The 72089-nt window shown below is 35.1% G+C and overlaps 1 protein-coding gene across 2 annotated transcripts; it reads right to left on the bottom strand.

Annotated features, from left to right (window-relative positions):
- Nucleotides 1-23490: 23490 nt before the first annotated feature.
- Nucleotides 23491-45280, bottom strand: SPX4 (SPX domain-containing protein 4). 2 transcript variants are annotated; one of them, XM_089811714.1, is made up of 4 exons: nucleotides 45153-45280; nucleotides 38063-38612; nucleotides 24462-24627; nucleotides 23491-24286 (listed from the first exon to the last, which is right to left on the bottom strand). In XM_089811714.1, the coding sequence occupies exons 2-4, from the start codon at nucleotides 38501-38503 to the stop codon at nucleotides 23877-23879; spliced, it is 1017 nt and encodes a 338-aa protein (XP_089667840.1). In that variant the 5' UTR covers nucleotides 38504-38612; nucleotides 45153-45280; the 3' UTR covers nucleotides 23491-23876. The 2 variants fall into 2 exon arrangements, with proteins under 2 accessions (XP_089667840.1, XP_089667841.1); XM_089811715.1 differs by having other exon boundaries at nucleotides 45025-45217.
- Nucleotides 45281-72089: the final 26809 nt, after the last annotated feature.

Here is a 72089-nt window from a genome sequence, read left to right as displayed (position 1 = left end):
CTAGTCAAATTTTACTCACAAAAAAATATGATTTCCTTCTTTTTTTGTCAAATTGGGCTTTAATAGTATAGACAAGGGGACACAAGATTGTGACCAAAGCCCTACTCATTATAATAACTTGATTAGTCTCATGTTGGGAGGTCAAATGGAAAGATCAATAGAAAAATATGGTTTGAACAAGAATTCTTTAGATTATAGGATAAGCAATTAAGTCATTTGTCACAAGGGAACAACATGTACATATATTTGATTCCACTTTCTTTCTATCCAAATCATCTTGCATCAAAAAGCACTTCTTTGTTAATCTTTTTCATTGTCGGTTTATTGTAGTTAGAAACTAAGTTTCGTTTCTCCGCCACACTGTATATAAACTAAGGGTTTGGGGAAGCAAGAAAGTTGTTATTTTGAGGTTTGCTTGACCTCTAGCTCCTCTAGAGTCATGTAGAACATAATGAGGTTAAGGATAGGGGGTCCTTTATCGAAAACCCAAGACCATGATAATCACCAGAATGGGAAACTAAACCACTATCTAAACAACCTAAGATTGGCATAGTGGGCACTATGTAAGCCACAACTTAGAGGGTTACAACCAAGGGTTAGTTCAGATCAATAGTCCAGCCTATCAGAGGCTCAACAGAAGGAAAGTCACAATGCAAACACTAAGTTCATCTTTGTAAATGAATAATAATATTTGAGGATACTTGAACGGAGGCAGATTCGAAAGAAGAAAAAACTTATAATGATCCTACCTAGGGAAGCTAAAATTCTTTCGATAATTGCTCCAAAGGATAAAATAGTAGATGACTACGTAGCCCAAGGGGGAATCAAGGATACCACAATAGAGATTCCTAAAATAAAAGTAGGGGTAGATAAAGAAAATTGTGAGGGAGGCTTCATACAAGAATCTTACTATTAGATTAAGTTATGTATTACTCTAGTTACTTTAGCTCTCTTAGGTGCATATAATTAATATTTTATATTAATTATAATGCGCAAACCTAGTTTTCTTTCCTTTAGGGTTTCATTCACCTTAAAAGGTTGAACTTTTGTATTTTGTTTTCATAACTTAGAATACATTTTCACTCTCACATTCTTGAGAACTTCTAAGCTCTACTTTTTTCATTTTTTGGTTTCTCTTCATTGCAAGATATTTGCATGCAGGTGTTCTTGGAACTCATCACATCTTTCCGTCATGGGTTCTGGTTTTGTTGCATTAGCTAGGGGCTCTCTTCAGGATGTTTTTCTTATCCCTGACATTTTGATGAACCTACTATCTATCTATCAGATTTTCCACTCTGGCTCTGGTAAGACAGTTGAGTTCTCACCACATGATGTGGTTATCTAGGACTTACATGATTCTAAGATGATTGTGGCTACTGGGAGTGTTGACTCTGCATCTCACCTCTACAGATTTGATGGATGTGAGTCTTCTGATGACACAGGTTCATGTCTTGTTGCACATGCAGATTCAGTAAGCAGACTTTGGCATGAGCATTTTGCCCATGTTAATTCAGATATCTTCAACAGATGAGCACACAGGAACTTGTTCTTGGTCTTCGCCAAATTTTCTATACAGATGGTGTTTGTCAAGGTTGTGCACTTGGAAAACAACATAGGGATCCTTTTCCACATGGACGAGCCACTCGTGCTTTGGCACCACTAGAGTTGATTCATAGTGACCTCATGTCATTTCCCACTCCTTTTTCAGGTGTCAGATATGTGCTTACTTTCATTGATGACTTCTCCAGACGTGCATGGGTGTACTTTTTGAAGTACAAGTCTGATGTCTTCGATTCATTTCAAGTCTTCAAGACATTTGTTGAGAAGCAATCTGGTCTTTCTACTTGGTGGATATGCATGATAATGGGGGGGAGTATGTGAACCAAGATTTCAGGGATTTTTGCTTTGAACATGGTCTTCAGCATCAATTTTCAATGCCCTACACCCCTCAACAGAATGTTGTGGCCGAAAGGAAGAACAGAACCCTTCAGGAGATGGCTAATTGTATGATTCAGTCCAGGTCCATGGATTCATGTTTTTGGGCAAAGGTAGTCAATTATACAAACTATATTTAGAATCGGATGCCTCACAAGGCCGTTCGAAATATGACTTCTGAGGAGGCTTGGTCTCATGTCAAGCCTGATATATCTTCATTCTGAGTTTTTGGTAGTAAAGCATGGGCATTTATACCTAATGCTCAGAGGAGAGCAATGGAGCAGAAGAGCCGACACCTCATTTTTGTTGGCTACTGTGAGGATGTTAAGGCCTATAGGTTGTTTGATCTTGATTCTTGAGAGGTCTTATTTCATCAGGATGTTCAATTTGATGAGCACCTTCCTATAGTAGATCAGGGATTAATTTAGTGGTGAATCTTCACCTTTTGGAGATCTCGTCTGATGGATCAATCATCATTTGGAAAATATTTATCATATTTGGGTCCAACTATGTCGCTAGATATTTATCATATTTGGGTCCAATGCTCGGGGTGGTCGCCCATTAGTTATCACATGATCAGTCAAAAATATCGATGCAATCGCCAATGTGATATACAATTTGGATACATTCATTTTAAACATATTGCCAGCCTTTGTGTGTTGTTTCTTATTTCCTGACGTTATTTCGCCATTACTACAACCATATAAATTTTCCCTTGGGTTGGGTGTCGCCAACCATTTTACCGATGTGTGTCGATCACCCGCCCCATTTAGCCAACTGTTTCCTATTATGGGCTTGCATAGGAAGGTGCATTTCGCTTGCATTTGACATTCCCACTTGTTAATCCCGCCTAATTTGCCAACCTAGATTAGACTATAAGAAATTATTATTCTACACAATTCGCTATTTTTTGGTTTGGAGACTAGCATTTCTTATTGCTACCGAACTTTCAGAGTGCTGAGTGCATTGGCCATTGACTCGTGGACCCTGGTTTTTGTAAAAGGAAATTAATTTTTAAATTATTTTGTAAGTGGTACTGGTTTTTTTTTAGTTTCACTGTCCAGTGCCCGCTAGTGACTAGACATCTCACATGCTAAGATAGCCTATAGGTATTAGGTTTGTGAATTATATTGGGTAGTACCGTAGACTGTAGTACTATAGTAGTTGTACCCTTTTTTTGAGAATGAATCATATTATTGTTATTATATGTAGTCTAAGTAGTTAAGTCTTTTGTTCAATAACTAAGTTGATTTTTTTGCAACCTTTATCAGTTTGCCATGTCAAACAAGAGGGGTACGATCCCTAAAATCCAAGAGAGGCCACCATTACCAAAATGCACAACCATAGTGGCATATTTTGGTGGTGGAAATGTTAGCAACCTAAAAGATTCACAAGTTAGATCTCCAGTGGTTACTGAAAAAGGAGATTCATCACAAGTTGGACCGTCAGACAGTATTGAAGTTCAAGTTGGTGAACCTGATATCTCAGTCGAGGATGAACTTGAACAAGAATTGGAGGAACTTCCCCTAAGTAGGGAGTCACAAACTAAGATTATAGAGTTGGAGTCGGTCCTAGACCAATCGGTTGAGAAAACCAAAATTGATTCCATAAATCAGGTTCATGCACAAAAGGGGAAAAGAAAACTAGAATCGAAGAAAGATCAATCTCGCTGGGATCTGTCCAAAAGGAATTTTCAGTTAGAATGGGTGGAAAAGTACTATTTCATTGAACTAGTGCCCAATCCAAATGATGGTGAGCCTCCTGCAGAATGCAGATGTAAGATTTGCATAGAGATAACAAAGAAGGAGAAGAGGTTGCAGCTTAAAATTGATACCATAGAAAAGCATGTCGGTAAAGTTTACAAGAAGGAAATTATAGATGGAGTCAAAAAATATGTGCTAATTTGGAAAACAAAGGAGAACTGTCTGCATATCAGGAATGCTGAAATATACGAGTTACACTAGCAAATACGGGAGAAGCGTTCTGCAGTAAAAAGTTCCATTGAAGATTTTATTGGGAAAGCAATTGGAAGTGCAAAATATGGAAAAAGTAGTTCAATTAGGTGTGGTATTTTATATATTGAGTAGAGGATGCCCTATGACAAATTACCCTTCAATGACTGCATTATTGCATTTTTTGAAAACTCAAAACTATCCTAACAGTCACTGGTCAGTAAACAGTGGGTGGGAATGGGCTAAATGTCTTGCACAAATTGAAATAGAAAATATGAAGGAATCTATAAAAAAACTCAAATTTCATTACATTGTCTCTAGATGAAGTTACAGCAATTAATAATACTTCTTGGGTGTGCATGCATGTTTATACTGTAAACAATCTTTGTCGTCAACCATTTCTACTATCTATTGCTAAATTGAATCATAGTGTGAAAAGGAGAACTATCTGCATATCAGGATTGCTGAAATATATGAGTTACACTAGCAAATATGGGAGAAGCGTTCTGCAGTAAAAGGTTTCATTGAAGATTTTATTGGGAAAGCAATGGAAGTGCAAAATATAGAAAAAGTAGTTCAATTAGGTGTGGTATTTTATATATTGAGTAGAGGATGCCCTATGACGAATTACCCTTCAATGACTGCATTATTACATTTTTTGAAAACTTGAAACTATCCTAACAGTCACTGGTCAGTAAACAGTGGGTGGGAATGGGCTAAATGTCTTGCACAAGTTGAAATAGAAGATATGAAGGAATCTATAAAAAAACTCAAATTTCATTGCATTATCTCTAGATGAAGTTAGAGCAATTAATAATACTTCCTAGGTGTGCATACATGTTTATACTGTAAACAATCTTTGTCGTCAACCATTTCTACTATCTATTGCTAAATTGAATCATAGTGTGATAGCTAAAAACTTATATGAATTATTAAAGACTACTCTAATTGAATCTGGAGGTTTGGATAGCATGGAAATTGCCAAAATTTTGGTCTGTGTTGGAGCGGATGGTGCTTCGGTTATGCAAGGTCGTAAAGGCGGTCTTTGCAAAAAAGATCAAGAATGATTTGGCACCCTACGCTATTCCCATTCATTGCATGACCCATTGAATAAATCTAGCTTTTGGAATTGTCAGCAATTTTGGTTGTGTAAGTAAAGTGGAATCTCTCGTCAAAGAGATTTACCAATACTTCTTTTGAAGTCCAAAACGAGTCTGAGAATTTCAACACTTTGCTGCATGACTTACTGATGGGAGGAAGCTTCTTAAAGACAATGATACCAGATGGATCTCTTTGGATGGACCAGTGCATCGAGTAATGTCTAAATACCCATCATTGCTTGGACTAATCCACTCTGTGCGAGACAGATTCCCTTGGCTATATTCAAGTCTAACTAATGTTAAGGTACTCTTAACTTTAGCAGCTATTCTCCCCATGCTACAGGACATGAGAAATATTATTAAAAAGGTTCAACAAAGAGCTATGTACATTGCAGAATATAATAAGATGCGTAAAATGACATGTAGTAGCCTAGATACTCTATACCGATTATTACCATTAGATGAAACAAAGTTTTTAAAGTGGTTAGAAATCTCATATTTGAACAATCCTAGGAACTTTTTACATATTGGTGCAAACGATGAGGTATATGCCAGGGTACGTAGAGTTGACATACCAATGCAGTACTATGCCCGCGTCAACCCCAACGAAGCAGGAAGCGAAGTTGAATCAGAACCAGAGAAGGTACTTTCACATGTTGCAAGTGAAGCCTTCAAGACGATCAAAGACTCTGTGCTTGACTCTATCAAGCGATTTTGCTACAATCTATCGTCAGAAATCAGATTCAGATTCCCTCCAGAGGAACTGTTGGAAGCAATGTCAATTGTTTTTCCACAATATTGGTCTCTAAACAGTCCAACTAATTTTCGAAGAAGGATGATGACTCTGATTCAGCATTTTTGCACACCTAAAATAATCAATGGAGTCACCATAAATGAAATTTTAGATGAAACTTGACTGAGAGATCAATCATACTCTTTTGCAAACATAATGAGGGAATAATATACTGTTATGGAGAACCCAAATGAAGAGGGAGCAGTAAAAAAGCTTTGGAAAAACCTTGGTGAGAGCAATCAGTTGAGAGAGGCAATACCAGAATATTTCAAGCTTACCAATTTATGTTTGACAATGATATTGGGTTCAACGGAGGATGAGAGAGTTTTTAGTACTTTGGGCTTCCTTAAGTCAAAGGTTAGAAACAAATTAGACAAAAATTTGGATAATTGTCTGAGGCTCTATAATTCTAGGTATGAGGTAGAAAGTTTCCCTTATGACAGGGTTGTTAGAATTTGGAGAAAGCAATGTCAAAGAAGAGGGATTGCCAACAATTCAAACACAAGTGGTAGTGGTAGTGACGGTGGTAGTGGCAGTGGCAATGGTTCATATTGTGATATTGAAAGTCAAAGCAATGAAGATGATGTTGAATTTGGCATGCATAGTGAGTCTGACGCTAACAGTGAATCTAAAGAAAACACAACAAACAATGAAATGTTATATGCAATAAATGAGGAGGATTCTGATGATAGTGATGCTAAGCCACTCTAGGTAGAATGGCAACTATAGTAGCTTCTCAACCTTTTGTGTGAGTCAAGTAGTAGGCTAGTAGCTCTGATCTAAAACTCTACCTACTAATTAATTGTGTAACATGTTTGTAGAAGTTAATTTATAGCCTTCATTCACTGTCCCTTTATAGATGCTTTATTTTTTTATTTTTTTTTTGAACATGTTGATGTTACAAACTTAGTACTTACATGTGGATATTTTCATTGATTGTATTTTTTAAACATGTTGAGATTTTCATTGATTCTAGTTTCTTTAGGAAATTGTAACATAATGCATTTAACAGAATAAGCTCCATTTTTTTAAAAAATTGTATTATAATTTATAATTACAAATCAGCCTGTAACATAACACATTTAACAATTGTCAATTACAAACAATTACAACCCTTTGCAAATGACTCAATGTCAAATTGACATGACTGTGAATTCCCTTTTGCAGATACAAGGGACCAACAATGGCTGTAGGTCGGTTTGTAATTGTATATATGATCAGATATATTGGCTCTTGATTCTTGATATGCCATAGTATGCTAGTGCCCAGCTGCCCAACTATCCTAATATTGTAGCTATTGATTCCTATAACAATTAACATTAAAAAAAAGTTGAAATTTAATCCAAATTTTGAAATTAAAAAGCAACAAGTAACAAAACGATTATAGTTATATCACTTACTAAGTTGTTACAGTGTTACTGCTTAGTGCTATCAGTTATGACTGCCATTGATAGCAATAGTAATAGTTTGAGAAGATGACCCAACTTCACTAAATTTCTTTAGGGCACTCCATTTTGCATCATTTGGAAACCCCATTTTTTTGAGGTTGTACCTAATTAGTTGTATTCGTGTCAACAAAAAATACTTCTGAGAGATAGAATCATATGATAGGAAGAATCTATCTATAACATCACTCATTGTTGACAGTGGTTTGATGCAACTTGCAATTCCCTCCAGAGTGAATTCCTCAAGCAATTTCCCTCCATCAGAATTCATCCTGCCCTGCAACTTTTGCATCTAATTTTCATTTCCAATGAATGTGCCTTCTGAGTTACCTAGATTTGGTAATCCAACATTCAGCAAGTTTACTATGGTGTTATTCATCTTCATCAACTCTTTGGAAGCAGAATTGAGCCATTCACCAATTCATGTTACTTCTTCACAATGTTGAGAGACATTAATGGCCATTACACAAGCATCCAAGCGGTTGTTTATTCCATGGTTTTCCAAATCCCTGTCATTGGATCTCTTTAGTTTATTGAGAACTTGGTCAGAAAAATCTTTTAAGGAACTGGTGAAGATTTGTCTTTTAGCTTGAAAATCAATTTTTACATTTTCAAAGACAACTCTGAGATTGCTATTTAAATCAAGCCATTCAACCAAAACATCACTGATCGTCATTATTTTGTCCCAAATTTTTTGTTTGATAAGCTTAACTATGTTTATTATAGTATCCTTTACATGATGGTCTTTGGAAGAGGTCATTCTATTTTCTGCCATTACATTATCCACCTTTTTCTTCATTTCAGACATCTCTTTTTCACTCTTTTTCTGCATTTCCTCTAGTTGCCTTTGCCAGTTAGTTGCTCTCTTCCTCTCATCCTCCAATTTCTTCTTCAAATCAGTAGTTACCTCTTTTTTCTTCTTTTCCTCGAGTTCCCTTTTCAAATCATGGATTGTCTTTGAAGTGGACTCCTCCTTTTTCTTCACACTATCCAATTCCTTCTTCAAATCATGGAGACTTTAAGTAGACTCCTCTTTCTTCACGTTCTCCAATTCCTTTCTCAAATTGAGGTTTTGCTTTGCAGCTAACTCCTCTTTTTTCTTTGCATTCTCGAATTCCCTCCTCAATTTGTGGATTGTGTTAGTGCTTGCAATAACACTGGACTCTGTTTTCTTTGCATTCTTCAATTCCTCCTTCAAATCACTAATAGTTTTTGTAGTTGACAACTCTTTTTGTTTCATATTCTCCAATTGCTTATTCAAATTGTGGATTGTGTCTGCACTAGACTCCTCTTTTTTCTTCTCATTCCCAAATTCCTTTTGCAAATTAAAAATCATACTTGCTCTAGACTCCACTTTTTTCTTTTCCTTCCCCCATTCATCTTTCAAAATTTTATTTTCCTTGGTAGCAGATTTCAGCTCAGTTTTCAATTGATTGATGACCTGTGCACTACTCTCTACAAACTTGAACAACTGTGCAGTACATGCTTGGTCATTCTTAAGTCTTTTTTGGCACTCATCCAATTCTTTAGTCAAATGTTGCACTTGTTCATTCATCTTTTCTTGTTGGAAAATTGCCTCTGTAGGAGAAGATTTCTTTATCCTGTTTTGCAATTCTTTGAACCTATTGTCTATTGCTTTCTCTTTCGCCTTCACATTATCAAGGTCTGCCTGTAACTTTTCTATTTGCTTTGTATGCCTTTTGTTTTCCCTCTCCGCTTTCAGAAGTGTAGAGTAGACCATTTTCTTGCCTCTTTTGATATATTGATTTTGTCAATATTTTTCACTTATGACAAATCCATTTGAAGACTGGTAACTTGTATATCGTTATGATTTATTACATTTTGTGGTGGATTATTATCTCTACCCAGGGGCATAACAGCCATGAAGTTCATCATTTCATTATTTGGATCATATGTTGGAAATATTCTGTTAGTAGATCCCTAACATTCAGCAACTACATCACTTTTCAAAGTCTTCATAATTTGCCTATTTTTTTCACTTGTCTGTTCAAACTTTGATGTAAACTCGTTCAAACTAAAATTTGGGTTTTCTGACATAATTGAGTGTTTGAAAGGTGAATTATCAACTGTATCGTTGAATGTTGATTCTTCTCCATCTCCAACTAAACTTACTCAACCTACAATTGTATTTTGAGGATTGCCAACATACTGAAGATGGCCCATTCCAAATCCTGGCATTTTAGGACTATTTTCAGGGTTTTGTATAAAAGCCATTGGTGCATACATTGCTGAAGTAACCGCTGACATTTCTTGCGGTGTAATTGTCATAAGTTTTTACTTTTTTGCACAAGGTTCATCCATGCTAGTGCCAGTGTCAATACAACTGGATTTGAAGATTTAACAAATAATGTGTTGGGATGACCTTCAGAAACAGAAGTATAATGTTTTTTGCCTTTTTTAGATGAATCATCTTCAATCTTGGAGCTTCCAATGATTGGTTTACTTCCTCTTTTGGGTGGGTCTGGTACTGGAACTGGATTCCAAATCCCATCACCACTTGACCAATGGGCCCTATACTTGCATAACTCATTTTTTGTATCATAGTTGCTCCTTTACCATATGTTTGTTTAGTAGAATCACTCATTTGAAGTTTAATAATATCTCTACCCCTGGTTGACCCAAAATCCTCAATACCTTGAATGTCAGCATCAAATTGGAGGTCCTTCTGTCTTTGAATATCACTGTCACTACAACTACCAAGTTGATATAGTGCAGTTGGATGCTCTTTATCCCAATAAGTGTTGAAAAGGTCATCCTCATCAATTTCCTCAAAATCTACTGATGTCTTTAGTTCACACAAATTTTTCCTCATTTTCAAAAACTCAGTTATCTTGGTTTGACACCACATTTCAAATATGCATGAGTCTTTAATTGCTTTCAGCATAGACTTCTTAGAAAGTTCAGATGCTTTCTCATAGAAATTTAAGTATGTCAGAGGCCCCGATTTGTGTGACTCTGATATGTGCAATGTCGTAGTTTGGGATGACAGTTGTTGCATTGAAATATTATTCTTTGCTGCATGTTTCTCCATCTCTTTCTTAACCTCATCCCACGAATCCTTTTTTTTTAACTTTTCTATCAATGGCATCTCCTGGTGTTGATATTTGCTCACAGAGTTCCCATTGGCAATAAGTCTTGTTTTTATTATGTTCAGTGGATCATAATTCCAGTGACTAAAAAAATGAAAGCCAAAAAAATTTACCAATTCATTTGCCACATTGAAAACCTTTCTCTCAAATGTGAGGCCTCCAATTGCGAAAGGCAAGGAAGGAAATATCGTTTTCTTTTGTTGTCCACTGAAAAGTTCATCTACACTCTCCATCTACCTTACATATTCTAGTGCAAAAACCCTTTCTGTAACATGCATTGAAAGTTTGCAGGGTTCAACAGTTGAATCGTAAAACCTTAAGACAGTGTACTCTTCCATGAAGAACCAGTCAGCCAATTGAATTTGACTTCCCAGTTGAATGCAATATTTACAAGACACGGGCAATCTAGGCATTGTAGTGCTTATGATTTTTTGGTAAATAGGTGCCAAAAAGAAGTCTACAAAATGGTTGTAGTTTTTATTATTAGCAGTCATCCTTATCTTATGTGTCCACTCATATACTAGACTTGGTGTCTCTGATTTCTTCTAGGTTTTCTCATCAAACTTATAGACCTCAATATCAAACTTGTTGTTCTTTGTCTCAAATATTGGGCAATGCTTTGTTAAAAGAAGGTAGCACCAGTAACTTGTGAACCTAAATGTCTTCGTCTTGCCTGTAGTTGTACTTTGTTTAATCATTAGTATTTGTTGTTGCATAGATTCAACAATGTACTGAACAAAATCACATCTTACTACTACATTATCAACTGACTGACCTCGACAATGGATATTATAAATCATTTCAAGAACATTGGCCCCCACTTCCTTGTTACTATCCAATCCTAGGCAAAATGATAACAAATAAATAGTATTCTAAACCCATGGCACAAAAATATCATACTGATAAGGACGCTTATGGTCTTTGTCCAGTGTAACACTAGTAGTGGACTCTGAGGGTATTAAACCCTTAATATATGAATCTTGAAAACTTCTTTCTAGCTTGTCATAAGCTTGAGCTAGTTTATCCAAGTCAATGCACTCCTTAGAGCTTTCTGTTCTAAACCCTAACCCTAGGTCTAACAGAGTGAAAAATTCACTCTCAGTTATTGATAAAATTTCCTCCTGAGTGTTTTGGTTTACAATTGCCTTTCTATTTTCATCATAGTTATGAGCGCATAGCATTACAATTTCAGGGCAAGGGAATACTTTGGGTACAGTGAGGTTTGCTAATCAAGTAACCAGAGTAGCTAGTTTATTTGTATATGCACCAACACTGCTGTTATATTTGTAATAAATTCTCCCCTTCTAGGGATCTTTCCACTTACTAAACAATGAATGTCTAATTGCCATGATTCCAGAATCTCCATGCATAACAAGATCAAAAATATCATGACATTCATCAGTGAAACCTGGGGTTTGTAGCACTTGTTTGAGTTCTATAATGGTGTTCTTTTCCTTTATGGGTGCACTCGTTTGGGAGGTTTTTGACTTTGTTTTGCCCATGTCTAGTTGGTACTAGTTATTAGACTTTAGGCCCTATTCAAAAATAATTGTAAAGTGTAAACCTAAGACAATTAAAATCAAAATTTCTATTGCTGCAAATTGCAATGAATTTTTTTTGAAAAAAAATTAAATACCTGGAATTGAGATTGGATAATTGGTGTTGTCATCTGATGCCCAAGTTTCACACTTTCAATCTTCAGAAATCATAACACAAAATGGAATTCTGCCAATCTTTGAAAATTTGAAATTTGAAAACCCTATGGTTATCGTATCGGACTCTCGTCTTACAGTTCCAGAACTCTCAACTTCATACTCTAAAAAGGTAATACTTGAAGTTTAATAGTTAAAACGAAAGTAATAAGTAATTAATGGTTTTAACTTTTATGTACAATGTACATCTAACCGTAATAAATTGTCAAGACTCAATATTAAATAATGTAGTGATGTACATAAGTTACACATGTCACAATTCTGGATGAATCTTGGCAGATGGGAAAGCATTCCCCAAATTAGCCTGAAATTCATCTCGGGTCGTCGATCTATAGACTATCAAATGGTTATTAAATTTATTATTATTATTATATTATATTATTTAATATTATTTATATAATATTATTTATATTATAATAATATAAATAATATTATATAAATAATATAGTATAATAATAATAATAATGACCATCTCAATCTGATAGATCGACGACCCGGGATGAATTTCGGGTCATGTCACGATTTCGGATGAATCTGGGTAGATGGGAAAAGATTCTCCAAATCGGCCCGAAATTCATCTCGGGTCGTCGATGACTCGATGGTCATTATTATTATTATTATTATTATATATAAATATTATATGATTATAATTATATTATATTATATGGTTATGATTATATCATATGGTTGTAATTATATTATATTATAGTATAGTATAAATAATTATATCATATGTTCTATTATTTTTAATTAAATTATTAAATTATTATTGTTGTTAAATATTTTTAATTTTTTTAATGTGAGTGCATTGGTTTATATTTTATATTTTAATAATGTGTTTTTTAATAAATTATAATATGTTTTTGACATTCAATTAAAAATAATATTACTTATATTATGTAATCATTTAAGATTTATTATTTTTATTTATAATTATTTATTATATAATAGAGCATATAATATAATTATTTATACTATAATATAATTATAGCCATATGATATAATCATAACCATATAATAAAATATAAATATAACCATGTAATATAATATAATATAATATAATATAATAATAATAATAATAAATTTAATAAAATATATAATGACCATCTCAATCTGATAGATCGACGGCCCGGGATGAATTTCAGGCCAATTTGGAGAATCTTTTTCCATCTGCACAGATTCATCCGAAATCTTGTTCTATCTACGCAGATTCATCCGAAATCGTGACACGTTTCTGAATGAATCTGGGCAGATGAGAAAAGATTCACCAAATCGGCCCGAAATTCATCCCGAGCCGTCGATCTATCAAATTGAAATGGTCATTATTATTATTATTATATTATATAAATATTATATGGTTATAAATTATAATTATATCATATTATATCATATGGTTTATGATTATTATTATATCATATCGTTATGAATATAATTATATTATATTATATGGTTATGATTATATCATATGGTTGTAATTATATTATGTTATATTATAGTATAAATAATTATATTATATGTATATGATATGGTTATAATTACAATTTAAAAATATAATTGCAAATGCTCTATTTTACTCATATTTATTATTTAGTTTCAAAATTAAAATATAATATAGTTATAATATCTATAAATTATTAAAATTTAACATATATTGAAAATTGTGACAATTTTTTATAAACTATTCTTCATAATTTAAAAGATTTCATTATGAAAAAAAAGTTAGTAATAAATGACAAGATAGGTATGAAATAAAAATTTGACACATAAATTATCAAAATTATATTTAACTTTGTTAAGGTTATAATCTATTAATCTTTAGTTTTCCTTCAAGCTCCATTTGTTAACTTTTAACCAATCAGATTAAAGGAAAATAGTTAATTATTAACAGTTTACTATTTTTAACTAAGTCGCAGACTAATAGTAACATTTCAACAGTGCATAATTTGAGAAACAAGATGCCAAAAACAAATTTACAAAGTCGTAAACTAAGAAGAACAATGATTTGAGAAGCTAAAAACTATTGTTTTCATTGATAATCTTTTAGACTGTACAATGTACATAATACTAATTCATAGCTTACATATTCAAAATAGCTGATTAAATCACTAGTCAGCCTGATTTTACTATTTCGTAATTTACAAAAATGGGCAAGGCCCAATCCAAAGAAAAATATAGATATCTTGAAAACATTTTTTTGGCAAACTTTTGCCCTAATCAAAACATTTTTGTGCCCTAAAGGGCCAAGGGAACAGGGGAACACTAAATAGGGAACTAGGGAACCTGGGAGGCTGGAAGCATGAGCAGGCTGAGGGGCCAAGGGATTGAAGCCTTTAATCAAAAAGGTCTTCAATTATGTTTGTGAGGAATTTATTGGAGAAAAATGTCACTGAACTCGTCCAGCCATGTGAAGTTCGTCTCGCTGACGTCATCATCCAACAATAACCATTTCTGCAGAAAATCCCTTCCGAGCCGCGCCCACTACCAATGACGAGTCAATTGTAGTTCGTTCATGCCGAGCAAGAAAAGATGCTTATGTATAATGCACCCTATGCCTTCCAGCACTTGTCTGCTACATCTGCAAAAGGGATGCCAATACCTGGCCCCGGTACCTGCTCAGCCAATACAATAATTTTGACATCATCTTCTAAAAATATTTCATTAAAAATGTTACGCAGAAGCATCAGCATGTCTATTTCCCTGCCTCCAAGGTCGAGAAGAGACGTGAGGAAGCGAGAGGTAATATCCGTGGACACACGGTACCTCTTATCATTTCTCAAGAATTCATGGCCAAGTACCATACATATAGCATGGCAGATAAAAGGACTTCGGCCATCTACCTTGCAAACCATGGCAAGGACATCATCAGGAATTTTTTCCAGAAAGGGCTTTTGCAGAGTCATATTAGTGCATTTCAAGCGAATTGGCGTATCCATGACTACGATTCAAGAAACTGAAAACTCTGCAAAGTGCAACTACAAACCAAATTCAGATTGAAGAAATTAGAATATGAAAAATGATATTGAAAGAGGAATTGAAGAGCCTATTTAATGGCAGACTGTAGTTGCATCTAATTCTTTGGCATTCACGATCTTCCATATCTTATTTTTTCGTATTCCTATTAATTTTCAAGTGTGTGAAGCGCCAAAATGTGCTGACATTAATGTCGGACAGTCAATAGTGTCTGACATGATTAATGATTTCCATGCAAACTTTTTCACGTGTCTCCATTCCGAAAAATTACGTGTGACTCCAAGTCTTTTCAAGCGAGTGGCCTTGAGATGCATCTACTATCGTTGATCTCTAACTAATCAACGGTCAATAAAACTATTGTATTTACTATTAACGTAACAAAAGTGACGATAGTTGACTTGGTAATTGTGATACTGACGTAACGATGTTACGACATTATTAATAACACACCTAAGATAGTACACAAGTTGAAACTTGAAGGTGACTACTCAGCAGTCAGTATAGTCACTAGCCAATACATGTGCAAATTTCGCTTTCAGATTAAACAATTTTTCAGTTTACCACTAAAGATTAGCCAAGACCATTATTATTCATTTTCCTACAAAACAAGTAATTCGCCTCTGACATTATTAGTTCATTTTTGGCAAGGGAAAAAATAGCCATCATTTATATATCCGTCAGTGAAAAGAAACATTAATTCGCCACATTTAAAATGATTTTTGCTAGGGCAAGAAAAAAATTGCCAACATATAATATTTTATTTCCTTATATAGAAAAAAAAAATTGCCCTCGATATTAAAATTTACCTGCCCCCAAGATGTTGGATTCGCCACCATTTTAGGCTTTTTTTTCGGGAGGGGTTTCTTAAAGTTATCCCTATAGTAGATACCTCGCATCTAGAGTCTACTTCACTTACCACCACTCCCTCATCCTTTCTAGTCTCTTTTCTGGATGATGAGGATGATGATCATGTTGATCCCCATTTACCTCTGCCACAGGATCCTCCCCAGATGCCTAAATGGGCTCGAGCTACAATTGAGGCTACAGGATCACTAGCTGGTGACCCTACCACTTCCTGTCGCACCCATTCACATACTGCAGGTTCTAGTCTTCTTAGTCATGCTATTTGTGATGATCCTCAAACTTTTGCAGTAGTGAACAAGACATCCTGAGTGGGACAGTGCAATGGAGGAGGAGTATTCTTCTTTGATGAAGAATCATACTTGGGATCTTTTTTCTCTTCCTAAGGGAAGAAAGGTTGTGCGATGCAAATGGTTGTATCGTACTAAGTTTGTTGCTGATGGTTCCATTGATAAGCGCAAGGCCCGTCTTGTTGCAAAGGGTTTTTCATAGGTTGAGGGTATTGATTACACTGAGACATTTACCCCTATTGCTAAGATGAACTCTATTCGGCCTGTCTTATCCCTTGCAGCTTCACAGGGATGGCCCATTTTTTAGATGGATGTGAAAAGTGCATTCTTGCACGGTGATCTTACTGAGGAGATTTATAGGGAGCAGCCTCAGGGATTTGTGTAGGATTCCTCCTTGGTTTGCAGACTTCGACGCTCATTGTATGGTCTCAAACAGGCCCCTCGGGCTTGGTATGAGAAGATGGACTCTTTTCTACTTGCTACAAGATTCACCCGTTGTCATTCTAATCCTACAATCTACATTCAATGTCTTGAGGCTGAGGTTTTGATCCTTGTGCTATATGTTGATGATCTTCTTCTCACCGGTAGCTCATCCTCTATGATTAAGGATGTTCAGAGAGCATTGATGAAATAGTTTGAGATGACTGATCTTGGCCTACTACACTATTTTCTTGGTCTCTAGATTGTTTAGTCCCTTGATGGAATCTTTGTTTACCAGTAGAAGTATGCTCTTGACATGCTTCGATGCTTTGACATGCTTGATTGCAAGCATGCTCCTACACCTTTTCAGTCGGGTGTTACCTTGTCTACCTCTTGCACTTCACCTTCAGTGGATCCCACATTGTACTGGCAGTTAGTTGGTAGCTTGTTGTACCTGACACACACTCGTCCTGATCTCTCCTTCGCAGTGGGTCTTGTCTCTCGATTTTCACATGAGCCTCATGAGAGTCATTGACAAACTACCAAGCGTATTTTGAGATAAATTCAGGGCACACTGATGTATGGCATTCATTACACATCAAGGACACCTCACATTGTTGGCTACACTGACTCAGATTGGGCTGGTGATGCTGATGATCGGAAGTCTACTTCTGGCTTTGTTTTCTGTCTTGGCTCTAGTCATATCACATGGTCATGCAAGAAGTAGTAGGCTCATGCACTTTCATCTACAGAGGCTGAGTATCAAGCCGTAGTGCTTGCTAGTCAGGAGATTTTATGGCTTCGGCAGTTGATGACTGAGTTTGGTTTCCCTCCTGATCGTCCCACTATTTTGTGGTGCAATAATCAGAGTGCTATTCATTTTCCCGCAACTCGGTGGAGCATCAACGCAATAAACACATTGAGCTTCATATGCATTTCATTTGTCATTTGATCCAAGATGTTGTTCTCTCTTTGGAGTACATTTCCACTGATGCATAGGGTGCTAACATCTTCACCAAGTCATTTGCATCGCCTCGCTATCTTCAGCTGCGATCTATGCTTGGGATTTTGGAAGTTGTCCTTGGGGGATCTTGTTGAGGCCTTCCTTCCTTCATGTTTTTTTTTTAGCAAGTTTGTTTATCTCTTTTTGGAGAGGGGTTTTTCCCACTGGGTTTTCTCCTTTGTCTCCGGTTTACAGAGATTTCCTTGTATTGGGTACCTAATCAGGCCTTGTTGCCGGGACCCATTTTCCTGCTTTCATAGCTTTGCTAGGTTAGCTTCCTCCTAAGCTTCGCTTAAGGGGGGATGTTACAGTAAGTTATTTATTACTCTAGTTACTTTAGCTCTCTTAGGTGCATATAATTAATATCTTATATTAATTATAATGCGCAAACCTAATTTTCTTTCCTTTGGGGTTTCGTTCACCGTAAAAGGTTGAACTTTTGTATTTTGTTTTCATAACTTAGAATACATTTTTGCTCTCACATTCTTGAGAACTTCTAAGCTCTGCTTTTTTCGTTTTCTGATTTCTCTTTATTGCAGGATATTTGCATGCAGGTGTTCTTGAGGATCTGTGAAGTTAGTTTTCTCAACTTCTACACATACAACCCCTCCTCTCCTTTGCTTTGGTCATCGGAATTGTATGTGAATGATCTTATGGACATGAAAAATGCTAGAGGCATTGGAGGAGAAGGGACAACAAGAGAGTGAAAAACTGTAGGAGGCTATAGTTAACTAGTTGGGAGCTTGAAAGAGAGAACAAATGGTTGAAAAACCATGTTTTAATTCTTCAAGATGACACCAAGAGAGGTCAGCAATATATAATCAGTCTCATACAAGCTTTGAGTGACCGAAAAACAATAATAGAAATCAACTCGAAAACAATGACAAAATCAACTTCCACAACAAAAATCGAAGAGGTCCAAGCAGCTCTAGCAAATATGGTACTGAGAGAAAATGAACTAAAAGAACAAATAAAAGAGACCAATCGTGGGCTTAAGTTGTCAATGAACCGTCATCGAGACAAAAGGAAATCATTGAGAAACAAATCATAAAAAGAATCAGTGAGGAAAAGGACATACAAGAAAAGGCAATAAACCTCATAATTAAAGGTTTAAAAGACTATAGGGAATGTAAAAAATATAGAAATTTTGGCACATGACTTTCTTAGGGACAAGTTCCATTGGACAAGGAAAACATAACAAGAAAATAAGACTTGCAGAAGTATGGGAATGGGGAAAAAAAGACACATGAGAGTCACTTTAAGCAGCATAGAGGACAAGAATGCAATCATGAAGAACAGGGGGTTACTCAAAGACACTCAAATCTATCTAGATGAGGATTTGACCATTAACCAGCAAGAGGAAAGGAGAAAAGAGTGGGAGAAAGTAAAATCAGCAAGGGTTGTAGGCAAATGGGCTTGGATGAAATATGGTAGAGCACAGATTGTTGATAAATGAGCAACCCAAAAATAGGAACTTACGGCCCCACGAGAGTATCTAAACATGGTGAGTTGGAATTGTAGAGGTTGCCCATGGAGAAGAGGATTGGGGTTGGGGTCTATAGCTAAAGGGCAAGACATTATTTGCCTCATAGAAACACATGAACATGAAGGGTGTAGGATTCTAGAATTTGAAGGGTACAATAAATTTTTCATGTGGAATGAAGAAACAAAGACAGGTAAAGGTCATGGAGGGATTACCATTTTGATAAAAAGATACATGGAACAAAAAGATAAAAGTTGAGAAAGAGGACTCAAATAAGCAATTTATATAGCTAAAGATTGAGGATGATGAGGAGATTAAATGATTGGCAACGTGTTATTTCGCACCTAAAAGCTCTAAGTTCTACAAAAGGATAAATCTAGACAATGAAGACCCATTTGCAGCCCTAAAGAAATACATTCTTTCTTTTAGTTCTACCGAAAATACAATCTTTATAGGAGATTTTAATGCTAGGAGTGTGAGTAACTAGTCTATTCAGTTGGGTAATGACTAAAAAAAGGACAACAATCCCTTGTGGCTAAAAGAGGACGAAGACAATATCAGTAAAAGGACCTCGCAACATGAGAAAAGCGATGTGTCTCACTTTGGGGCTAAACTATTGGGGCTATGTAGCCTCCACGAACTGGTTGTTTGCAATGGCATGAAGATGTGTCCAAAATCAAATAGAATCACTTGTCAAACATATAACAGACAAAGCATAGTGGACTATATAATGTGTTCTCACTCATCTATCACCAAGTTATTAGATTTCAGGATTCAACATGGTCCTATGGAACTAAATTCAAACCATTTGCCTCTCTTTATTAAATACAATATGAGGGAAGGCTAAAAAGTGATCAAGACCAAGGTGACAGCACAAAAGGTCATAAAGAGGGCAAAATTCTTTAAAACGGTGCGAATAAGGAGGTACTTTGCACTGCCCTGGAACAACAGATCTAATTGATCCATGACCACACAAATCCCAATGAATACAACGATAAGTAAGAGCACACCAGCAGCAATTCAATGATCCCCCTTAATTCAAAGAGTGGTGCTAAGGGATGTAAGAGAACAAGAACAAATAAGAGCATCTCAAGCACTTTTTCGGCTAATCCATGGTATGATGAAGAATGCAAGGCTACAAAAAGAGACCTTAAATGGAGAACGGAAAACAAGGCAATCATAAGAGCATACAAACAGCTAATCAAATCTAAAAAAGACGAATATGTGATTAACCGAAGGGAGAGTTAATCATGTTAGGAAAGCATAATCCGAAGGGTTTCTGGAGGGAGTTAAAATAGTTTTTAAAATGTTGAAAACAAAATTACGAATTCTCAATGGCTGGAATACGCAAAACTATTATATGAGAGACTAGAGGGTAACACTTCATATAATCAGCTGCTCAATTGAATTATTCTCTATTGAAGACATTAACCTAGGGAAAAGGAGTTTAGCAAGCAGCAAAGTGAGGGATATTGATGGGCTGCAAGCAGAATTTCTAAAGTGGAGGGCAGATTTGTTGGCTCAACACATCAAGAGCATTTTTAATGAAGTCACACAAGGTTGCCTTCCTACTGATTGGACAACTAGCATAGTTATCCCTCTTCATAAGAGTGGGGACGTCAACAACCCTTCCAATTACCGCACCATCATGGTAAAACCTCTTGGACAAGCTCTACAAGAGTATGTTAGAACATAGAATCAGCGGTTGGGCAAAAAAAGAGAAAAAACATAGAGGAAAAGGGTAGGCAAGTTTCAGACCAAAACACTCCACCATCAAGCACTACATTACTCTAATATATCGCATTGAGAAACAAGTAGAGGAGGCTTTTTGTTGCTTTGTTGACTTTAAGAAAGCTTTCGATACTATCCCTAAGGATAAACTATGGAATAAAATGGAAGAATTAGAACTTCCAATAGAGTACAAGGCTCTTGTTGATAAGTTTTATGAATAGGTTAAAGCAAAAATCAAAACAAAAGATGGCATGTCAAAGTGCTTTGGAAGCAATGTGGGGGTCAAACGAGGTTGTCCTTATTTGGTCTATATATTGATAAGCTAGGGGAATCGCTAAACAAAGCCAAAGGAGAAGGAATTCAGCTAGCTGATTATGTGATGATTAGGTTGCTTCTATATGTCGATGAACTAATCCTCATTGCTAAAATTGCCCATGGGTTGAGGGAACATTTGAGTAATTTAGAAACCTTTTGCATGGAGGTCAAGATGGAAGTCAACACCTCTAAGACTAAGATCATGGTTTTCTCCTTGAAGAAAAGAAAGCAACAACTTACTTTCATATTTAAGGGCAATGCTTTAGAAATTGTGGAAGAATACAAGTATCTAGGGATCGATTTCCATTATAAGTTAGGTTGGGAGACATGCAGATCAAAAAAGTTGGGAGACATGCAGATCAAAAAAAATACACGAGGGTTGGAAAGCCTCTTACCTTCTTCATAATAGGTGCAAGAAAGCGGAGTTATCGAATTGGAAGACTAGGAAAGTCCTCTCTGGGTTGTTGGTGATTCTGGTTGTTCTTTATGGAAGTGAGGTATGGGGGAGCAGTGTATTTACCCACAAGTGATAACAAATAGATAGAATACAAAAACATTTCATTACTACTAACCTCAAAGTCAAGTCAGCAATTCCCTACAAGATTCTTTTGGCAAAGGCATGTTCCCAATGAAGGCCTCAGCAATTATTCAACTATTAAGATATCTAAAAAAAGTGGGTAAAATGGATATAAATCGTTGGCCTAAAATGGTGGTTGACGAGGAGCTAAGTTGTCTAAAGAAGACATGGAAGAAACAAAACAAAAAATGGTTCAACAAATGGAACATTGACTACCAAGAGTACCCGGAAACCAACTTAGAAATTCAAAAATGGGTGGTAAAAAATATGAAGTCTACCCTGTGGACAAACCAGATAGGTAGGAAAAAAGCTATGTCAAATAATTGAACATGGCGACAAAGAAAACATAGGAGCTGATATCAAAGGAAAGGAAAAAAATCTAATCGCCCAATTGAGGTTTGGATCACATCATTTGAAATGTGAAACTGTCAGATGGAAGGTCCCTAAAGAAGAGTGAGAGGACAGAATTTGTATGTTTTGCAACAAGGGAGTGGTGGCAATAGAAAGGCATTATGTCAAAGATCGTACTGCATACAAGGATATCCACAACCAATACAAGGACACTTTACGGTGAGCATCATAAAAGAACCATTTCAAGGGCCAAGACTTCACAAGGGGGGCATCTTACTTACATAGATCCACAACAAAAGGGACAGCTTGGAGAAATCTCAGCAGACAGATTAATGGGTCTTCTTTTAGTCCCTTAGATCATTGGTCTCATGGACGTCATTTAAAATATTTCATTTCACTGCCAATAAGAGTTAATTTTGTATTTTTGTCTCTTCAAATATTGACTGTTCGTTAAATAATTGCGTTAGCAGCCTCACCTGCCTTTAAAGCAAACTTAGTGATACTCTCTCTTTTGAACAAATCGGTTTAGAATTGGCAGATTAGTTGGATTTGTAACCTTAAAAGTCCCAAGATCTTCCATCTCTTACAATTTTCAATCCATTTCAGAATGGAATTTAAAAACACCTCCTGAAAAGAAAACATTACTTTATATCATGCGGTAAAAGTGACACGTACAAAATGTGTCCCAGGGCAATATATAGACCTACACCAGTACGTGTAAATTTATAATGGAAAACGTAAGCCCCAATAATTCAGGATATGCTAAAATGGTATTCAGTTAGAAAAGGCATTTCTGAGGGGATTCTATCAATCTTGAACCTGACAAACTGATTGACATTTTCTGATGTTCAAGTGATATTGTAAATATCATTATTAGATTAATTACAATTATAAAAGCCTAAAATGGTAAAATGTTGGGCAAAAAACTTGCTATCTTGAAAGGAAGCTAATGGCCTTGTGTTGACATCAACTGCCTGAATATTATCAGAAGAAACTAATCTAGTCAACCCTTTGATGATACACGAAGTAAAGATTCCAAAATATCAGACGGATTTAATTGCAAGCTAGTCATCAACATGCATATCCAAGCCAGACACCACTTCACAACATCAGAAACCAATATAACAATCAAACAGTTATCTATATTATTTACTTATATTTATCATTGTCAAAAGCAAATTAGCATCATATGAAAATGCTAATTACCAGAGCATCGGAAAATGGCTTCAATAACAAGTAGAGGCGTTCGCACATGAATGGTAAAATCTAAGTTCATGGATATATTGGCCTAACAAACAGATACCCTTTCACGGTATATCCAAATTTGAACAAATATTATAGCCATATGATTCTTCAACGTACATATGCTTACAACACACAGAATAAAACTAGATTTTTAAACAAAATGCAAAAAAAAATGTGCAATCACATTCAGAAAAATATGCCATTCAAATGTGCCGTTGCTTTATCACTGATTGTACATTCAGAAGATGCAGAATAAATATACACAACCAAACAGTGCTAACAGATGTAGCTGCTACTGTTCTTAAATTTGTCAGCAAGTGTCAATTTGCTAACATTCCTGCACGAAGTTCATAAATTAACCCTCTCCTTTTATCATCTCTGAAGCAAATCTATACAGTGGAAGTAAATTACAGCCTTGTTTCTCTGATAAATCCCTGGCCTTAAAACTCAGGATACAGCCACTTCTTCCTGCTCGGGAGAAGGGAAGCCTCTATGTTTAACATAGGGCTGGCCCATATTTACCTTACTAAAAAGTGGATATAACATTCTCCTAATTCTCTGCCATGCAATTACTATTGGAATATTATGAATTTGACTTGGATTTATCAGTGGCAAGAGCAGCCAAGTCATCAGCACTATTGCTTGGAAGAAAGTGTGATAAAGATAAAGGATTATACGTAGAACTGCCTCTCCTAAGATCCTTGATAGTTCTCAAAGCAGCAAGTGTGCTTCTGTAAATACTTTCTACAGTGTCTCCTTGAAGTGAGGGTGTTTGTTGTGAATTTGCTCCCTGTCCTGGCTCATTTGTATCAACTACAATGTCATCCAAAGGAATCGATGGGAAGATGCTCTGGAGGTTGGCCTCACATTCCTTTACAAGCTTTGCAAGCAGTTCAGTGCTGAAAAATGGTTGTTGAAGAACACTCTCAATAAATGGCAAGCGTAGCAGTGCACCAGTTCTTTTATCATATTTTTTCAAAATTTTCACCAATCCTGTAATGATGATAACAGAAATGTCAATCTCAGTAAACGCAATAAAATGTCAACAGAACTCAAAAGGCTGTAGACACCTGCAAGGGGCAATCTTTGTCACCCCTAATCATTATGACTAATTGCCGAACTATAGCATGTTTGTAAAAGTTGCTACAGAATTAGATGGATCAATTACCTGTAAAATTGAGAGCACTGTAGTTCTCAAGCAGTACCATCTCACCATGGATAGTGACAATATCTCTGCGGATTGCCACTGTTTCTTCATTGAATTCATTCTCTGATCCATATATTCCATTTTGTCTGCTCTTTTCCTTTAACCGCTCAATCCTTTCCTTGACCTCCTGTAAAGAGGCTAGTGGAAATCAGATTTCCAATGCAAATGTTTGATAGGATTGAAAAATCAGAAATATATTTAAACACTTCAGGATGATACAAAGAAATGGGGGAAAACCAGGTGAAATTGGATTTTTTTAGAAACAAAATGCTATGCATATTGTAGATCCATATTCCAGTCTTGGTGTTTCATGTCAATTCCCCAGTGACCATTATCATTTCAAGGCCCATTAATTAAGATCTGCATTCTTAGATGACTGCACACGAATAAGATGTTAGGTGGGTGATTTACAGATTTCTCAGTTCGAGGATTTAGAAGAAATGTGCTGAATTTTCCAGGATTCTTTATAGTTGTCCTTGTGTGTAAAGTTAAACTACTAAACACATTGGAAGTATAACAAAACCTGCATACATTTCTCTTGTGCCTTATATATATATATATATATATATATATATATATATATATATATATATATATATATATATATATATATATATATATATATATATATATATATATATATATATCCTATGTTAGCTGGATCTGTGTACAGATTGAAACGTATCCATGATCCAATCCACTCTACTTGCTGATCTGAACAAGATCTCACACAAACAGTTTCAGTTCAGCTGAGATGAACCCAAGACAAATTCAGGGGAACCTCGGCAAACTTGTCATTCCATTCATGTTTTTATTTTTACATGGATGACCTAAAACGATTTTAAACCCTAAATGTTTCTAAAATATATCAAACACCAAAAAAGTTGGTTAGAGCTCACATGGGCCAATAAGATTATAGAAGAATATTCTTGCAAAGATGTAAGTATTTTTCCCAAAAAAATTCATTTTCCTGTATATCAGAAGAGTCCATTTTTATTTGTCTAATTTTGGGTTTTATTTTGTGTTTTGTTTAAAATCGTGTTGATAAAATCTCTTTCCATGGGAATCCCAATGATGGCTAGTTTTAGATCCATACATTAACCTAAATTCAAAAAAAATCCGAGGTCTCCAACATGGAAGTATGTCAATATGATTCAAGTTCCAGGTGGTGGGAAATATATTTGGATTTGTCAAAGATGCAAGGTTACCAGAAGGCGGAGCTACTGGGAGACCACAGAAACTAGTACCAGTACTGGTACAGCTAATTTTCAAAAATAGGAGACCAGAGTACTTGAGACAATTTTTGTTTAATATAAATTTATAATTTTTAGAAAGTATCATAACTAATAAAATTTTGGAGACAAGAACAGTGTTTAAGATTAACATTAAATGTACAATTTATATACACAAAAGCCAAATGTCATTGTGTCAAAGAGTCAAAAAGCTCAAAACTCACAATACATGATTCATATTATATTATAGTTACACATTGAAATTCAAAAATATTGTTAGCATAGATGTGTCCCTATAAGATATTTGAAAAGGCTGAGGATACAAAGTGCCTTCCATTCTCTCCAATGGTTGAATTGATGTTACCAAAGATCCCTTATAACCATTTTCATGACCTCTTTCAAAGAACAACAGTTGGTATATCATGGCACTAGAAGAAAAGCGAATAATTGTACTTCATTGACAAGTCTTTCTAGAGAAGCAATTGAGTAGATTGATCAGAATAATATAGTGGCTATTGTTATCATCACTAACAGATAAGTAATAATAATTTGCAAGGGAAATTATGGAGGAGGAGAATTACAGTTTTTTTATAACACCTTATGTCCTATGTTTTTTGGTAGGAAACATCTTTTTTTGGTTCAGGAGATTTTGGAGATGGTGGAAGACTGCAACCAGAAGAAATCTGTGCATCGCAACATCCCTGGAACCAAAGACGCATCTCTGATACCACAGGTCTCAGAGATGTATCTTGAGGGGTACGAGACAAGTTTCCTAGTAACTATGCAAAGATGTGATGATGTCAGATATTCAAATTCATAAAGTCAAGTGAAAGCCAATTTGGGTGAAATACTTGGACAAGGCGTCAATGGTGTAACCATGCCATTGAAGCAAGTGATAGCATATATTATTGAACAAAAGAAAGCAAACAAACAAACTACGTAAAAAATGAAGCCTCCATTGCCCCTGTCTAATCCCAATGTTGCGGTAGAGAGCCACCCATATTTGGCCCCTCTTGAAAATAAAGAAGCCAATAAAAATAAATACCAATGGACCTTTGAAATATTAAAATAATTCTGTTATGTTCCTAATGGTCATCTTTAGTGGGTTCAGTTTTATTAATTAGTTTCTATTTTTGTATTCAGTTAAATATTGTTTTGTTTATAAACATCTTATACTTTTCTGATTTTTTTGGAAAAAAATAAAAAATCATTTGAGGGTTTGACGATTTTTTCCACAAAAAATGTGTTTCTTGCAGCTGTTCTAGGTTGCACCTAGAATTGTTAGTGCAACAATCTGCACGAGAGCTTTCTAATGTTTCCTCAAAATCATGGTTTCAGTTTCATCTTGGTATCTCTGGCTATAGGGAGCGATACCTTTGTTACACAACATCAGGTTGGGTGATTTTGTGGCTATCTTGGTCATATCCAAAAGTTTTGCATAACCAGGGAGGGTCTTAGCAGCAGCCTCATGCCCTGCGTCTTAGCAGCAGGGTCATGTTGCAGAGTCTTCTGAATAGAAAGGAGCGGCATTCTTTGATTTCTGTGTAGTTAGTATGATGACTATTAAGGGAGGGTATTAAAATAATAATGTAATGTTTCTAATGGTCATATTTGGTGAGTTTAGTTTTATTAGTTAGTTTTTATTTTTGTATTCAATAACAATTGTTTCATTTAGAAACACTGTCTTGTACTTTTCTATTTAAGGAGACTTTGTCTCCATTGTTTAATACAAAACTATCAAATTTTATAATATGAAAACTATGTTCCAAAATCAGCTCAAGATATTGCTGATTATCACAAAAAACATTGCATCACTATTTATGCAAATGAATAATTTCTACAATTCACTATAGGCTAATGAATTGAACTTAAACAACATTAATTGTTTATGTGATCACCTAAGCATTATGTAGGTACAGGAGTTCCCACCCACATTAGATGGCTACAGTCAATCCAATCTTCAGTGTCTCTCATGTAGGATTAAAAAATGCTGCAGTTAATCAAATCTTTAGAATCAGTGGGAAGCAGCTGCCCAACCACCCTTTTAATCAGTGAAACACGGGGAAGTACACCTGACCCAAAATTCAGGAGTACCCAGTGCAGAGATGTCCCCAGGACTCCACCGCTGCCCAAACATCACCACACCGCTTTGATGCTTGGGGACTCTCGGACATCCCAGGACAATGAGGAGTCTCCTAGGCATCCCCCTAACTCACTCATTACATTTATGATATTTGAATCTTCGATAGAGCTAATATAAATGAAAATCCTATTTGCTATTAATTTGAATTGTGATTTTTGAATGTTACTAGTATTGGGTATGTTACTGTGTACTATGTTACCATGTTACTATGTTGAATGTTCAATTGGTTTTAGTTAGTCTTGCAATTTTGCTATGTTCAAGTATTTCAAGAATCAAATTGGTATGCTATTTAGCAGGTTTTGAAGTGGCCGCAAAACCCTTTACATTATAATAAAGAAAGATAGATCATTATGGCACCACATAGGTAGAGCCAAAAACAAAGACAAAACAGCTGGCAGGAAGATACAAAAAGCCAGTGAAAGGATAGCAACCATCAAAGGAACACCAGATTGAAACAAAAAAGAATGGCAAGTCATGCCTACTTTGGTATGTTATACTGAATCATCATTCCTAACTAGCATTTCAAGTTCTATATGTAACTGGCAAAGCTGCTTCTCTTCATGACAATAGAAATACTATAAATTATGTGGTTCAAGAAATGCCCAATGGTGGATGGTATCTTTTTCTTGGTTTGTACAGGGTCAAAGATCTTGTATGGCCTCTTGAAAACTCCCTGTTTTTTATTTTTTTATTTTTTTATTTCATGGAAGTCTCTACATACTAGGCTCAAGAATTTGGCCTGAATATATCTGTTTAGTGGTTTTTGTTACCTGCTATTACTCAATGATTGATACTCTCAATGACATTTTGTTGGGGGCAGGTCCCCTGTAAGGGCATATCAGAAAATAAGATTTTGAAAAAATGCTGTTTTAAATAAAAAAACATGAAACTAGTACCAATGGCTTGATGCAAGCCCCACGCTCAGCAGGTCAATAGTAGATTGCCATGAGAACTATATCATGTGCAAAATGCATTTGAAATGGACTCTACAAAAGCAGTCAAGAATAAAATTGCACACATGAAGCATGGACAAGAAAGCAGCTCTCCGTTCAGTATTTTAGCATATTTGCATGGATAACCGGATCCACATTCCCCAAGTATCTCCAAGGATAATCAGAGTAGTGCATGGCGTGCAGATTATGAGAACCCATCAAATCTAAAATTATCATTTACACAGACATAATGTTCCTTTTTCACTCCATCCCAACATTCTTGGAAAGTGCCAGATTTATAGAGTCAGTTTTCAATAGCAGCATTCCAAAAATCTCAAGGCCAAGATGAATAATAGTTTTCTCCAAGTGCAGGTCCAACTTTCACAGACCAACCCAAACTTCATGGAGATTCCCAACATCCATTGGGAGCACCAACTTTCCTATGAACTTAGAAAGTATAAAAATAATCAAATAAATAATATACACAGCCTTAAAGTGATTTGATACTATAAAAGCAACTTATCCTTTACTTTCTTGTTTATTTTAAAACCTTTGTCATAAAGTGTCCTTAAAAGAGACTCAAAATTAATTAGGACAAATCATCCTTAACCCAACAGCCAATCTAAAGACATTCTTCAAAACAGAGAGAGATAACACATGAAATGTATTGCAATGAGATGAGTAACAATGTACAATAGGCTCTGCTTAAATAGGCAAGAGCAGTTAGGAAGAATGAGCAAGGTTGAGACAACTCAGACAAGTGTCTCAACCTAAAAGAAGTAGATTTGTGGCAAAACTCAACAGTATCCATCTACCTCAAATGTGTTTACCTGAGTAATCTTAAGAGTAAACAGTAAAGTACTGTTTGCTCAAACACCCCCTCTTGAGTGCAATTTAGAGAGTACAAAAAAGCAGTAGAGATGGTTTTATGCATCCTGGCAGCAAAGTCATGTTAAGTACCCATGTAAAACTACAATGCAGTCTCTCATAACTGGAGGAAAGGAGAAAACCCAGTGGGATAAAACTCCTCTCCAAAAAAAAAGTACAGGAATGTTGGAGAAGCCTTCAAAAAAGATGTCCTGAAATCATGAACATGTACATCACTGACGCACAGGATCTGTAGACTATTGCCAATGATATGGTACTATATTTGAAGATCCTCTAAAAAAATGATGATTAGGAAAACAATAATCTGTACGAGTGCTCCAAATGGCACTTCTCAAACAATGATTAGATGGCAACAATGGCATTAACATCTATCAATCAAAATGACAGACGGCACATGAATTTGCTTGAGTGACCTTCGCTACGCAACCAATGAAGTTGCTTGAGTGATACTATTATCACTTCTCAACCAAGTTCTAAATGCAGGTGAAATACTCTAAAAGGAATGTACGACTGTCTCAACACACTTCAAGCAAAACCAAATAACACACCCTCATAAAGTTGACTAAGGAGAGGCATGACAGATCCATTGAAATGGTGTGTTAGCATGCTATGCATAAGGGACCAAAAGAATATCTTCACCTGAGAAAAGGGTGTGTGTCAAACTACACACTCACATGAGGCAAGAATATCAGATTCTTCCATTCTCCTAAAGGAACTCACTTTGACAAAGTCCTGATCGGCAAATGAAGGCTCGACACAACCCAACATGGCACTTCACAATTCAATGTTTGTACAATAATGTTATGGCTCATCATGTGCGCAAAAATTCCCAAAACGCATGCTTATTTATAAAGGATGCTCAACTAATCCAAAGAACAAAAACTAAAGAAAAAGCTCGCAATAACGAATTGGTTGGTGTTAAAAGAGGATGGGGTGGCAAGGTATCATGACAGCTCCATATGCTACCCTCTGGTGTGCATAAAACCACCACAAGCCATTGAAGTCAAAAGCAAAACAGAAGCAAAACATTGGAAGACATGATGCAAATACACAAACAAGTGGACATTGTGAGGGCCATTGACTTTACACCTTCAAAGCTCCTCAAAACATGCTTACCCCTCAGCCACAAAACTATGGGAGTTGGCTCAGCACGACTCGTGCCAATAAATGCTGACAATGAATCCATTCTTCATGCAAGCCACAAAGGCCAAGTAATAAATGTCGCTTGCAAAAAGAAAGTTGCCACCAATTATGAGGCATTGTCTAATCACAACCCCGCTGCATCACCATCATTGAGCCCAACAACCAAATCTATAAATATCTAGTGATAATAATGAAGCTGATCTACACAAAGTTCATCATACATGGAAAACGAAATGACCACCAACTTGGAATGGTCACAACCATCAAGGTGAAAACAATTGCCACGGATTGGTATTGCTCTGATCAACACCAAAAGAGAGAGCTGCAAAAGTCACTGAAAGCCCCTTTACGGCCAATTAAAATTGCTACTGCTGAATTAATAAGCAACAATCCAAAGGCCTAGTTGTATTAAGAAAGAGCACCAACGATTTCTAGACGTTGAACTGTGATTTCCTGTTATAATTCAATCCATAGCATGAATGAAATAGAAAATGGTGAACCAAATCAGGAGAGACAAGAGCATGTCTCTATCTCTTTCTCACTCTATCCCATTGTTAATGCACTATCAATTGGGTACTTTCACTTTGTCTCACAAAGAGGTTTTAACACCTTTGACAAGACAAAGATCTTATGATTGCATGTCCCAGCCACATGCAGTTCTTTATGACTCCCAAAGACCAAGCCCCAAAGGTCATCTCATTGGACAAGTTATTTGTTGTCTCCCCACCTGACAAGGGTATCCAAATACGTCGGAATATGGAACAAGGAGTGAGTGAAGGCAAGGAAGCCTATTGTGAATGTTGTGCATGTTAAAAGGAAATGTTTTCTTCTATCAATTTGGCACACTGGAAGAGCTTCACACATGGAGTATCAGTGGGCAAGCTCTCATCCTCAAAACAAGCAAAAAGATAGCAGGACAAACTCTCAGAGCCAATGGAAAGGATATTATTGAATTTTCTACTCCTCGAGCTCTCACAACAAATGAAATACAACAAATTAATAAACAGTTCTGCACTACTGCTAGAAACGCCAAGGCTTTGAGTTTTGATGGTGTTGAAATTCATGGGGCTCATGGATATCTCAACGAAAATGAATAAACTTTAGCCACCATGACAAACCTAGTGATTTGAGTCAGTGTTGACAATCTGAGTTTAACAAATAACTCTAATCCATACCAATAGAACTAAGGGAAAACAACGCTGCCAATAAGGAAGCCATTGCTAATGTAGAGGCCTAAAAACGCAGTCAACCTAACATCAACCAAGAGGAATGCCCTACACCACATGGAGCTTGGAGATGGAACCAACAAATGACATAAGGAAACTACCAATGTCCAGGAAATGCACTGGAAATGAAAATCTAAAGGCTGTTAGAAATAAGAAGAGTCAAACACCGAGGCCAATACTTGGGTTTGGCCAATTAATAGCCAACCATTATCGGTAAACAATGAATGTTTCCTAGGGAGATTATGCAATATAATGACCAAACAAAATGTACAAACCTCACTTGTACAAATCACTAACACAACAGGTTTGACAAAACTACTGGACATCTTAAAGTTGCCAAAAATCTACAAGACCTCAAAAAGTATGAAAATTCTCAAAACACTAGAAGTTGCCAGATTGTAGGCTCTAATACCATATTACGATAGGTCATCTTTAACCCTAGTGCTAGTCCGACATCCTCCAGAACAAAGAGATATAACATAATGATAAAACACATTGTAATGAGTTGTGTAATAATTGACAATAGGATCTTCTTAAATAGGCAAGAGCAGTTAGGAAGAATGGACAAGGTTGAGACAAGTGTCTCAACTTGGAGGAAGTAGAGTCTTGATAGAACTCAACAATATCCATCTACCTCATTAGTGTGTCCACTTAAGTAGACTTGGGCAAAGAGTAAACAATAAAACATTTACTCCAACAAATGTGACAGCAGTAGGCATGGGGTGCAAGTGACTTAAAATATTATTATTTTAAAGGGGCATTGAAATGAAGGATTAAAAATATTTATTTAATTTAGAGTACTCAAAAAGTCAGTTTATTTTATTATTGAGAGGAAAAATGAAATGTTTAAAAGGGAAATTATCTAAATGCCCTAAAGTTGCTCTATAAGAGCCTAGTTAAGTTGTGCGCACTTGTGAGAGAATAAGGGTTAAACTAACTATTATCTTTGCAATTTTTCTCTAATTAAGAACTTGAGTTTTTAGATTTCTTGAGGTGGTAAACTTCCTTGAAAACCCATTTTTCTCTAATGAGAGTTTGAATTCTCATGTGTGTTACTCGTCATATGGTGCCATAACATCATTTCCTCTACTAATAGAGCTTTTTCTCTGAAGTATGCACACCTTGAGGTAACAAAAAAGCGCAACCATTAGAAGTAGACAGTATACCATTTTGTTGTTGGTTCCAATGGCGAAGGTAAAGATTCTACAAATCTCTTCACTACAAGAATTGAAGTACTAAGTCATGCATTTATCTAGCTGAAATAGCCTCAGTCTAAACACCCTTAGCAAGAATCATAACTCCTCTAACCATCTTGCACACCTACATCATTTAGTTCATTTACAAATAGTAAATTCAATGTCAAAACAAGTATATGTAGTTCACAATTGATCCTCTTCACCCATCCATTAGGGAATCAAGTCAAAAATTTATCAGTACAAACAACCTCCAAATGAGAATCATTTCCAAGGTACAACTTCCCACCATTATATACTTCATATTTTGTAAATCAACCTCGATGTGAGGTCATGTGGAAAGAAACACCACAGTTTATCAACAATACACTTTCCAATGCATGTATACTTAATGCAGCAACAAAACTAGGAAGATCCCTTAGATTCATCGTCAAGAAATAATTAACTTCTCATTATGGTTACTTCTCAGATGTGCAACTTTACCACAATTCCAACATTTTGACTTTAACTTACTCAGTGATTTGAATATCCAACAAGATAGGGATCTAGGCTTATCTTGTTTCTTGTTCTTGGCTTTTCTTTAGATCTTCCACAAACCACTAGGGCATCCTTACCCAATTCAAAGGTCTTCCTTCTTATTTCTTCAAATAGCAAAAAGACTTTTCCATCTAGAACTTGGTGTTAGTGCTCCCAATACCCATATTTAGGTGGTCCCATGAATCAAGCAAACAACACAATAAAGTCAAACATCAATTTTCCTACACTTTCACCCCCATAGGGTGCAAATAGGTAACTACAATATCAAAGGCATTTGAATGTTTAACCATAGACGCACTATCTCCATCCTAAGAGTATACAACTTCTTTCTCAAAGAAAAAAAAACTTATTTAGCAAGGATTAAGCTTGATAAAACTTCTTTGAGCTTATTTTAAAGATTCCCTATGAAAGTCGTTTCATACATATTCAACAACATCAAATAGGCCAAACTGAATCTAATGAAACCCTTTGCTTTTCTATCCATCTTATTCCAATCTTCCTAAATTGTAGCTGCAAGTTTAGATCCAAAGACCAACAACTCATAGCTCTTAGTCTATGAGCACATCCTCCATTGCAAAACTCAGCTTGTGCCTAAGAACTTCTCATCTCTATCTTTAATGTGCTTGCAATCTCATCCTAAAGAAAAATCAAAACCTTGTCTATGAAAATCCACTCAAACAAAGATTAGTACAAAAAATCCCTTACCTAACACTTAAATTTGAAATGATCGAACTCTAGGCACCAAATGAAGGGATGTACGTATACAAAAACACATCCTACTCTAAAATTGAGTGTTGCGCAAGTTTCAATTTGTTACCAATTCCAAAAAGAGTAAACACATGTAAACATAATATACATATATACACACACAACATAACAAGTTAATGTGGAAAAAAACTTGTTCAAAGGAAAAACCCACTCAAAAGAAGGCCAATGTATTATTAGTAAACAACACAATTACAATACACCTACAAGCAAGCCGTAATTGAAGTATCACCAACTAATGATTTGAAGGAATTATCATAGCTTAAAAATATCTACAAAAGCCTCCCCTCAAACTCCACCTCAAGCACGTAATATATAGGAGATACAATACATGAAAACCTTTGAATGGCAATTAGAAAGCCATGAGGTAAACCTACCCAAATGGTGGTGCCCAAACCCAAATCTCAAGATTAGTCCAAAGGCTAAAAATAGTATAGTCCTTCCACCTATCACAACCTCATTATAATCCAATATTGCAATTGGGCATTCCACTGTGGTTCCATTATCTCCAACCAAAGATGCTTTATGATGCATAATCACATGCACCATAACATCCCTTGTCCTCTAGTACGAGGACTTTACCAAAACAAGGAAATCTAAGTGGACATGTTTTAAGGGAGACTCGTCCCTAAAATCGAGGTGTACCTCTACCTATTAATAGGGCAAGGTTGAAATAATTCTTAAAGCAAATAGATCAAGTTTAAGTGCTCCAACTTAGTCACATGGAAAAGAATATAAATCATTTCCCTTCCTTAGTTTATAAACCTTATTCTTAAGATGGAAAAAAAAGTGAACAATAAATTTCAATGTGACAATAAAAAATGATAATTTTGGATGGAAATCAATAAAGGTGTTGTACTAAATCTCCCTCTACTACTACCTCCATGCAACTCTTCCTAGTTTGGAAACCAAATTTTGAACATATAGGGGAACAATTCTAGTACATTTCAAAGTGAACAAAAATGTTTTTCCAATTTTTTTGGCAAGGGGGCAAGAGATGCAAAAATGGGTTTTGGGGGATTACATACATGCATATGTAAATACTCTTATTCAATTTGAATATCCAATTTTGGAAAATAAGGAGAGAATTCAAAATATTTTAAATTGCAAATAGCAATGTTTCTACAAGTTTTCCTAGACAAGAGGATCTAAGATGTAAGAATTAGATTCTAGCTATGGCATACATTACATAATGGACATCCATAAAAACATGCACACAATGCCAGTCATTAACTTCTATTGATAAATCAATATGGTTTATATCATAATGACATTACATAATATTAGGGGATACAAGATGCAAGAATATGATTTTGGCTATGGCGCACACACTGCATAGGACATACACATCGACACTCGCTAGGAATACGAGATGCAAGAATGAGGTTTTGGCCATGGTGCACACATATTACATAATGGAAATACTTCAAAACATGCACACAATTTTAATCATTAATTTTTTACGAATATATCAAAATGACATGTATAATAGTGTCATTACACAATATCAAGGGAGAGAAAATGCACGAATGGGGTTTTGGCTATAACAAACATTAAATAATGGACATATATAAAAACATATGCACACGTTCACCCACACAATGTCAATCATCATTTTTGTTCATAAATCAAAATGGTTTATATCATAGTGATATTAAATAATATTAGAACTTATTTGACAAACCAAAAGAACATAATGAATTCAATTACATGGGTCATAAGATTTGATCGAGGAAAAAAAAAATCCCATCTAGTGAATTGAAAACAAACTTCTTTTTTATTGCTTTTTAAAACCAAAGTTAGGGTTGGTAGGTGACACCCAATAACACCTAGTGAGGTTGAGAAGCAACACAATCATGGGGCAAGGGTTGAAGGTAAGAATCCTAGTCACCAAGTTAATTAAGGGTTTTGAGGCCACAAGAATCTCCATATCAAATATAGTTTTTCACTTCCTTCATGCTTCCAAAGGTCAATTGTAACAATGTGAATGACAAATGATGGAAACATAAAGCAAATTGTGAGTTAAAGTCTTTAGCTTAAACCCCAAAAAGGGCTCGATAGTTTTTCATTTTTTTAAGGGCCATAGGGAGGTCATGGTTGGAAGGCCATATCTACAAAGCCCCTGGAAATGAGGGGTATCCGAAGAAATAATCCCTATTTTGGGAAGATATCCCAAAGACACTCCCACAAAAAAAATAGGGACAAGGAGAGGACATTTTGGAGGAGACGATGTTTTGTCTATATTCCCAAACAAAGCAGCACGAATGAAACCTTGGGGTGCATAACCATAATAAATAGGAAAACACATGATAAATTTTGGTGGGAACCTTTTTTTCTCTTTAAATTGTTGTACTAAATTCACTCTTAACTACTTCCATGTAAATCTTCCGAGTGAGTCACCACTAAATTGTGATGTCTACGGCTATCACTAGTTGGTGACACAAATTCCAAGTTGGACAACAGCATAATGATTTAGAAGGGCGCATGCCACATCTTTCTATAAAATTTAAACTTTATTGATTGGATAAATATTATTTCAGAAGTTGTTTTACAATAACTTAGGGTGTAAGCTACTGGTCATCTACACTACATGTTGCCTTCTAGAAGTTGCAATTCACGTTCAAATGATTTTTAAAACACACATCTCAATGTTTATACACTCTTTAAAGGAGAGTTAGATGCCATCACCAAAACTAATATTTTGAAGAGCCAGTTTGAGGATCTTGAATATGTTGCTTAAAAATTTCTTATTTGTTGCATTTGAGTTTTTTTTTTAATATGAATATTATCTTTCTACAGCTCTCTTTCACCCTGATGATGGATCATAGAGAATGATCCGAAACATTGATGTAAACAAAATTCACACGTTTCAATCCAGAAGAATACACTCAATTTGAATATTATTACTTTCAGTAGTTTTTTAAATTAATAATTTTCGGCACTTATTGATTGGACAGACACTATTTAACAAGTTGTTTTTCAATGACCCTGGGCACAATCCACTACTCATTTACAATGCATGTTGTCTTCCAAAAATTGCAATATGAGTTCAAATTATATTTTAAGGCATCATGTCAAGATTTATAAACTTGTTAAAGGAGAGTTGGTCACCATCACCAAAAATAAAAGCAGGTTTGAGGATTTGAAATCTGTCAGTTGAAAATCTCTTATTTGTTGCATTTGAGCCTTCTTTTGTTAATTTTAATGTTATAACTTTCAGCTCCAATAGCTCATCATATAAGGCATGTCTTTTAATGCTTTTCCCAATAGGTGACCAAAACAGTTTCAAACTTGCAAATACATCTTTAATGTTAATAAATCATCACTTGCTTCAAAAACAAATTCAAAGCTTAAAAGGAAAAAAAACATAGAACATTCACAATAACAATAAGGAATTACCAAGTACCAACAACTTGCCCACATGTGACACAGGCAATTGTTTATATTGCATGCTCATATTACATAAACTGAATTTCAGAAAGAATACACCTTGATTGACATACCTGCAAATAAATGACGTATTCTTCTTCCTTGTCTGAGAAAAAGTCGTTGAATTTCTCTAGCTCCTCATAAATGAGTTGAATGAAATCTTCACCTTCAAAGATTCCCTTTTTCCTTTCTATGTTTCTTTCTTCATGGACACTACATTGACTTGACACCTCATCATGTGTTTCTGTTATCTCTTGGGCAGGCTTGAAACTACCCACTTCATCTGTACTCTCATTTTGTAGCCCCTCTCTAAGCTCATCAAGAGCTGCATTTACCACTGAGGTGGAGTTCACATTGAGTGGAAGGCCAGTTGCACGCAACATAACATCTTCCAAATACTCAGGATCTAAGAGCTGCTTAAGCCTCTTCTTGAGAGGCTTGTAAGACAAAAATTTATCTCGCCACTCAGGGAGAGTTTCCTCCATCTGGCTTTGAAAACGCTTCCCAAACTTCATGATTCCTCTTGATCTTATTCAGTACTATTGTTTATATTGTATCAACTAATAGATTGCTATGGCACCTCAAGAAACAACCAAATGTATGACTACAGCTTCAACCTTGCAACTGCATCATTTAACAAAGGCAAAAAAAGGACATGCCAGACCATTTTAGAAATTCCCACTAGCAGAATGAATAACATTATTATTTCAATTCCTCTATAGTCAAAATAGATATGCATACCAAGCTACTAGTATACCTCAATATACACCCAACCTTTAAATCAGAACAAAAATGTTCTAAAATTTCAGAAACATTAAAATGCATTACTAAATTCTTCCTTATTAGTCAAATCCCTGAACGAACACATTGTTAAATAGTTATTATATGCGCACAAAATGCAATGCTTGTTCAAGAATGCATGCCAAAAGAAAGCAGAGAGTTGATAATCTGATTATACACAAATTAGCTAAAATATTATTTGTATGCACACATCATGGTAGTTCTCCAAACTCCAAATTCAAAAAAGCAAAGAGGAAATCATAAAAATGTCTGCTTCAACGCATTTTTAATAAGAGAAGATGAACAAATATAGAGTTGTCACAAGCTAGCACAGTTGACATAGTTGACATTAATAAAAGAATCATGGGATAAATGGTTGAAATTTTATAGTTCATGCATGAAATTTGTATAAATTAAAGAACTGAAACTTGTGACGGGTAGTTTGTACAGATCTAATATCTGATTCCCAACAAAAACACATCAGTCTAGAGTTTAACAATCACTTTCTTTGGAATCAAGGTTTCATTACAAATCTCTTTATTAATATTCTGACATAGAATTTTTAAGCAGTTGCCTATTTATAAAGTTTCCACAAAATACCATCATAAGTTTTAAAACAAGTACAACTAAAGTGACTACATGGAGCAAAATTCACAAGTAAGATCTACACTTTTCTCTCATTTTATTACATGATGTGCCAAATATTATAAGATTTGTGCCAGTTAGCACAATTTCTATGTTTATTCCTTCAATATTGGCTTAACAAACAATGTTCATATTTTATAATAGAAAATGAACCCACCAATATAATGTATTTCACAAAATGGAAATTTTGGAGATGGTAAAATATCATATCAACAGAAACTAATATGTGATATCCCCTGCTTGGTTTAAGCCTATTATAACCAGAACTATCCCATATTTAATGTTCTTATGTCCTAAGCTGGATTACAAAAATATAATGATTCAGATCTATGTTATTCCATGGTTCAAGGTAAGAAAAAATTGTCCATTTATCAAACATATTAAGTAATTTGGTTTCTTTTACTAGTTATAATTCTTAAATGTCACTACTGCCTCAGTTTGAGAATGAGACCAGGAACAGTAGTCTATCTCAAAGTTAACAGATCCAAGCCCTTATCCCCTCTTGGGACCATACCCTCAAGGTTTAAGGGCGCTGATCCCTACCCTATCTTGGGAATCAACCTACTGGCTGCATTAGACTACCCCTCCTTAGAAACACTTCAGTACCTTCCGCTATAGGTACTGCGTAGTAGAAGGATTCAATTAATGTGTACATATATATAATATATGTTCTAACCATTTATCATTCCTTGAAAAACCTTATAGACCTTATTTATTCATAACTATACTTCTTAAATATCAGAATATTGAACATGCCAGGTTGTAGTAAGAGTTTTAATGTGGTAATCCTTGCTGTCACCACATTTCAGACTATCAATCAGAACTGAATATATCCTTAAATCTTTATACTTATTAATCTTCAGTCCTTTGATCACAGCTAGATGTGTTTTTAATCCAATTTTCAAGCTCTTCCCTTATATCTCTTAACGTGAGGGAGAGGTCACACCTTTTCATCATAAATGCCCTTTGGCAAGAGATATAACCCTTTCTAAATTAGAACCTTTGAAAGAGAGCAACTATTCATTATGTCTGTCCCTAAAAAGTGATACAACCTTTCACATCATATCTCTAGTTTCTATTTTAATCAGATCCATACATCTCATTCTCTATTATCCCCTTCAAAATGAAGTTCTCTTCTCCCTTTTATACTTCATATTTAAGGGAGTCATAACTTATCATTTCATTTATTTTGACCATTTATTAAATTCAATCAAATTTTAATTATATGTAATTGTATTCTTTTATATTTGAATTTTTTTCCTTTTATATCTTAACTTATTATTTATATAAAATTATATTTCAAAGTGGAGACATTACAGTCCACCACAATCAGATGTCTAGTTCTTATTTCAATCAGATCTGTACTTCTCATTCTCTATTATTGATGATGGGTACTCCCCTTGTTAACACAAACACACACAGTAGAATAGAGAAATAACAAGAAGTAGCAGGAACAGAAAATAGGCTTCTTATTATCTCCAATAAAATGGAATTACAATGTTCAGAAATAGAACATGTAAAGTCACATGGGCACTGTCCTTACAGTATTTTGTAGGCCAGAGCCACCCTCTATCTATCAGAACCGTCCTAGACAACCCTATAGACCTTCATCATATAAGCAATTTCCACCGCCAAAGAAGGTTCTAGGAATTTTAACCTTAAACTTTGAGGTCAACCAATCCTAAAATATTATTATTTTAATTTTATTACTTCAGAGTAGGCCCCAACAACTTTCGAATGCTCAAAAGAAATTTAAAGAATTTAATTTTCTTTGATTTCAAGTAGCACAACTTCCACAGACCATAACTCATCGTCAGTTGCTTCGGTTTACTATTATGACCCCATTTCAGAAATGCCAATAAGCGCTCTATGGCGCTAGACTAGTGCAAGCTCTAGTCAATGAAAGTTTAACCCCGTAAGTTTTTATACCTGGTATCGATACTGAAAATTTTCAATAACTTCACAAATAAACTTCATCTTGCAATGAAACATTACTGGCAGGCCGATATATCTAAAATGAACCTCCGAGGAAGAAATCAAAACATTCTAAGTTTGAATGACCAAATTCCTAAAAAAAGCAACCTTCTAGAAGTAGCAACTCTGCACTTAGATAGCCCTTATTGTAAAGATAAAACAAAATACTTTCGGGTGATGCAAGATTGCCCTTGCACCCATGATGCTCCTTCATATTTTGTCCCCTTCAAAATGAAGTTCTCTTCTCCCTTCTTTTATACTCCATATTTGAGGGAGCCACATCTTTTCATTTCATGCCTTTTGATCATTCATTAACTTTAGCCAAATTTTAATTATATGTAATTATATTCTGTTATATTTTATTTTATTATTATTTATTATTAAATTATATTTCAAAGTGGAGACATTATAGTTCACCCCACTTAAGATTGTTTGTCCTCAAGCACAGTTCATGGAACTTGTTATAGTCACCTTCTCAATTAATCACAAGCATACAATAATAATCTTCACAAATTACTATAAAGTTGGCCTTGCACCACTTCGAAATCTACATAAATTTGCTGATCATTTCAATCTGCTTGATGTTTCTTTAAACAACTTCACCCCTCACCATGGCACGTTCTAATGTTTCTCATCACCTTAATGTACATATATGATGAAGTCTTTTGAAAATCCTTTTAATTAAATCTGCACTCTTATATCTTCATTTCACTTCAAACCTTGTGTGTTTTATTTGTCTTCAATGTTTATACTCTTGGGCAAGTACGATTCACATATCACACTTCACACTATACAATACTAATCACTTCAAGAAAATGATTTTAACATCCCTTTTGTATCTTTCCTATAAAACTGAAGAGAGACACCCAATGTACACTAATCCCTACCCTATCTTGGGTATCAACCTACTGGCTAGATTTAGACTGCCCCTCCTCGGAAACACTTCAGTCTCTTCCTCTTTAAATATTGAGTAGTAGAGCAATTCAATCACAGGCGTGTATATATATGGGTGAGTGTGTGTGTGTGTGTTCGCGCGCTAACCATTAATCTTTCCTTGATAAACCTTGTATACCTTATTTATTCATAAGTTATAAATATACTTCTTAAATATCATAAAATTTAGCATACCAGGCTACACTAACAGTAGATTATTTTAATATAGTAATCCTTGCTGCCGCCACATTTCAGACTATCAGTCCGAAGTTCTACAAAACTGATTTTTTTTTTTTTATCCTTAAATATTTATTATTTAATAATCTTTAGTCCTTTGATTATAGCGAGATGTGGTTTTTATCCGATTCTACAATTCTTCCCTTATATCTCTTAATGTGAGAGAGAGGTCACATCTTTTCAACACAAATGCCCCTTGGCAAAAGACACAACCTTTCACCATTAGCACCCTTTGAAGGAGTGCAAATCTTCATTATTTATGTCCCTTTGAAAGGGATAAAAGCATTCACAACCAGATCTGCAGTTCCTGTTTAAATTAGATCTGAACTTCTTATTCTCTATTAGAGTTCCATGGCTCTCCGCGAGTTGTATGAGTAGTCCGAATCGGCGAGTCAAGCAGACCCCGAATCGGCGAGTCAAGCAGACCTTGCTGAGTTTTTATGATTCGGCCCTGGTCATGGAATATGATGTATATTTTCATATAAACAATTATAAAAGTATATTTTTTCAAGGGTTTTATCATTTTGCCAAGTCATTGCCGAGTTGTAGCGAAATGAAGTTCTCCCCTCTCTTTTATACTTCATATTTAAGTGAGTCACAACTTATCATGTCATGCCTTTTAACCTTAGTTACCAATTCGTGAAACGAATCTGATTTGGGTACACAAATCTGATCTGTGGATTCGTAAATTTTTTTTCCCAATTATGATTCATGGAGGATTCTTGCATTATATTTATATATATAAATATATAATATGCATTATACATACTAAAAAATGAGAGAAATATACATAATTCTAAAACTAAATCATTTCAAAGTATGAATCTATGATTCTAAATCATTTCATAGTATAAAACTATGATTCTGATATGAATCTATGGATCAAATCCACTATGATTATAAGAAAATAATCGAACAAAAATATTCAAAAAAAAATCTGGAAGAATCCGGACGAATCCAGCCATGGATCCGGATCCGAATCCAGATCCAGCCTCTAGGGCACAAATCTGGTAACTAAGCTTTTAACCATTCATTAGCTTTTAACCATTCATTAACTTTAATCAAATTTTGATTATATTTTAAGTATTTTCTTTTTTATTTATATTTTTTTGTTCCTTTATATATTAATTTATTAGTATTTATTATTCAATTTATTTCAAAGTAGAGACATTAGATATTAACAAACTTATACTATCATTATAGGACATAGTCCTGTTTCTCAACGTCACCATCAGTTTGTCTGAACCAAAAGGTCAATATTCATATTCATGTTCCCAGAGATTGTGTACCATGCAATATAGTAACTTCACAGAACTTGATACTCCAGACAGTGTACCATGCAATATAGTAACTCCACAGAACTTGATACTCCAGTTAAAGCTGTAAACTCCATATTCATACAAAACAGGATGTGAATATAACTCAGCGTAAGGCAAGACAACACCATGACAATGCAGTGCAACGAAAGGCTGAAAACCTTGGACTGTATTCTGCTGTGAACTAACATTGAAATTGTCGAAGTGGCCATAGTTCAGCTGATCAGCGTAAAGAGTCAATGATAATTCCTAGACCAAGGAAACTCAGCCTGATGAGACCTGTAATTTGTGGGAAAATCTACTGAGCACTTATACCTCAGCAGCTTAGTCCTGTGAGACCAATCGTTCATGACATCCAAATCATATTGGCAGTTTTAAACCTCGGACGAAACCGGAAATTCCAGAAGGTGAAACTATAAACCTAGAATGTCAAAGGCGTTTCTAGTTCCCCTGCAGTGTCCCTCAAGAATTTCATGTAAGGCATTCAAACCACTAACACAATAATATCCGGGCATATAATATTGTAACCATATTTATCTATTAATATCTCGGATTTTTTATATAATATATATGAATGATAGATGTACATATTTTATATACCAGAAGTGTTACCAGAACATAAAAAGGAATCTCAAAGATAGAAACACATCCCTGGTGCCGAGAGATTTCTCGGAAATCGGAAACTTATTCTACAATTTCCCTAGATCTTCAGAGCTATCTACTAACTCGAACTACAAGCCCCAATTTAAAATTAAGATAATATGACAATATTAAAAATAACACATACAAATGAACACTATCACTAATCGTGATCCACAAACCCCATGCCCTAATCTCATAACTTCAAAGTTTTTTAAATGCATTCTATAGATCGTTTAATGTCGTTTCCGAATTACTTAAACAATTCATTCCTCCTCCCATACGAGTATACTCCTCTTCTACCAGGGACGCTGACACATCATATCAAAATATTTTTAAAAATGCAGAAACTATAAACTAAGTAAACAAAAGAGAAAGAAAGTCAACAGCTCCATATTAAGTTTTATCAGATAGTCAATCGTCGGCTAAAAATGTACAGATTACCATGCCTGTTGAAAACAAGAAACAATGGCGAAAAGCAGAGGAAAGAAAAAACGCACTAAAGGAAATACCAAGATCGAAAAGAATCTGCGCCGGCCAGAAGAACCTCAACAGAAACACCACAGACGTAATTGAGAAAAACGCAGCGTTGATACAGAAACATATAGGAAAAAATAAGAAAGAAATGAAAAAGGTCTACCTTATTCGAAACCGTCTGTGTGTGTGACTGTGGACAGATGAATCCGATGAAACCCTGGCGGAGTTGGAGTTGAAGGGGCGCCTGGTCTTTGAAATCGAAACATATCGTGTAGCGAATATTCTGCCTCTAAATTCGAATAAAATGTGGGCCTTGCTTTAATGCGCCCCAGTTACCATGTGGATTCTTCGGATAAGGAATATAATCTACAGGATACCCGCATCATTATTTGATTCTCCTTTTGCTTATTTTAATATCTCATTTGACCTGGATATTCTCGACCCGATACCATTCTTTTATTAGACTGTAAACACCGTTTTATGCGGACGCCAAATTTTTATTGTTTTTTCGTTTATAATGGATAGAGCAAACTTTTGCATTAGAATTAATATCGTGGAAAACGTCCCACCATTTTGTCCATATATACGGTTTGGTTGGAGGCTAGGAATAATAATAGGAATGTATATTGGGAAAATGAATGGCGATTCCAATGATAACAAGAGACGCAATGCGTCATAGTTCCTACCTAACACATAATGGTTGTAGAGATGTAGATGAGTAAGAATCTAAATTAATATTATCAATGCATTAATTTTTACTTAGAAATGCACTTGTGATCTGATAGGATTGCTCATATTTTGTTGTTAAATTTTCATCCTAAAAATGCGCTTGTGATCTGATAGGATGGCTCATATTTTGTTGTTAAGTTCTCGTGCTATATTATTATATCTTTGAACATTTAAGCCCAAGAATAAGAGGCCAAAGTCCTCAATATGGCACTAAGTACTTAATATCATACTACGATAAATAAATATGCTTTAGACAAATTTGCACCTTCTATATTGACAACTTAAATTATGTGCAATGAGAAAAGATATCCATACCAATATTTGAATTATAAAACTTGAAGAAGTGATGAAGCATTTAGAGTATCACATTATATGTTTAAGCATACCATACATGCTACTACACAACCATAAGTAGTTGGAATAACTCTCCCAACTATGTATTATTCTCATCTTGATTATCAAATGGAACTCACACTATTTTTAATCATTAGCACTGGACAAAAATTAGGATAGAGATATAGATAGAGATAAATAGCAATATACAACAATAACAACATAAATATATATATATATATATATATATATATGTATGTATGCAGAAGAAAAAAGGATAGATAATATAGAGGAGGAAGAGGAAGAGAGATAAAATAGTAAGATAGAGTGATACCAACATAAGTTGTATGTGAGAGGGAGAGAAGAGAGAATTAAATATAATTATTTTTCTTAATAAAACAAATAGTCAAAATAAAATCATAGTTATAATAAAAAATTAAAATATATTATATTTTAATTAATGAAACTAAGAATTTAATTTTTATATTAAAACTCACATTTCTATAAGAAAAAATGAAATGTATTGAAATATAAAAATATTTTATAAGTAAAACTAATTGTTTAATTTTACACAATTAGAGAAGGTTTACTATTTAATGTTTTGTATTTCCAAATTTTTCATAAAATTAAGTAATTTTTAATTATGAAATAATATCTATATAATTTAATATGTACATTTGTAAATAATAAATAGATGTAATACATATAAATTTGATGTTGATGAATAAATATGATGTAATAAATAAGAAATAAAATATAACTATTTAATTTTAATACATAGTTTATAAAAACTTAATAATAATTTATATATCTTTTAAAATTGAATTATTTCTATTTTGTGGTTATTTCTTTAGTGTTTTTTTAATATAAAATATAATTATTAATTTAATATTAAAATATATATGTATTGAGTGCAATGGTTCACTAAACTCTTTCATGTGATTTCGATCTAACTGTTGAGATATGTTCCAATTATGTTGGCTTCTGAATTTAGACCAGATTGTATATATGGAAAATTTATTTTTCTGGGCGGGAATAGGTGAAATTTGGCACATGCAGGAATTAGCGAGATTTGGCGCATGCATTGATCGTTTTCCCAGCATTATTTTTTGCAAGTTACACTAGGGTTAGGGTTTGCAAACATTTGCATTGAGTAGTAGGAAAACAGATTCGTCAACTCCTTACAAGATTTTTTTCACATTCTCTCCAACGATTCTCGGAGATCTGAAACACCATTTGTCTCTCGGCATTCACTCGTCCATTAAAGCTCGAAATCTATCAATAGAGAAGATAGCAATTGAGATGAAGATAAGATCGTTCTGCTCTATGAAAAACTGATCGCTCTGCTCTGCGAAACGCAAGTTTTCTCTACTCTTTTTTCACTTTGGTCTTGCTCATTGCCGGCAAGGTGGTGAAGGAAAAGTTTGGGGTCAACAATGGTGAACATCTGGATGTCCCCACATGTTTGACTGTTGATAGTGGTTGTTCTTCTCTCAGTGCTCCTGGCGATGCTTTTACTTCCAAGCAGCTCCTTGTACCTCCTCCTTCAGCTAATGTTTTTGCCAGCATTAATGGTATTCCTATGCCGACTGCTAGCAATTCTTTCAAACCTAAATCTTTCTCAGAGGCAGTTTCCAATTCGACAAGTGGTATTCGTGAACATACGAGGTTTGTTGTTGTTGGCCCTAACAACTATGAGGTCGCCAAGGATGGTAAGAGCCCTCTGGCTTCCTCAGCTCATTTTTCTTTAATTCCTAATTCTAAGATGGTTGCCGAAATTACTAAAGAAAAAGGTAGGCTTAAAGACACTGCAATCTTTTTTACTGCCGTTGAAATTGAAAAATATCCTCCATGCAAGTTTATAGATGATTGGTTTCATAATTTCTGGAATACCAAACTAGGGTTTCACATAACTTTTTGCAGACAAATTCAAAGGGGGCTTTTTGTTATCTTTTTTGCTAACCATGATGCCCAACAAGAGGTTCTAAAAAAGTAGTATTGGATGGTTGGGTTGACGTCCTTCCGAGCATTGGCTTGGACCCCTAAGGCTGTCCATGAGGAAGTTTTGGCCCTATCGATGCCCAGGTGGATTCTTGTAAAAAACTTACCGCCATTTCTTTGGCATTTTTTGCCACAACTGTTGGAAAATTTGGGCAAAATTATCAGGATGGATGAAACTGTTAAATTAGTCCACATATGGATGCTAGGGTTCTTATATCGCTCCTAGCAAAGAAATTCCTTCTGAAATTAATATTAATGTGCTTAATGAAAATTTTGTTTGCCCTATTGAAATTTTAAGGGGCTTGAATGCTTTTTTTTTGTGTAGGAAGGAGGGTCATTGGCGTAGGGCTTGTCCCATCCTTAATAAGCCTTCTGCTAAGTCTTCCAATAGCAATAATCCCCCTCCCAAGTCCACTTTTTCAGTTAACCCCCCTGTTGCTTCTAAATCTTATGGTCAACCCGCTATGAAGGCTGCTATGAAGGCTCCTATTTCCTCAGATTTTAACCAGGTTGTTTCTGCTCTTAACTTGAATTTATCTCCCCCTCTAGAGACTATGTCGAGGCCTAAATTAGATGATGGATTTACTCCTATTAGAAACAAGAAAAAGAGGAGAGGGGTTACTTTGGTTAACCCTAAATCCAATTATGTTATTTCAGATTCTCATCCCATATTAAATCCCCCGATAAGTGTTGTCCCGATTGAGTGTCTTACTTCTTCCATTGAAGCAGTCAAGTCCACCTTAAATCCACCAAAGGTGTTTAAGGAAATTGAGGATGGTTATATTTTCAAAGTCATTCCTACTTCTAGGTCTGCTCTCTTTGATCTCAATATGGATATGGAGTCGTCAGTCCTTGATGAGTCTCCTAAATTAGACACCATTTCCACCAGTAGGCATAGAAGGCCACCAAGGTCCAAAAATAATTCTACTAATAAGAATCTTGGGGATGCTCCTAGTTGTGCTAGCATGACTGTTGAAGATGTGTCACAAACCCCTTGCAATGTGTCTCAATGAATTGCTTATCCTAGAATGTTAGGGGGCTTGAGTCTCCAGATAGAAAATATGTTGTTAAGCGTGTTTTAAATTCTTTTAACTTTGTTGATTTGTTTATGATGCAAGAAATTAAAGCTATTGGTTTCATGCTTGATATTAGCCTTAATTTTATTTGGAAGGATGCCATTAAGTTTTACTCTAGCCATATCAGGGGTAAAGGTGGAATTGTTATCCTTGTTAATCCCAAGTGGGGAAAGCTCATAACTAATAATGGTGTTTCCCCCTGTCAAAGGGCTATCTGGTTTACTATGAATATTAATAATAAACAAATAGGTATTTGCTCTATTTACGCTCCTAATGATACTAAGCATAGAATCTCCCTTTGGAATTGGCTATCTGCTCTCCCTAATATTCCTTGGTTTTTATAAGGAGACTTCAATATGGTTGAGTCCCAGAAGGATAAAATTGGTGGCAACCCATTCAGATGGAAGGATTATGAGTATCTGCATTGGTCTAAGTTTATTAACTCAAAAAAATTGTTTGACCCCCTAACTAACATTAAAGATTCTCATCCTGGAATCTGGCACACTTGGTGCAATTTCCAGCAAGGTCGATCTAGGATCTATTCCAGATTAGACCGCTTTTATGGCAATAGAGACTTCTTTTCTTTTCTTCCCGATAGTAATGGTAACATTGTTTTGGTTTCTACCACCACCTGGTTTGATCATCATCCTATTTTAACCTGTATCAGCATTAATTCTAATCTTGTTTGTCATAAACCTACCTCTTCCAAATTCGTGTTGAATACTAAGCTATTGCACGATGATGATGTTCTATGTGCCTTGCATCTTATCAGGAACATCAACTTCTTTAACATGAAGGACTCTCTCATGATTGCCAAGTGGAAGGAAAATCTCCTAGCTTGGAAAGCTTTCCTGCAAACCATTGGCCAAAAGTGTGCCAAGGACTATAGGTTCACTGAAAAGTTGCTCTGCTCTAACCTTCAAACTGTTGAGTTTAATGTTCAGGCTGACCCTTCTAATGGAGATCTTTTGAACCAAGCTATTGCTACTAAGGATGCCCTTAGCAAGCATCAACAGACTAAAATTCATGGAGCTAGAATTCGTTCTAGGATTAATTGGATCCAGCATGGTGATCAAGGGTCTAAATTTTTCTTTAGTTTTCTTAAGCAAAAACAGATTAAAGAATCTATTGACAAGCTTGTTATTAATAATTAGGAAGTCTCTGATCCTATTTGTATTTCTTTGGCTTTTGTTGATTACTATAGTAAGCTTTTCTCATCTGAAGATTTCTTGGAGGCTAAGGAAATTAGATCCAAATGTGGACCCCTTATTCCTTCTAAGTTAGATGTTGAAGATGTTATGCTTCTTTTGACCCCTATATCTATTGAAGAGATCAAGGGGGCTATTAAAGCTCTCAAGGATGACAAGGCCCCTGGGCTAGATGAGCTTTCTATTGAATTTTATAAGGCTAACGTTAGTTGGATCAGCAAGGACTTGTTTGATCTTTATAATGAGGCCATTAGTGTGGGTTCTCTTAGCCCTAAAATCAACAGAGGTGTCATTAAACTCCTTCCCAAGGAAGGGGACAAAACTCTTATAAAAAAATGGAGGCCTATTTTGCTCCTTAATGTTTCTTATAAAATTTTAGTGAAAGTTTTAGCCCTTGGATTGGTTCACATTCTTCCTAAGTTTGTAAGTAGTTCCCAGACTGGTTTCATTAAAGGTAGATATATCTTGGAAAATTTTATTACTGCTTGGGAAGCTATGGATTGGGCTAAATGTTCTCATCAGAACTCTGCTTTGCCCCTCCTTGACTTTGAGAAAGCTTATGATAGAGTTGAATGAAAGTTCATTATCATGATGTTATAGTCTTTTGGTTTTCCTCTATCCTTCTATATGGTTGTTCAAACTCTGCTCACTGATGCTTATGCCCAAATTGAGATTAATGGTTCTATATCTGACCCTTTCCCTCTTAGTCGGTCTATCAAGCAAGGTTGCCCTTTAGCTCTTGCTCTTTTTGTTATTGTTGCTAAAGCTTTATACTATATCCTTAGAGATGATACTCTATCCCTGGAAGTTAGAGGGCTTTACCTGCCTAATAATGAAGACATTATAAATAGTCACTTTGCTAATGACACTGCTGTCTTCTTTGAGCTTACTGACAATAACCTTAAAAATCTACAAATTAAGTTGGACTTATTTTGTCATCTCAGGTGCTAAAATCTCCCAGGCTAAGTCTATTTGCTTAGGTTGGACTGATTAGCCTCCTGATTGGTTCTTCCAGCACAAGTTTCAATGGGGAGGCCCCAAAAATATAGTCAAGTATCTTGGTATCCCCTATTCTGTTGATCCTTCTCTTAAGGACATGTGGCCTTGGGTTAAGGCCAAGATTGAGAATAGACTTAATAAATGGTATAACAGATCTTTATCTTTGGTTGAGAGATTTCAAGTTTGTCAAAAGCTTTTATCTTCTTACAGTATTTATTACTCCTCTACCTGGATGTTCAATAGCTACCAAATTATTGAGATTCAAAAGGCCACCAAGCATTTTCTTTGGTCTAATGGCAAGGGCAATAGAAAGTATCATGTTGTTAAATGGGACTGGTGCCATACTAATAAGTCTCTAGGGTGGCTAGGGTTAAAAGATCTTAAGCTGCAAGGTATTGCTCTTTCCACCAAATAGATTTTTCAATCTATGGAGGGTGATAGTCCTTGGAAAGTTCTTGTTAGACACAACATTGAGAGAGGTTTTCCCAAGTAGGCTAGATCTTGGAAAAATCTCCCTTTATGTGACCTTATTGTTGTTAAGTTCCTAGTTATGGTCCAAGGGTCACCTATTTTCAGATCCATCTAGCAAGCTTGGGAGCATGTTCGAAAATTTATCACCAATAGAGATTTTTATAATGATTGTCACCTTCATGGAGAGAGATCCATCTGGTGGAATTTGAGCTTGAATAACAAGCCCCTAGCCCTCTACCAGGGGTGTTCTGCCAAGTCTTGGGCTAGAGCTGGTATTTCTCAATTTGTTGATATCTTCGAACATGATTCTCTTATTCCTTAGGAAGATCTCAAGATTAGATTTAATTTACCTCAGTCTTAGAAGAAAACCTATAATTTAATTTCTCAAGCTTCCAAGGATATTCCTTCTCTTTGCCATGTGGACTCTCTTAGATACATTAAATGCAAGTGGCCTAACGGAGTTGTTTTAGATAAGCTTAAAGCTAAGAATATTTATAAGGTTATTGCTCATAATGTGGATATTCTTGCCCATGTCAATAAACTATGGTATTGTTCTTTTGATATTAAAGTTTGGAATAAGTTGCTAAATTCTATCTGGAAAGGTCCTTGTGAGCCTAAAATTCAATGTTTTAAACAGTTATTGTTAATTGATAGACTTCCTATTAGAAGAGATAATCAACATTTTGATATTTGTAATATTTGCAAGTTACCTAAAATAGGTAGACATATCTTATTTGATTGCCTTTTTGCTAAAGAAATTTGGAATTTATTTGATATTTACTATCCCATTAGTGTGAGCATCATTAAAATTGTTACTAGTCATATCAATGGGATTAGCAAGGATGCTAATTTATTCTAGAATATGATGTCCTCTAACATTCTTTGGCAGATTTGGAAATGTAGGAATGAGGAAAAGTACCAAGGTAAGCCAAGGGTTCTTACTGAGTTTTTTCGAAAACTCACACATTTTAAAATCTTCTTGTAGGTGCAAAACACCATGGTGATTGAAAATGACAAATTAAGTAGATTTCTTAGAGATGGGAAGGCTTCTTTCTTTGTTCACGATCTTAAGTATGGCTATCAGTGGTGAAGGACTATGGAAAATCTGCAAATGTTTGAGCACATGTGTTGGAAGATGATCCAAGCTATTAAGAGGAACCATAATGCTAGGAATGAGGACATCTTTATGTTGTCCTAGATTCAGGAGCGGAAGGCTCTTGTTTGGATGGAAGGCCCTCTCGGTTGGACCGCTTGGGTTGTTCTATACTGTGATATCTTGTACTAGCCTTGTGCTATTCGATTTTTGTTGTTCTTTGATGTTCTCTAGCTGATCTTTTGTTACTATAACTCTGGTTTGAGGCTTTGCCTCTTTTGTAGTGCTCAGAGTTCTATGTAACCTTTTTTTTTTATCTCTCTATATCTAATAGGAATATATATATATATATATATATATATAAGTTTTAAATGTATTTAAACTAAATGATAAATTGTTTAAATAAAAAATATTAATAATAATAAATAATATAATTTAAAAATTGTAACACTTCACAATTATACTTATTATAAACACTATTATAAAATATAATTAAAAAATAATATTGTTTAATTTATTTTTATAAAATTAAAATAATAGTAATAAGTTAACTACTTTTATTAAAAAAGCAAAGTTAAAAAAAAAAATTAGAAATTCAAATACAAAGATATAACATATTGAAATTATATTAAAAAGACATATTATTAGTTATATATATATATATATATATATATAATTTGAACTTATGCATTACATGAAGTTTTAGGAACAAGTTATATCAAATAGTCAAAAATAAACATCAATGTAAAACTAATAATAAATATATTTAAAATAAGAAATTAAAAATATTTAATAGATTATGATAATTAATATTGATTAGACATGTTGTGTGGGGTGGAAGATAAAATTATTGAAAAAATAAAATATTATCAACTTGTCACAAATGTGGGAAAGATAAAGTTATAATTAATACATTCATTAATGCAAGATGAAGTTGTTAGAAAATATTTGTATTTTTTGTTGAAGAAAATTAATTTTCTCCCCCACCAAAAATAGTATGGACCAATAGAATAGATGAAAAATGTGATTTATAAAATAATGAAAAATTAGAAAAAGATATAAACATTTGAATTCTCATATAATCTTTTAAATCCTTGGATTTGACTGGTTAGTGTTAATGTCATATTTGGATTGTCATGAATGCATAAGTATTCCTACCTTGGTAGGAACTAACAATAACAATTAACAACTTTTTTTATGGAATGGTTATAAGCTTATTTTGGAGGCCATATTCCCTATTCCAATTCAAGAATGGTTTTCTTCTAAATTATATATGTCAATTTATGTATGATAATGAATGTTTGACCAATTTAGTGATAAACATATACGAGTTGACTTGATGAAAATCAGTTGTACTAATAGAATAGAAAGAACGTTGATACACATGCAAATGAATAGATGAAGTAAATTATAAAAAGAAAAATTATATATATAGAATAATTCTTTTTCAAGTGCTTATTTTCATATAATTCTAACTCACATTAAAAAATCTTAGGATTAGATGAAAATAGGCATCTCACAAAGGATTAATCTCTACATATTATATATACAAGTGTATATAAGCTAGTAGCAATCCTACACACCATGGAAGATATATTTGAAGAAAATTTTGTGATAATAATTTTATTTTAATTCTTAATTCTTAATTCTTAATTTTTAATTTTTTAACTCTATTATGGATATGGTTACTATTAGGATTAGGGTTTGGATTATTACAATTATTAGTTCTATATTTTTTGTAAGGTTAGTATCAAATTGTTCTTTTACTTATTTAAAAAACATTCTATATGTAGTGTTTTAGTTGTAAAACACATGATTGATTTTCTTTAATTTAGTACAATGTTGGTAACGTATTAAATTATAATAATAAAAATTGTAATCTTTAATTTATTTGTTCTATGGTTAGGATTAGGAATACGGTTATAGATAGGGATACAAGTTGACATAACATTAGGAATATAGTTAGGGTTAGAGTTAGGTTTAGTGATAGGACCTTAAGTGTTAAGATTAACGAGATAGAAATAACAATCACATGCAAATATATTCAATATTAGAAAATATTAATGAGACAGAAATAACAATTACATTCAAATACATCCAATATCAGAAAATAATAAAGCACACATAAAAGAAGACAAGACACAAAGATTTCATGTGGTTCACCCAATCCCTGGGTTGTATCCACCAAAAAGCTAGTCCAATATTTTTATTATCCAACAATTACAACCTAATTGCAATAGATAATCCATTATAGCTCAATACCGCCACAAGAAGCTATTATTGCATCAAACTCTATGAAATCCTTAACCCTAAGCTATTTTATACAAGATTTTTGTCGCTTACAAAATTAGGGCTAGAATACTTACAACATGTTAGCCCCCAAGAAAATAGTTGATAAAATAGCCCTGAACCCTGTCGAGGAATTATGGAGAGCGTACAGTGTTAGTGTAGTTTTTTATTTTTTCTATTTTCATAGGTTTTTCCTACACTTTTAATAATCTCGCTTAGGTTAATAAAGCATGTCTTATTAGGTGAATGGTTGTGAGGTGTCACCTTCCTACATGTGAGCATCCATTAGCTATCTTGGGAAGATACTTTGCTATCTTTAGTCCAATAGATGGTTGCTCCTCATTGGTTGGTGTTGCCACCTCCTCCCTCTTCCTAGCCTATATAAGCATGCTACCTGACTTGTATTTGCATCCTCTTAATGCTATTTTGCTTCCAGCATTTGCATTACTCTCTTGGAGACTAACTCTATGATGCTATTTTGATTTTGTATCATTTGCATTCACAGTTTAGATATTTACTCTTTGCACTAGTTTTCTGGGTTATTAATCTTATCAGATTCTAACATGGTATCAGAGCTTTTCTATGTGCAAGAGTAGATTTTAGTTTCCTTATTTGAGAGATTTGGGGGGGGGGGGCAAATAAACTTTATTGTAGTTTTTTGAAAAATGAAGTATGCTTTTCTCTTGCATCTTTGGATGATCCTGAGAATTAGAAAAGTTTTGACAAGTTTTTCTCTGGGGTTTCAATCTCAAATTTGACAAGCAACTTGCATATTTGGAGTTTTCAATCAGTTTTGTAGGTTCCAACGTGCCATTGATGGACTTAAGAAGTTGATCCAGCATTTGCATGTCATATTTTGGTTGCTGGGGTTGGTTTTTTATTTTTGGAGCCATTTTTTACTGTAAAAGGCGTCTGATTTACACTACAGCAACATCTTCTGTACATCAGCAAGAAAAATGCTTTTTGGATTTTGTTCGCAGCCCCGAAAAACCATCTGGGTATCTTTTAGATTTTGCATGCAAGCTGTATATTTTGCAAGATCTAGCGCGGAAAGCTACAGCAATACCCCTCTCCCTTGGCAGTCGCAGATTTGAACGTAGTTTTCAAATGTCTCATTCTTGCTCATACGGACTTCGATTTTGATGATTCTTGTTATGAACTTGGCTATTTTTTTGTGCTCTATCCACTAGTGGAGTTGTTTTTTTGATTTTCATGCATGAATTCTTCAAAAATTGCAGATTCTCAGCCGTGACTATGCACAGTTCTCATTTTGGAAACTTCGGAGGATCATAACTTTCTCATACGACCTCATATCAAGGCGATTCTTTTTTTGAAAGTGCATGATTTTTTGAGTAGATCGTAGTGGTGCTATTTGTTTCCTTGATTATTGTGCCCAAGTTTCACTTTTAGCATATGCTCTTCATGAGGGTTTGTAATGCATTGAAATCAAGACCACTAAGTATTTCTTTCTAGTGGTAGTTGTAAACGCACTAAAATAAAGTGCCAAATCATATTTCTTTGGGGGGGGGGGGTTCTTTGATTGAGTAAAGAGGGGGGGCCATTGTCGTGGCCGGGTTCTCTTCTTTCTAGCATTTCTTCTCTGCATTTCTTCATCATGGATCAAACAAATATGCCCATCCTAACTCCATACAATTATTTTGAGTGGAAATCACGCATGACAATTCACTCAAGGAAAGCTGGATTAAATAGGATAACTATGGGACTTGAAACTGAACCTGCTAAAGATGAAGATAAGCCTAAGTGGTTTAACAAATGTGATGAGGCATTTGGAACATTGTGTTTGTCTATATCTCCTGACTTGTTATTTCACATTGAGTCTTTGGATACACCAAATGAAGTATGGACAAAGCTAGAAACACTATTTGGCACACAAGATTCAATGAGGGGTCATATGTTAGAAAATGAATTAATAAGTTTGAGTCCAGGCAATTTCAACACAATCCAAGATTTCTTCACCAAATTGAAATCACTAAGGCTGCAGTTAAAACAATGTGGAATTGAAAAGAAAGATGAACAACTGATTCTTAGTATTCTCTCTAAGCTAAGTTCAGAATATTCTGTGTTTGTCTCTACCTTCTATGCTACTAAGGGTGCACTTGATACTCAATTCACCATGCCATCTTTAGATGATTTTGCTATCAATCTCACTCGAGAACAAGACAAGCTAATCCATATGGGCATTCTTAAGTCCTCTAAGTCACATGCCTTGGCTGCCAACCAAGGCAGAAAAGAACAACAAGGACAAAGTAGTAACAACAATAGTAAGGACAAGAAACAAAAGAATAGCGAGGAGAAGAAGGATCAGATGACAGTTTCTTCAAAAGCAACTATTGATACACCATCTTCCAAGGGCGATAAGCCTAAGAAAGAAAAGGTCAAATGTGCTTATTGTAAAAGACCTGGTCATGATGAACATAAATGTTTGCATAAACAACTTGATCACTTGACATACATTCTTGAGAAGAATAATATCAGTGTTCCTGAGTCTATCAAACAAAGTTCTAATGAAGGGTCTAACAAGGAAAAAGAAAACAGCAAGGGGAAAGGAAAGGGCAATGCCCATTTTGCAGTTGCTTCCTCACCATCCACTTGGGTTCTTGATTTGGGTGCTTCACACCAAATGGCTTCATCTAAGGAAGAACTTGCATCCTTGGAGCCATGTACTATGCCTTCTATTTTGATGGGTGATAACACTCTTGTTGAGGTGTGTGGAAGAGGGTCTATTGATGTGGGGGATGGTACATTCCATGATGTTCCTTATGTACCCTCCTTGTCAACTAATCTCCAATCGGTACACCAGATCACTCACACAGGTTTAGGCAAGCGGGTTGAGTTCACTCCTGATTCGGTGGAGATATGTGAGTTGCACAATGATTCTACAGTTGCAGTTGGGAGAGCAGATCATCAGTCACGACTCTATATGTTTTCTCACTTTGTTCCTGATCCTCCTTTGACTGTTTCACTCACTCACTTTAATGATGTGAGCAGATTATGGCATGAGCGGTTTGGCCATCTTAACTTCCACTACTTGCATCAGCTTAACCAATAGAGCATGGTCACAGGGTTGCCTTCTACTTTGACATTGGAGTCACTTGGAATACATGATAGATCTTCTGATGGGTCAGATTCACTTGAGCAGTCTTCTACCTCCACTTTTGATGCAGAGAGTGATTCAGAGGACTCACCTCCTTCCTCTCCTAGTCATCATTTACAGATTGATGATTCTCCTCTAGATTCTCCATCTTCTGGTCCACTTTGGGCTAGACAGACCTTGTAGTTTGCAGGTGATTGGGTTGGGGATCCATCAGACACCAAAAAGACTTGTTTACAATTCCAGGATGCTCTACATATCTTCATTGCTACTGCCTCAAATCCATAGTCCTTTCATGAGGCTTCTGATATTTCTGAGTGGGATACAGCTATGTAGGAAGAGTATAGTTCCTTGATGAGGAACCACACTTGGGATCTTGTCCCTTTTTCTAAGGGAAGAAAACTTGTTCGATGTAAGTGGATCAATCGGACAAAATTTGCAAGCTTTGCTGGAGGTGCGGGATGCTTCATCTTTTGGGGGGTGTTACTGTAGTTTTTTATTTTTCCTATTTTGCTAGGTTTTTCTTACACTTTTAATAATCTCGCTTAGGTTAATAAAGCATGTCTTATTAGGTGAATGGTTGTGAGGTGTCACCTTACTACATGTAAGCATCAATCAGCTATCTTGGGAAGATACTTTGCTATCTTTAGTCCGATAGATGGTTGCTCCTTATTGGTTGGTGTTGCCACCTCCTCCCTCTTCCTAGCCTATATAAGCATGCTATCTAGCTTGTATTTGTATCTCTTGTTTTTGCATCCTCTTAATGCTATTTTGCTTCTAGCATTTGCATTACTCTCTTGGAGACTAACTCTATGATGCTATTTTGATTTTGTATCGTTTGCATTCATAGTTTAGATATTTACTCTTTGCACTAGTTTTCTGGGTTATTAATCTTATCAGATTCTAACATACAATACTTCCCTAATCAATCACCACAAAATAACAATCTCTCACTTGGGGACTGATTAGGCTCCACACTAGACAACAACCTCCCACTTAAAGATTGATTTGGTGGCAATACCACTACTCTATGAGGCTCCCACTAGATTGAACCACCCTGGACTCAATTGTTCCTTTATTCTTTTCAATCTAGAAGAACAACTAAAGTTAGAGAGGAGTTCAGATTCTCCCTTGTCACTACCTTTGTAAGCATATATGTTAGATTATCATTTGTATGTATCTTGTCCAACTTTAGTTGTCCATCATCCAAAACTAACTGAATGAAATGTATGTGTTTTTATCTTTGAATGCAAAGTTGAATTCTCGGCAAGATGAATTGCACTGTGAATATATGTACTCCATAGTTAGGCGCACTCAAGCTAGAGTAGTACTAGGATGGGTGACCTCTCGAGAAGTCTCAATGCTTCACCTCTATGAGCATCACCTAGATCCAACAAGTGCTAAGTGTTCCATGAGAGATGGATTCGTGTTGAATCACTACTCATGAAATATGGGTCAATGAGTTTGACTCAAAAACTACATAGTTAAATCTTGATAGCAATATCACAATTTGACTTCTTGTGGAAATCATCTCCTACTTATCAATTGACTAGCTTAAGAGGCTTTCTAATGAATGGTTCATAAGGCACAACACTTGGTGAAGGTTTCACAAATGGGGTTGCAAGCAGAATGGGTTTAACAATGGATGAAACTTTGTAGTTAAGCGCACTCAAGCTGGAGTAGTACTGGGATGGGTGACATCTTGGGAAGTCCCAATGCTTCACCTTCATGAGCATCAACTAGATCCAATGAGTGCTAAGTTTTCCATTTATTCTCATGAGAGATGGATTCATTTTGAATCACTACTCATGAAATATGGGTCAATGAGTTTGACTCAAAAACTACACAGTTAAATCCTTATAGCAATATCACTATACATATACATATAATTATCCCTCTCTAGATGTCTCAATTCTTCCATGAAGAATTGAAGCCATATCATCTCCTTGGTTGCCTATGTAGCAGCAACATACTCTACCTCTGTAGCATTCACCTTCTATAACCGAGAAACCTAACTCATTGTTGTCCCACCAATAGTAAATATATAACATGTAGTACTCTGTCTAGTATCAAGATCCCTAGCCAAATTTGAATCAACATAGCCTTGTAAATTAGTAGTAGAGCCCCTAAAATTTATACATTTTATTGAATGTTCCTCTCAAATATCTGAGAATCCATTCGATCACATTTCAATGTTCGATCCCAGGATGATTTGTAGACTTGCTAACAACTCCCACTACATGTGCAATAACTGGCCTAGTAAATACCATAGCATACATTAATCTTCCTACATGTGAAGCATAAGGTACCTTGGACATCTTATCCTCCTCTTTTTGTTTCTTTAGACATGTCTCCTTACTCAATTTTAAACAACCAAGCAAAGTTGTGCTAACAGTTTTGACATTCTCCATAGAGAAACATTGCACACCTTCTCAATACAAATAGCCAGAGATAATGTCAATTTCATGTTCTTGCTATCTCTACAAATTTTCATACCAATAATTTGTTTTGTTGCCCCCAAATTCTTCATAGCAAATGAATGTGCTAATTTTTGTTTTAACCCCTTAATTTGATCTATTATAGACCCAACTTCAAGCATATCATCAACATATAAACATTAAATAGTGTAGTTATCATCATCCAACCTCTTAAATAAACGCAATGGCTTGAATGACACCAGGTATAGTCATGTTCATTCATAAGACTGTCAAATTTAAGATACCATTGCTAAAGTGCTTGCTTGCTTCAAGCCACACAATTTTTTCTTCAATCTGCACACTAAATTCTCCTTATCTTTGACCTCAAATCCTCATGGTTTTTCCATATATATCTCTTCATCCAAATCACCATGAAGAAATGTTGTTTTAACATCAGGTTGTTTCAAATGTAAATCTTCAAAAGCCACAATACTTAAAATAGTACGAATAGAAGTCATTTTAACAATAGGAGAAAATATCTCATCAAAACCAGTGCCCTTTTTTTGAGCAAATCCCTTTACAATTAACCTGGCTTTAAATCTTTTCTTACCTTTAGATCCTCTTCTTTCAACTTGTAAACCCATTTATTCTATAAAGCCCTTTTACCTACAAGTAACTTACATAAATCCCAAGTATGATTTTTTAGCAAGGGGTCAATTTTCATCTGTCATTGCACACTCCCATCAAAGCTTTATATCTGACTGCATAGCTACATTATAACATTTAGGTTCACCATCATTTGTTAGTAAAATAGAATACAAGGAGGGAGAAGATCTTTATAGAGGTCTACTCAGCCTTGATTACTGTCTAATATTCACTTGGGTGTTTGGTATTTGTTGTTGCAGTTGTTGTGGAGTATGAGGAACTACTAGAACATCATCTTTTTTAGTATCATTTAGTACTACATAATCATTTTTGTTATTTTCATGCTACTGCAACAAATCTTTGTACAACACTTTCTCATTTAAAATGACATCCCTACTTCTTAAAATTTTATGATTTTCTAAATCTCTAAGCCTATAACCAAATTCATCAATGACATATCCAACAAATATACATTTCTTAGATTTAGCTTCTAGCTTGGTTCTATTTTCATAATCTATATGTGCAAATGCTTCACAACTGAAGGTTTTGAGGAAATAATATCTCACCTTCTTACTAGTCCATGCTTCCTTTGAAATATCATAGCTAAAAGGAATAAAGTGACCTCTGTTGATCAAATATACAATAGTATTGATAGCCTTCACCCACATATTTAAGCCTAGCCTAGCATGCAACCTCATACTCCTTGCACACTCCATTATTGCAATGTCCATGCATTCAACCACTCCATTATCTTATAGAGTCCTTGGAACAGTTTTCTACCTACGAATACCATTAGTGGAACAATAATCTTCAAATTATTGCTGCAATACTCACCACTATTATCATATCTAAAATATTTTAATCTTTTACCATTCTTATTTTCAATCAAGCCAAGGAAATAAACCCATACTTTTCTAGTTGCATCATCAATAAATGTAACATAATGATGAGAGCCACCAAGGGAAGATACCTGAGCTAGTCCCCATACATCTATATGCACAAGCTCTAATTTCTTATTTTTCTTTTCCTTCCTACTCTTCATAAAACTAACTCTTTTTCGTTTTTCATATACACAACTTTTATAGAAATCCATATTGACACATTCCAGACTTGGTAAAACTTTCTTTAAATGAAGTAATTTCATATCTTTCTCACTCATGTGCCCAAGTCTGTTGTGTCATACTGTTGTATCAAGATCTATAGTAGTTGTTTATTCTCAATGTTCAACTGCAACAACTATTTTTGAACATTCATTTTTCTCAAAAATAATTAATGTAGAAGGAACAATATGACCTGTACAAAGGTATAAGGTGCCTACTTTCACACCTTTTGCTACTACAAGGGAACCTTTTCAAACCTACCAATTTTTATCATTAAAAGTAACTATGCAACCCTCATCACCCAGTTGCCCTACTAAAATTAAATTCTTACTCAGCCTTGAAACATATTTTACCTCTTGTAGTAGCCAATGATTCTCATTCTACAATTTAATCTTAATTTTTATATTTCTAACAATCTGACAGGGTTCATTATCCCCTAAATAAACAAGCCCAAAATTCCATTTGACATAATCAAGAAAATAACCTCTATGGGGAGTAGCATGAAATTAATCCCCTAAATCTAAAACCCATGAATCATCAACAATTTCTAAAAAAAAAGCAAAACATCCTCTTTGAATTTATTACTTATCATGTTTGCTTTCTTGTTCCCTTCTTGTTTCTCTCTCTCATTGTCTTTTCGAGTCTAGAAATCTTTCTTCTCATGCCCTAGTTTCCCACAGTATAGCAATATCTTAGTCCTCTTGATTGAGACCTCTTCCCCTTTGATTTTCTACATGATTTCCCACAATTTTCAGAATTATTTCCTCTCTCATTTATTTTATCTCTGCTTTGTGCATTCAAAAAACTTCTTGATGTAGATTCACCTGAGCTTTTCCTACAAGTTTCCTCACTCAGAATAACACCAATCACATCATCAAATTTCAGGGTATTAGATCTAGAAATAAAATTACTCACAACCATTACCAAGTCATTCCAACTTTCAGACAAAGGACACAAAATCAAGAGAGCCCTAATTTCTTCATCAAAATTAACATTTATAGAAGATAATATACTAGTAATTGTACTAAAGTCATTTAAATGATCTACAACATATTCACCTCATGTCATCTTCATATTAAATTAATGCTTCATGAGAAATACCTTTTTTGAAGCGGAGGGCTTTTCATATAGCTTTGTTAGGGTTTGCATCAACTCTTCTGTCATCTTAGCTTTTGTAATATTAAATTATACAAATTATGCTAGGCATAAAAAAATACTTCCAAGTGTCTTTCAATCCAAAATATCCCAGTCCTCATATGTAATAGTGGTAGTTTCTTATATTTTCCTTGTAATGGCTACCGTTAATCCTTCTAATAAATATAGTTCTCCATGTGCATTTTCCATAACTGAACGTTCTACATATTAAACTTCTCAACCTTCAACTTACTCTTATTTGTCATTGCTCCCACTCAACTGTGAGGCCTTCTATAGAGGATAGCTAAAAACAACCTTGCTTTGATACCACTTGTTAGGATTAACAAGATATAAATAAAAATTATAGGTAAATATATCCAATATCAAAAAATAAAAAAGCACACAAAAGAGATCACAAGACACAAATATTTATCTTGGTCCATCCAATCCCTGGGCTACCTCCACCAAACCGAGAGTCCAATATTTTTGTTATCCAATGATTATAATCTATAATTCCTTACAACTCAATACTATTTCAAGAAGTTATTATTGCATCACACTCTATGAAATCTCTAAACCTATGCTATTTTATACAAGATTTGTATCACTTACAAAATTAGGGCTACAATAATTACAACATATCAACCCTCGAAAAAATAGCTGACAAAATAGCCCCAAAAATATTTTTTGGGGGCTACACCCCTAAACTCCCAACAGTCATGGATTGTATTAGGGGTTGTTTCCCATAAACCCCCACTTAGGGCCCTGCTTGATCTCGAACCCCACCAAGGAATTATGGAGAGTGTACAATACTTCCCTGATTAGGTGCCAGAAACTAACATTAGGGGTAGGATTAGTGTCAGATTGAGGCATAAAATAAGGTAATTGTTATGATGATAGTTAGATTTATATTTAGGCCTATGATTAGACTTAGGATAAGTAAAGGGTTAAGGATAGGGTTAGATTTAGGACTATGATGATGCAACAAGAATTTGAGGGTACCCGTATTGGCGATAAACTAGATCCCTGCAAATAACAACACAAGGAAAAAACAACAACAAAGCAAGATATAATACCAAACCATAACTCTTTATTCATAGATAATTGATTACATGCAATATCCCCAGTTGTAAGGCCTTCAGGGTTAGGACCAAATAAAACAACAATTACAATAATAGTTCTGCAAGATCCAACTCACAACACTAAACCCAGCTAGTCTAGATTTGCACTCTAGAAGAAAACCCCAAGGAAATCTTAACTTGTGCTCACAAGCCCTCCAAGAAATCTCCTAGTTTACTAGCCTCAACTACTAGCCCTTCAAAGTCCACATCCTACTCTCCAAGACAGATCCCAATAATGCCTAAAGACTCCACAAGAACCCCTACTTATACCCAACTAAGCCACAAGTCAACCTAGTTAATTACAAATTAAATTAAATCCCTTACATTAAATATATGTTGAACCACAAGTTGACTACAACACAAATTAAATACCCAAAGTTGGCTACAACATGAAATAAATACCAAAAGTCAGCTCACAGACAACTCAACACCTACAGGAACCAAGACCAAACTGAACATCAAGAAGACCAAGCCAAGCATCAACTAAAACACCAGCATCATCAAGCTCCCAGTGCATGCTAAGCAACCAACACATGTCAAGCACACTAAGAGTGTAGAGCAACCAACACATGCTGAGCACAACAGAGAATGTCAAGTAAATTGTATCTGTTGAGCTCCTTCAATGACTGAGCCCCTTCAATGACCGAGCTCCTCAGCCACAATTACATCCTTCAACAACTGAGCACCATTGTTTGGTAACTGAGTCCACAACACTTAGCCAAAGAACCTCCAACATGCAAGATTGCTAAAAACCCTTGGATGCGCTTGCATCAGACACCCCAGGTTTGATAAGATGTTCTCAATAGTTGGAAGAACAACTTATGGGATTCGACACATAAATCATAAACCAGTTCTTTAGATACATATCCTCTAAGTCCCCAACTTGTACACTCTTTCCCTTATTCTTCACATCCATCCTAGCTGTTCTACAGGTCATATTTCCATGTTGATCTTCAGAATCCCTCAACTCAACTCGGCTACCAATACTTAGGTTCCTCCTACCAAGCTCTTCATTCTGTAAAGGAATTGGGGAATGCTTCCTGCCACCTTTCTCAATAATAAACACATTCTTAACACAATCATGCACAACCCTGCAATCATACTGCAAAGATTCACCAAGCAACACATGATAATTGTTCATGTCCACAATACCACACAACACTTGATCCTTATACTGCCCAATCTGGAAATTAAAAAGGCACTGCTCCCTCACCTCCAAAGCATGTTCACCTTACAACTAGCCAATCCTATAAGGATAAAGATGTCTCACTCTCTTCAAACCAACTTTCTGAACCATCTCCTTAGCAACAAGGTTATCAGTACTACCACCATCCACAGTCATCTTGCAAACTTTACCACTAGACTTACAACAAGTCTTGAACAAACTAGTCCTTTGAAAATAATCCAGTGTCCTCTATCCAACTAGTACTCGTCAAACCAGTAAATTGTCTCCTTTCTCACGTTGATTGCCTTGGACTACAACGTCATTCATAACAACTTTTCTACCATGAGGAAATTCAAAAGATTTATGCCCTTCTTGTAGCGCCTCTCCCATTTGATTTTTGTGAGTTATCCTAATGGATGAAACCTTGATGATCTTCTTCTGAGTGATCATGATTGGGACCATGAGTGGTCTACACCTTGGGGGTGATTTGATTTATATTATTGCATTATCTAGTTTATTAGGCCTTTGTCTAATTTATGAGATTATGATGTGTTAGATGGTTTCACTAAGGATTATCAATGTATATTGTTGGGTTTATTGTGATGTGATGGTGCTACATATATTTACCCTATTCATTTCAATTGTTATGTGAAATAGATTATTTAAGTGAAATTAATTAGATGCTTTAATTATGCAATTTTGTGTAATTGTCACTTTGGTTATTATTATTGTGCATCTACACTTGATTGTGTTTGCTTGTTGTGCAAGACTTGTATCCCCGGTAGTGGCACATGGAGTTAGTGATCAAACCTTTCATATAGAGTCAATATCGTCCATGTATGGATGATGTATCTTTATTGATATTTTAATCCTCGAGTAATTGGTAAATCTAGATTCATAATGCATTATGTGATTAGACCCATGAGTGTGTCTATTCATTTAGGAATCCATAGTAGTCGTGGAAGTTATCTATTTATTGTGATTTAATGTCTTAAGGGAATTTTTTATTGATTTAACTTATTTTAATTACCGACAACTTTTTCATAGTTGAGTTCCATTTAATTGGAATTGCCTGATTTTAGTCTGGTTTGAGAAAGGATTTAATTAAGTGAGGCAATTATTTTCTTGTTTTAATTTTTCACTTTTAAAGTGAATATATATCCCAAAAAGGGATTTCTTTCTCACTTCTCACCTTTTGAATTAGAAAGTTTGAGAGCAAAATCCAAATCCTCTTTAAGGGGAATTATTGTTTGATTCATAATGAGAGCTACGGGGGTGGGATCATTGCAAGTTTGGTCTCATTGGATCCATCTTGGGGAGACCTTGGTTTGCCGAGATTTTGGGTGACCTCCACGAAGTGATTATTTTATCATGTGTGTTCTTGTTTTGCCCCTTTTGGCTATCAAGTAGGGCTCTCCCACTTTTATGTTTCGGCTATATTTTAGAGTCTATTTTGGATAGCAATTTTCTAGGAGGCAGAGAACAAGTGTTCCCCTCTGTTCCTTTATGTTGGTTCTACTTGGTTGGGCCAGTACGAGCATTTGATTGCTTTTTGACTTGGGGTTTTGGGGTTTTGGACCACTATATTGGTTGTTTTCACATATAGTCTTGGAACCCAAATTTTATTGGATATTTGAGGTTTTTATACTCACTTTAAAAAGGGTTTTAATTTCATTGATTTTCATCAACTTTGGATTTTGGGCATTTTGACTTCACCTCAATTTACGTAACACATAGTTTTCTTGGGTATTTTTTGGCATTGATGATGGTTGTGGATTTGGATTATTTGTGAGGATTCCAATCTATCCATATTTGTATTCTTCTTGCATTGGGATTTGTGTCAAATTTGTACTCCCAACTATATGTTCGATTGAGTGATTTTGTACCTAGTGTTATTATTTCTAATCAAACCCTTGTCATTATTTCATGGACACTAGGATTTGTGAAGAATCTGTACTCTCAGATTTAGGCTGGTTGAGTGAGTTCATGACATTTGATGTTTTGTTCCATCATTGGGATTTGTGTAGAACCTGTACTCCTAGATTTGGGCCGATGAAGTGAGTCATGATGTTTGGTTTTGTTGCACCATTAGGATTTGTGTAGATTATGTATTCCCAGATTGAGTGATCTTGTTATACTTGTGTTTTTTATGTTTATCATCCAACCCTTATTGTTTATGATCATTGTGTAGTTAGTGTGCCCACACATGAGCACGTGAGCATGCACTTATCAGAGTCTTGCAAATCTCGAGCTCCCAATTGCTTGTTGGTTGAGTTATGTTCATTGGAGTTGGGCTAGGAAATTGCATTGCTTATAGGCACTCATCATGTTATGAGCATGGGTATGTAGGGTAGACTAGTGGAGGGGCTTCTCTCATAACCATGGGTTGTGTTCCCAATGAGGTATACATGAAGAAGTTTCTAATTAAGTAATAATTAAATAAATTCATGGATAATTAACTATGATAAGAAAATAATACGTACATGTATGACTCCTCTGAAGGTATATTCTCATCAGTTTATCTAAGAGCCACATTGTCTGCATGGCTCATCTAGGGACACAACTTGTTGGTCTCCTGAGGGAGTCCCGAGGGGAATGGTCCTTACAATGTTGAGTTTGGGAGTCCCAAGAAACCTAATCTCCACCATAGTCCCTACACAGTAGACCCATAAAGTGTTTGACCAGGACTTGTTGTTTTGCATTGTCTCATGATCTTAGTTTCAATCCTTTGTACTATTTGGTGTGAATGTTAGCCATGGATGATTGTACTATTTGATTGTGGCTGGTTCATTATCTCCATCAACATGTCGAGAGCAGGCCTATAGGTTGCCATGTGGTTGGGAGGTGTAGCTACCTATACCACTACTAGGGATAAGAGTACAAAGATGGTTTATTTCCAATTCAAGGTTGACATTGGATATTCACTTGGTACATCCGTGTATCTGGAGTATGTTTCCTTATGATTTATGTTTTACTTTGGATGCATTTGATATCATGTTAAGATGATAGTGGTTGTTACTTGATGTATTCCTTATTATGATGTTGTATCTTATGGTTTAGATGAGATTCCTTACCATTGCTTTGGATAGTGTTGCTATTGATAGATTAGCATGATTGGATGTATTTTTCCCTTATGTTGTTGTTGATAGTGTTGGTAAGAATGATCTCATGATACAACTCCAACTGTCTTGTTGGAAATTTGAGATTCATGCTGGAGGGATGGCTAGGGCCTTTGAGGTCTCATAATGCTATTATGGATGGGAGGAAACGAACACGATTGTTGTTAGTTTGGTGGCTTCATTGTTTGTGTTTCCTTCTTGTAATATTTGATTTATGCTCATGTATGTTCATTGCTTGTCGCATGATTACTTTAGATGCTATGGATTAGATGTTAGAGTTATTTGATCTCATTTATGCTCTCGAGTGACTATTCCTTGATTTACATGGATCTGGTACTCCCTAGTGTGGAGGTTTCATGTTTTTAGGCATTTTGTTCTTGCCTCGATGTTGTATTGTTGGCATTCCTCACATGGGAAAGGCAATTCTCATGCAAGAATGTATTGTCTCACACAAACATACATTCTTGCTCATGCGAGCATGTATTACCTCACGTGAGTATGTACTTCCTTGCATAAAGAAATGAAGTCTCATACAGAGTGGGTACTTGCTCACGCGATGTGATGCAAAGCCTCGTGTGAAGCAATGAAAATCCTCATTTGTAGTTAGGAAAGGTCTTGCATGGAGAAGAAAAGTCTCGCATGAAACTAAACATTAGTGTTTCCTCATGCAAAAAATAGTGGGCATTTAGGCTTGGCTGAGGAAAGTTTGGAAGTTGGTTTTGGACACCCTATTAGGTTTTACACCTTCCTAGTTCAAAAAAATTTTTCTATGGGGTTTTAAATATATCATTTAAGTTATCCTTATACTTAAGAGATGTTTTAATATATGTGATGATTCATTTGAGATAGGTTCTAGACCTCTTCGAGTTAAGATAAAGATTCTAGGAAATTTCATGGATTCAACATTTCAGACTTAGCCAAATTGTAGGAGTAAGCATTTGTCTTTCAACATGGTGTCTAGTAGATGAGTGGTGGTAACTTTGAGCCCTCATCCTATGTATGACCATTGTTGGTCTTTACTTGTAATTCTTGATTATGTTGTGATTAGTGGAAATGGACTTGTTTGTCTAACCATGCTAGGAGATCTTACCTTGGGTTTGAAAGAGAACATCCCCTTGGTATATTCTCATGATTCGTGTGATCTTGGGTTGTGATTTTTGTTATAGTGCTTGGAGATCTTTGGAAGTGTTGTAAGACTTCCACTGGTGTAGGTTAACATGTGAGTTTAACCATGTTCCCTATTCTTATCATCTTGTTTTAATATTTCATTGGTGCATTTGGTTGCTTTATGTTGTTGATTTAGTAACTTATCTTAAGAAAAAAATTATTTAGTGCATGTCTTATCCTTGTGTTCTAAGGATCTTAGAGTGGGGCATTACATCCGGTATCAAAGCCAATGTTCAATCATTGGGATCTCTATGTATATTTTGCCCACATGGTTGATGTTGTGATTGTGTGAGTGCAAGTGCCTCTTTGAGAGATCGTAAGTTTATTGCTTGGGTATCTAATTGTGATGTACTTGCTTGTCCAGTAGATGCAACTAGAGCAGTATGAGGGGAAGGAAGTGAGTCTTTCCTTGTTATGAAAACAAAAATCAATGTGCCTTAGCATGGTTGGTTGTTGTGTGACCCTCTTAGATGGAGCCGCTGATTGGTGTCCATGTATTGGCTTTGAGTGTCTCTTTTGTTTCTCCTTGTGGAGTAAGGTACATTATTTTCCTTGTATTCTCCTATTGTAAGTAGATAACTTATTCTTATTTGTGATTATGTGTTATGTCAATTTAGTAATGAAATGTTCCTTTCATTGAGAAATGAGTGTATATTGTGAATCATTGCAAGGAAGTAGGTGTTATATTAGATCCTTTGGGTTAATGACTGATGTCCCCAAATTGCTTGCTTCTTAAGCTTATGGAAGTTCTAGTGAAATTGTTGTATATCCAAATGTTGCATTGCATGGAAAATAATTAAGGAAATTATTGCAGTTTGCATATGCATGAGGTTATTAATGGTATATTGCTTGATGTGTGTGAGTGTGTTCTCTAACACTGCTAGGATGATGTATTGCTTAGATTTGTGTGGTGATTTATCCCTCTTGTGTGACTACTCCCTTAGTCATCACATGTAATGTGATTTGATTGACGCCTTATTTTATTTGGCTAGAGGTACTTTCCTCATGTTGTTGGGCTAGCACTAGTTTTTGGTATTTTCCTTTCTTGAACTAGTCATCAAATTTCTCTATCACTTTCTTTGTGGCTATTGTCACACTTGACTTATTTTTGGAATGATCTCTTTGGTGATTTACTATTGGAGTTGATAATTCCCCCATTTGGCTTGTTGTTTTGGTTCATGATGACTATTCTAAATGTGTTCTACTACTTGCTAGTCTTGTGTTGTGACTCTATCACATTCATCTCGGACCTCTAGTAGTATGTAAAAGGGATACTATCATAGAGGACATACTAATGTGTTTGTGAATAGAGGTAAATGTGTTATTTAAAATTAAATCATATAAATGATGATTAAACATAATGTTATTCTTGAAAGAAAATTAAAAAGATATGTACTTGTTTTATGGTAAGTGACTCTTAAACCCTTGCTTCAAAAACCTTTTAGTTTCATTGTGCATTAATGCTTGTGTTATGGTTAACTAATGAAATTATGAAAGAGAAGTAATGATGGTTTTGATGTGTGAATTACCTTTCATTTCATGTCTTATGTCGATTTGGGTATATCTACTCTTTGGTTATTTTGGATGCTTCGTTTGTGCTTGTCTTGGTAATCGAGACTATCTGATTTTGCGTATGTGTTTTATCTTGAGTGGTGACTTAGAATCTTAGGTCTTAGGACATTCTAAACTCCATTATGTTGTAAGACTCATCAAGATCTTTTCGTCGCATTCAGAACATAGTCAATTATAGTTCAAACATGAAAGTTATGGCCTCCAGAGTGAAGGCAATTTTTGTGTTGATTTGGAGTTTTCTGCAAGTAAACATGGTGTCATGCATTTTCTCGCTAAGGACATTGCATTATCTCACATTTTTATGTGAGAAATCTCGTGTGAGAGTGTGCTAATGCAAAATGTCACCTAG

This window comes from Cupressus sempervirens, chromosome 11 (assembly GCF_028749045.1).
Source record: "Cupressus sempervirens isolate cs-2001-9-10 chromosome 11, ASM2874904v1, whole genome shotgun sequence".
NCBI lineage: Eukaryota > Viridiplantae > Streptophyta > Pinopsida > Cupressales > Cupressaceae > Cupressus > Cupressus sempervirens.
The sequence above is the reverse complement of the archived record's forward strand: the minus strand, read 5'-3'. Positions and strand labels throughout refer to the sequence as shown.

Excerpts from the sequence above, each read along its gene's own strand:
- SPX4 (XM_089811714.1), bottom strand. The coding sequence starts at position 38,503 with ATGAAGTTTGGGAAGCGTTTTCAAAGCCAGATGGAGGAAACTCTCCCT. Across the intron at positions 24,628-38,062 it reads AATACGTCATTTATTTGCAG|GAGGTCAAGGAAAGGATTGA; the intron begins GTATGTCAATCA and ends GCCTCTTTACAG. Across the intron at positions 24,287-24,461 it reads CAGTGCTCTCAATTTTACAG|GATTGGTGAAAATTTTGAAA; the intron begins GTAATTGATCCA and ends TCATCATTACAG.